This window comes from Leptodactylus fuscus, chromosome 2 (genome assembly GCF_031893055.1).
Source record: "Leptodactylus fuscus isolate aLepFus1 chromosome 2, aLepFus1.hap2, whole genome shotgun sequence".
Classification (NCBI taxonomy): domain Eukaryota; kingdom Metazoa; phylum Chordata; class Amphibia; order Anura; family Leptodactylidae; genus Leptodactylus; species Leptodactylus fuscus.
The window spans coordinates 122,533,786-122,605,874 of NC_134266.1; positions in this window are offsets into that span (position 1 = coordinate 122,533,786).

Sequence of the window (72,089 nt, forward strand, 5' to 3'; positions counted from 1 at the left end):
CCCTCATTTCTTGCTACTGCCATATAGTGCCATTGTCTGACTGGGAATTCAAAGAATATATTGGGGTTACAAATACCCTCATTTCTTGCTACTGCTATATAGTGCCATTTTCTGACTGGGAATTCCAATAATAGATTGGGTTTACAAATACCCTCATTTCTTGCTACTGCCATATAGTGCCATTGTCTGACTGGGAATTCAAAGAATATATTGGGGTTACAAATACCCTCATTTCTTGCTACTGCCATATAGTGCCAGTTTCTGACTGGGAATTCAAAGAATATATTGGGGTTACAAATACCCTCATTTCTTGCTACTGCTATATAGTGCCATTGTCTGACTGGGAATTCAAAGAATATATTGGGGTTACAAATACCCTCATTTCTTGCTACTGCCATATAGTGCCATTGTCTGACTGGGAATTCCAATAATAGATTGGGTTTACAAATACCCTCATTTCTTGCTACTGCCATATAGTGCCATTGTCTGACTGGGAATTCAAAGAATATATTGGGGTTACAAATACCCTCATTTCTTGCTACTGCTATATAGTGCCTTTGTCTGACTGGGAATTCCAAGAATATATTGGGTTTACAAATACCCTCATTTCTTGCTACTGCCATATAGTGCCATTGTCTGACTGGGAATTCAAAGAATATATTGGGTTTACAAATACCCTCATTTCTTGCTACTGCCATATAGTGCCATTGTCTGACTGGGAATTCAAAGAATATATTGGGGTTACAAATACCCTCATTTCTTGCTACTGCTATATAGTGCCATTGTCTGACTGGGAATTCCAATAATAGATTGGGTTTACAAATACCCTCATTTCTTGCTACTGCCATATAGTGCCATTGTCTGACTGGGAATTCAAAGAATATATTGGGGTTACAAATACCCTCATTTCTTGCTACTGCCATATAGTGCCATTGTCTGACTGGGAATTCAAAGAATATATTGGGGTTACAAATACCCTCATTTCTTGCTACTGCTATATAGTGCCTTTGTCTGACTGGGAATTCCAAGAATATATTGGGTTTACAAATACCCTCATTTCTTGCTACTGCCATATAGTGCCATTGTCTGACTGGGAATTCAAAGAATATATTGGGTTTACAAATACGCTCATTTCTTGCTACTGCCATATAGTGCCATTGTCTGACTGGGAATTCAAAGAATATATTGGGGTTACAAATACCCTCATTTCTTGCTACTGCTATATAGTGCCTTTGTCTGACTGGGAATTCAAAGAATATATTGGGGTTACAAATACCCTCATTTCTTGCTACTGCTATATAGTACCTTTGTCTGACTGGGAATTCAAAGAATATATTGGGGTTACAAATACCCTCATTTCTTGCTACTGCCATATAGTGCCATTGTCTGACTGGGAATTCAAAGAATATATTGGGGTTACAAATACCCTCATTTCTTGCTACTGCTATATAGTGCCATTTTCTGACTGGGAATTCCAATAATAGATTGGGTTTACAAATACCCTCATTTCTTGCTACTGCCATATAGTGCCATTGTCTGACTGGGAATTCAAAGAATATATTGGGGTTACAAATACCCTCATTTCTTGCTACTGCCATATAGTGCCATTGTCTGACTGGGAATTCAAAGAATATATTGGGGTTACAAATACCCTCATTTCTTGCTACTGCCATATAGTGCCATTGTCTGACTGGGAATTCAAAGAATATATTGGGGTTACAAATACCTTCATTTCTTGCTACTGCTATATAGTGCCATTGTCTGACTGGGAATTCCAATAATAGATTTGGTTTACAAATACCCTCATTTCTTGCTACTGCCATATAGTGCCATTGTCTGACTGGGAATTCAAAGAATATATTGGGGTTACAAATACCCTCATTTCTTGCTACTGCTATATAGTGCCATTGTCTGACTGGGAATTCCAATAATATATTGGGTTTACAAATACCCTCATTTCTTGCTACTGCCATATAGTGCCATTGTCTGACTGGGAATTCAAAGAATATATTGGGTTTACAAATACCCTCATTTCTTGCTACTGCCATATAGTGCCATTGTCTGACTGGGAATTCAAAGAATATATTGGGTTTACAAATACCCTCATTTCTTGCTACTGCCATATAGTGCCATTGTCTGACTGGGAATTCAAAGAATATATTGGGTTTACAAATACCCTCATTTCTTGCTACTGCCATATAGTGCCATTGTCTGACTGGGAATTCAAAGAATATATTGGGTTTACAAATACCCTCATTTCTTGCTACTGCTATATATTGCCTTTGTCTGACTGGGAATTCAAAGAATATATTGAGGTTACAAATACCCTCATTTCTTGCTACTGCTATATAGTGCCTTTGTCTGACTGGGAATTCCAATATTATATTGGGTTTACAAATACCCTCATTTCTTGCTACTGCCATATAGTGCCATTGTCTGACTGGGAATTCAAAGAATATATTGGGGTTACAAATACCCTCATTTCTTGCTACTGCTATATAGTGCCTTTGTCTGACTGGGAATTCAAAGAATATATTGGGGTTAAAATACCCTCATTTCTTGCTACTGCTATATAGTGCCATTGTCTGACTCGGAATTCCAATAATAGATTGGGTTTACAAATACCCTCATTTCTTGCTACTGCCATATAGTGCCATTGTCTGACTGGGAATTCCAATAATAGATTGGGTTTACAAATACCCTCATTTCTTGCTACTGCCATATAGTGCCATTGTCTGACTGGGAATTCAAAGAATATATTGGGGTTACAAATACCCTCATTTCTTGCTACTGCTATATAGTGCCTTTGTCTGACTGGGAATTCAAAGAATATATTGGGGTTACAAATACCCTCATTTCTTGCTACTGCTATATAGTGCCATTGTCTGACTGGGAATTCAAAGAATATATTGGGGTTACAAATACCCTCATTTCTTGCTACTGCCATATAGTGCTATTGTCTGACTGGGAATTCAAAGAATATATTGGGGTTCCAAATACCCTTATTTCTTGCTACTGCTATATAGTGCCTTTGTCTGACTGGGAATTCAAAGAATATATTGGGGTTACAAATACCCTCATTTCTTGCTACTGCCATATAGTGCCATTGTCTGACTGGGAATTCAAAGAATATATTGGGGTTACAAATACCCTCATTTCTTGCTACTGCTATATAGTGCCTTTGTCTGACTGGGAATTCCAATAATATATTGGGTTTACAAATACCCTCATTTCTTGCTACTGCCATATAGTGCCATTGTCTGACTGGGAATTCAAAGAATATATTGGGGTTACAAATACCCTCATTTCTTGCTACTGCTATATAGTGCCTTTGTCTGACTGGGAATTCAAAGAATATATTGGGGTTACAAATACCCTCATTTCTTGCTACTGCTATATAGTGCCTTTGTCTGACTGGGAATTCAAAGAATATATTGGGGTTACAAATACCCTCATTTCTTGCTACTGCTATATAGTGCCATTGTCTGACTGGGAATTCCAATAATATATTGGGTTTACAAATACCCTCATTTCTTGCTACTGCCATATAGTGCCATTGTCTGACTGGGAATTCAAAGAATATATTGGGTTTACAAATACCCTCATTTCTTGCTACTGCCATATAGTGCCAGTTTCTGACTGGGAATTCAAAATGCGCAAGGCTCCCGGAAAGGGACGTGGACGAGGCCGTGGGCGAGGTCGGGGGAATTGTTCTGGGGAGCAAGGTAGCAGTGAAGCCACAGGGCGTCCCGTGCCTACTCCTGTGGGGCAGCAAGCATTGCGCCACTCCACAGTGCCAGGGTTGCTTGCCACATTAACTAAACTGCAGGGTACAAACCTTAGTAGGCCCGAGAACCAGGAACAGGTCTTGCAATGGCTGTCGGATAACGCTTACAGCACATTGTCCAGCAGCCAGTTAGACTCTGCCTCCTCTCCTCCTATTACCCAACAGTCTTGTCCTCCTTCCTCCCAAAATTCCCAAGCTTCACAGAACAATAACCCCAACTGTCCCTGCTCCCCAGAGCTGTTCTCCGCTCCTTTCATTGTCCCTCAACCTGCCCCTCCACGTCGCGATTCCACGAACCTAACAGAGGAGCATCTGTGTCCAGATGCTCAAACACTAGAGTCTCCTCCATCTCCGTTCGATTTGGTGGTGGATGACCAGCAACCCACCCTCATCGACGATGATGTGACGCAGTTGCCGTCAGGGCATCCAGTTGACCGGCGCATTGTGCGGGAGGAGGCGATGAGACAGGAGCTGGAAGAGGAAGTGGTGGATGATGAGGACACTGACCCGACCTGGACAGGGGGGATGTCAAGCGGGGAAAGTAGTGTGGATGTTGAGGCAGGTGCAGCACCAAAAAGGGTAGCTAGAGGCAGAGGCAGAGGTCAGCAGCTTAGGCGAAGCCAGGCCACACCCGGAATCTCCCAAGATGTTCCAGATCGTACCCAGCCCCGAAAAACTCCCACCTCGAGGGCAAGTTTCTCGAAGGTGTGGAGTTTTTTCAAGGAATGCGCCGAGGACAGATATAGTGTTGTCTGCACAATTTGCCTCTCGAAATTGATTAGGGGCTCTGAGAAGAGCAACCTGTCCACCACTTCAATGCGCCGTCATTTGGAATCCAAGCACTGGAATCATTGGCAGGCAGCAACGGCAGGACAAAGGCCACCTGCCGTTCACGCCACTGCCACTGCCTCTGCCACTGCCTCTGCCTCTGCCACTGCCACTGCTGACTGTGCTGGCGATGCACTCCAGAGGACGAGCCAGGACACCACTTCATCTGCCTCCGCCACTTTGTTGACTTCTTCCTCATCCTCCCCTGTTCCTGTCTTATCTCCTTCTCCTGCACCATCAAAGGCACCATCAGGCGCTTCTTTACAACAACCCACCATCTCTCAGACATTGGAGCGGCGGCAGAAATACACCGCTAACCACCCACACGCGCAAGCCTTGAACGCCAACATCGCTAAACTGCTGGCCCAGGAGATGTTGGCGTTCCGGCTTGTTGAAACTCCCGCCTTCCTGGACCTGATGGCAACTGCGGCACCTCGCTATGCCGTCCCTAGCCGTCACTACTTCTCCCAGTGTGCCGTCCCCGCCTTGCACCAGCACGTGTTACTCAACATCAGGCGGGCCCTTAGTTCCGCGCTTTGCTCAAAGGTCCACTTGACCACCGACGCGTGGACAAGTGCATGCGGACAGGGACGCTACATTTCACTGACGGCACACTGGGTGAATGTAGTTGAGGCTGGGACTGCTTCCCAAACTGGCCCGGTGTACCTCGTCTCCCCGCCTAACATTCCTGGCAGGGACACGAGAAGAACACCCCCCTCCTCCTCCTCCTCCACCGCCTCCTCCTCCGTCACCGCCTCCTCCTCCGCCTCCTCCTCCGCTGTTAGATTGACCCCAGCTACGAGTTGGAAACGTTGCAGCACTGGCGTTGGTAGAGGTCAGCAGGCCGTGCTGAAGCTGATCAGCTTGGGGGACAGACAGCACACTGCCTCCGAGGTGAGGGATGCCCTCCTCGATGAGACGGCAATATGGTTTGAGCCGCTGCACCTGGGCCCAGGCATGGTCATTTGTGATAACGGCCGGAACCTGGTAGCAGCTCTGGAGCTTGCCGGAGTCCAACATGTTCCATGCCTGGCCCACGTCTTCAACCTAGTGGTGCAACGTTTCCTAAAGAGCTACCCCAATGTTCCAGAGCTACTGGTGAAAGTGCGGCGCATGTGCGCCCACTTTCGCAAGTCGACAGTAGCCGCTGCTAGCTTAAAATCTCTCCAGCAACGCCTGCATGTGCCACAACACTGGCTTTTGTGCGACGTCCCAACACGCTGGAACTCAACGTTTCAGATGTTGAATAGAGTGGTTGAGCAGCAGAGACCTTTGATGGAATACCAGCTACAAAACCCTAGGGTGCCACAAAGTCAGCTGCCTCAGTTTCTCATCCATGAGTGGCCATGGATGAGAGACCTTTGTGACATCCTACGGGTGTTTGAGGAGTCCACAAGGAGGGTGAGCTCTGAGGATGCGATGGTGAGCCTTACAATGCCGCTCTTGTGTGTTCTGAGAGAATCCCTGATTGACATCAGGGATAACTCAGATCACACAGAGGAGTCAGGGATAGCATCCGATCCGTCACAGCTGGAGAGTAGGTCCACACATCTGTCCGCTTCATCGCATTTAATGGAGGAGGAGGAGGAGGAGGAGGAAGAAGAGTTGTCTGATGATGTGATGGTGATACAGGAGGCTTCCGGGCAACTTCGAATCGTCCCATTGTTGCAGTGCGGATGGGTAGACATGGACGATGAGGAGGAAATGGAGATTGAACTTTCCGGTGGGGCCAGAGGAGTCATGCCAACTAACACTGTGGCAGACATGGCTGAGTTCATGTTGGGGTGCTTTACAACCGACAAGCGTATTGTCAAAATCATGGAGGACAACCAGTACTGGATCTTTGCTATCCTTGACCCCCGGTATAAAAACAACATCTCCTCTTTTATTCCGGTAGAGGGGAGGGCCAATCGCATCAATGCTTGCCAAAAACAATTGGTGCAGAATATGATGGAGATGTTTCCAGCATGTGACGTTGGCGGCAGGGAGGGCAGTTCCTCCAGTAGGCGACCAAGTTCTCACCGGTCCACACAAACGAGGGGCACACTGTCTAAGGTCTGGGACACCTTGATGGCACCCCCTCGCCAAAGTGCCGCCACGGAGGGTCCTAGTGTCACCAGGCGTGAGAAGTATAGGCGCATGTTGCGGGAATACCTTTCCGACCACAGCCCTGTCCTCTCCGACCCCCCTGCGCTCTACACGTATTGGGTGTCGAAGTTGGACCTGTGGCTTGAACTTGCCCTATATGCCTTGGAGGTGCTGTCCTGTCCTGCCGCCAGCGTCCTATCTGAGAGGGTGTTCAGTGCAGCCGGTGGCATCATCACTGACAAGCGCACCCGTCTGTCAGCTGAGAGTGCCGACCGGCTCACTTTGATAAAAATGAACCACCACTGGATAGAGCCTTCATTTTTGTGCCCACCTGTGTAAAGCACCCCAACATGAAACTTCATGTCTGTGCTCAACCTCTCCAATTCCTCCGCATCCTCATATTCATCCACCATAAGCGTTGCACAATTCTGCTAATACTAGGCTCCCTCCACCCTGATTTCCCACAACTCTGCTGGTTAGAGGCTCCCTCCACCCTGATTTCCCACAACTCTGCTGGTTAGAGGCTCCCTCCACCCTGATTTCCCCCAACTCTGCTGGTTAGAGGCTCCCTCCACCCTGATTTCCCACAACTCTGCTGGTTAGAGGCTCCCTCCACCCTGATTTCCCACAACTCTGCTGGTTAGAGGATCCCTCCACCCTGATTTCCCACAACTCTGCTGGTTAGAGGCTCCCTCCACCCTGATTTCCCACAACTCTGCTGTTTAGAGGCTCCCTCCACCATGAATTGGTCCAAACTGGGATTTTTAGAGGCTCCCTCCACCATGAATTTGCCCAAACTGGGCTGTTTAGAGGCTCCCTCCACCATGAATTGGTCCAAACTGGGCTGTTTAGAGGCTCCCTCCACCATGAATTGGTCCAAACTGGGGTTTTTAGAGGCTCCCTCCACCATGAATTTGCCCAAACTGGGCTGTTTAGAGGCTCCCTCCACCATGAATTTGCCCAAACTGGGCTGGTTAGAGGCTCCCTCCACCATGAATTTGCCCAAACTGGGATGTTTAGAGGCTCCCTCCACCATGAATTGGTCCAAACTGGGGTTTTTAGAGGCTCCCTCCACCATGAATTTGCCCAAACTGGGCTGGTTAGAGGCTCCCTCCACCATGAATTTGCCCAAACTGGGCTGTTTAGAGGCTCCCTCCACCATGAATTTGGCCAAACTGGGGTTTTTAGAGGCTCCCTCCACCCTGATTTCCCACAACTCTGCTGTTTAGAGGCTCCCTCCACCATGAATTGGTCCAAACTGGTGTTTTTAGAGGCTCCCTCCACCATGAATTGGTCCAAACTGGGCTGTTTAGAGGCTCCCTCCACCATGAATTTGGCCTAACTGGGGTTTTTAGATGCTCCCTCCACCATGAATTTGCCCAAACTGGGCTGTTTAGAGGCTCCCTCCACCATGAATTGGTCCAAACTGGGGTTTTTAGAGGCTCCCTCCACCATGAATTTGCCCAAACTGGGCTGTTTAGAGGCTTCCTCCACCATGAATTTGGCCTAACTGGGGTTTTTAGAGGCTCCCTCCACCATGAATTGGTCCAAACTGGGGTTTTTAGAGGCTCCCTCCACCATGAATTGGTCCAAACTGGGGTTTTTAGAGGCTCCCTCCACCATGAATTTGGCCTAACTGGGGTTTTTAGAGGCTCCCTCTACCATGAATTGGTCCAAACTGGGCTGTTTAGAGGCTCCCTCCACCATGAATTTGGCCTAACTGGGGTTTTTAGAGGCTCCCTCCACCATGAATTGGTCCAAACTGGGGTTTTTAGAGGCTCCCTCCACCATGAATTTGCCCAAACTGGGCTGTTTAGAGGCTCCCTCCACCATGAATTTGGCCTAACTGGGGTTTTTAGAGGCTCCCTCCACCATGAATTGGTCCAAACTGGGCTGTTTAGAGACTCCCTCCACCATGAATTTGGCCAAACTGGGGTTTTTAGAGGCTCCCTCCACCCTGATTTCCCACAACTCTGCTGTTTAGAGGCTCCCTCCACCATGAATTGGTCCAAACTGGTGTTTTTAGAGGCTCTCTCCACCATGAATTGGTCCAAACTGGGCAGTTTAGGGGCTCCCTCCACCATGAATTTGGCCTAACTGGGGTTTTTAGATGCTCCCTCCACCATGAATTTGGCCTAACTGGGCTGTTTAGAGGCTCCCTCCACCATGAATTGGTCCAAAGTGGGGTTTTTAGAGGCTCCCTCCACTATGAATTTGCCCAAACTGGGCTGTTTAGAGGCTTCCTCCACCATGAATTTGGCCTAACTGGGGTTTTTAGAGGCTCCCTCCACCATGAATTGGTCCAAACTGGGGTTTTTAGAGGCTCCCTCCACCATGAATTTGGCCTAACTGGGGTTTTTAGAGGCTCCCTCCACCATGGATTGGTCCAAACTGGGCTGTTTAGAGGCTCCCTCCACCATGAATTGGTCCAAACTGGGGTTTTTAGAGGCTCCCTCCACCATGAATTTGGCCTAACTGGGGTTTTTAGAGGCTCCCTCTACCATGAATTGGTCCAAACTGGGCTGTTTAGAGGCTCCCTCCACCATGAATTTGGCCTAACTGGGGTTTTTAGAGGCTCCCTCCACCATGAATTTGCCCAAACTGGGCTGTTTAGAGGCTCCCTCCACCATGAATTGGTCCAAACTGGGGTTTTTAGAGGCTCCCTCCACCATGAATTGGTCCAAACTGGGGTTTATAGAGACTCCCTCCACCATGAATTGGTCCAAACTGGGGTTTTTAGAGGCTCCCTCCACCATGAATTGGTCCAAACTGGGCTGTTTAGAGGCTCCCTCCACCATGAATTGGTCCAAACTGGGGTTTTTAGAGGCTCCCTCCACCATGAATTGGTCCAAACTGGGGTTTTTAGAGGCTCCCTCCACCATAAATTTGCCCAAACTGGGCTGGTTAGAGGCTCCCTCCACCATGAATTTGCCCAAACTGGGCTGTTTAGAGGCTCCCTCCACCATGAATTGGTCCAAAGTGGGGTTTTTAGAGGCTCCCTCCACCATGAATTTGCCCAAACTGGGCTGTTTAGAGGCTTCCTCCACCATGAATTTGGCCTAACTGGGGTTTTTAGAGGCTCCCTCCACCATGAATTGGTCCAAACTGGGGTTTTTAGAGGCTCCCTCCACCATGAATTTGCCCAAACTGGGCTGTTTAGAGGCTTCCTCCACCATGAATTTGGCCTAACTGGGGTTTTTAGAGGCTCCCTCCACCATGAATTGGTCCAAACTGGGGTTTTTAGAGGCTCCCTCCACCATGAATTTGCCCAAACTGGGCTGTTTAGAGGCTCCCTCCACCATGAATTGGTCCAAAGTGGGGTTTTTAGAGGCTCCCTCCACCATGAATTTGCCCAAACTGGGCTGTTTAGAGGCTTCCTCCACCATGAATTTGGCCTAACTGGGGTTTTTAGAGGCTCCCTCCACCATGAATTGGTCCAAACTGGGGTTTTTAGAGGCTCCCTCCACCATGAATTTGGCCTAACTGGGGTTTTTAGAGGCTCCCTCCACCATGGATTGGTCCAAACTGGGCTGTTTAGAGGCTCCCTCCACCATGAATTGGTCCAAACTGGGGTTTTTAGAGGCTCCCTCCACCATGAATTTGGCCTAACTGGGGTTTTTAGAGGCTCCCTCTACCATGAATTTGTTATGTCAGTCCAAGTAGCTGCAACGGGGCTAAGGGATTGCAGTAGGGAATCTCGCCCTGCACTACTCCCACTAGCTAACCCGGTCCCTGCCTCACGGGTGTAGGTCGGCTGTTCTCAGGCTAAACCTGACCCCGACAGCTCCTCTCTCACTGACACCGTAGGCCTAGAGGGAAGTGGGAGAAGGAATGCCCTATTAGATCTCTAGGGACTGGAGACTAAAGGGGGTCACCCCTAACGAACAAGTGAAGCTGCTACTGACAGGGACTGACAAGGGTGTGCGCTGACTAACAACACAAGCAGCACACAGGAAAAATGTGGGAAAGGATTCCCCCAAACCAATATGGGAAGGAACCATACACTAGGAAACAAACACAGGGAAACTGAGTAGAAATCAAAGGATAAGGCAATTCACTCACACAGTCAATTATACACGGAGGGAGGATTGGTGAACACAGAAGGGAAAACACACAAACCAACTTGTTCACCCAAAACCTCCCAAAAACCAACCACGGAACTTCCTCTATCCAAGATAACCACCTACTCCTCCTGCTAAGGCCTAGCTCTGTAAAAGCGACACTCAGCACAGAACCATGGGAGGCATGGGTTTAAATACAGAGTAGAGACCACTCCTCCCAGGTGCAAATGGGAGGACAGACTAATGAACCAGGAAATCAAGCTGCCTACCAACAGTGCGTGCGAGCAAGTCAGAAGGTGTGCACCAATACCCACGACACAAAATACTCCTAACAGGATCCTCCCCTCAAGGAGAAGACTCCGGATTCTCTAGGAGCATCCTTCTTCGGGAACTCCTTGTGGAATTTCTCCACGAGTCTGGGGGCTGACATATCCGACTCCAGAACCCAAGAATTATCTTCAGGACCGTATCCCTTCCATGCCACCAGATACCGTAGCTTCCCCCGAACATATTTGCTATCCAGAACTCGGGATATCTCATACTCCCCGGACTCAGAAACTGGTGGAACTTTAACTGGAGACGTTCCCTTCTTGGCCTTCTTTAACAAGGAGACATGAAACACCCGGTTTATCTTCCACCTTTTAGGTAGTTGCAGCTGCGCCGCCACTTCATTTACCATCTTGATGATCTTAAAAGGACCCACAAACCTGGGACTCAGCTTCTTGCTAGGAACCTTCAACCTGATATTCTTGGTGGACAACCAAACCATCTCACCAGGGAAGAACTGCAACTCCCCTCTCTTCCTATCCGCCTGGACCTTAGCCTGGTGCGACACCCGCACCAGATTCTCTCGGATACGGGACCATACCCCTTGCAGCTTTTTAGAAAATAGCTCCTCCTCCGGAACTGGGGACGAAATGGAAGAAAATACTCCGAAAACAGGATGTCTACCACCGGAGCAAAAAAAAGGTGTGGTACCTGTGGCGTTGGAATCATGGTTGTTTAAGGAAAATTCTGCCAGGGGAAGAAAGTCAGCCCAATTATTCTGATTCTCTCGAACAAAACACCTCAAAAACTGTTCCACATCCTGATTCTTCCTCTCTGTTTGCCCGTTAGACTCCGGGTGAAACCCGGAGGAAAACGACAGTGTAACTCCCAACCTGCTGCAAAAAGCCCGCCAGAATTTAGCCACAAATTGCGGACCCCTGTCCGAAACGATCTCCTCAGGAAGACCATGCAACCTTACAATTTCTTTAATAAATGACCCTGATAGTGTCTTGGCACATGGCAGCCTGGAAAACGGGATCAAATGGCACATTTTCGTGAAGCGGTCAACGACTACCCAAATGACCGTGAAACCCTTAGACACTGGAAGGCCCGTGATGAAATCCATAGACAGATGAGTCCAAGGTGCCTTAGGAGGTTCTAACGGATGTAGAAGACCGTGGGGACGGGTATGCGACGCCTTGGCTCTTGCACAGACCGAACAATTTTGAACAAACTGCAAGACATCCTTACTCCACCCTGGCCACCAAAAATTCCTAGACACCAATCTCATGGTCTCTGAAACCCCCGGGTGACCAGCAAGAACCGACTCGTGACACTCCCTCAGTAGACTTTGTCGGAGAGTAGTTGGGACAAACAGCTTGTTTCTAGGTATCTTGGAAGGTGCAGCGTGTTGCGCTTCGATCAAGGCTTTCTCCAATTTCGTGCCCAATACTGCTACCACCACTCCATCCCCAAGAATAGTGGCCGGCGCCTCTCGTTCCTCCTCAGTCGACATATACCGGGATAAAGCATCAGCCTTAACATTCTTTGAACCCGGCACATAAGTCACGGTAAAATGGAACCGCGCAAAAAATAGAGCCCATCTGGCCTGCCGTGCATTTAATCTCTTCGCCGACCCAAGATAAACCAAATTCTTGTGATCGGTAAATACCTGGACTGGCCTTCTGGCCCCCTCCAGGAAATGACGCCAATGTTCGAACGCTAGTTTTATTGCCAGTAGTTCTCTATCTCCGATGTCATAATTCCGTTCAGAGGCAGAGAATTTCTTAGAAAAGAAGGCACAGGGATGCGTACCCTCCTCGAACTCCTGAGAAAGTACTGCACCCACCCCCACCGAGGAGGCATCCACCTCCACTCGGAAGGCCAACCTCTCATCCGGCTGTCTCAAAATGGGAGCGGAGGAGAATCGCTTCTTCAATTCTTCAAACGCGGCTAGCGCCTCTGGCGACCACTTAGCACAGTCAGCCCCCTTCTTAGTCAAGTCCGAGATGGGTTTCACAACCTCAGAAAATCCCTTAATAAACTGGCGATAATAGTTGGAGAATCCCAAGAACCGTTGGACCGCCTTTAGGTTCTCAGGTCGCGGCCACTCCAAGACTGCCCTGACCTTCTCAGGATCCATCTCGAACCCCTTGTCCGATAGGATATAGCCAAGGAAACATAATTTATTGACCGCGAACACACATTTCTCCAGCTTAGCACTTAATTGGTTAACCCTCAGGAGATCTAAAACCTCTCTCACTCTCTCCCAATGAGTCTCCAAATCTGGGGTGTAAATGAGTATATCGTCCAGATAGACCACAACCCCCCTCCCTATGACGGCACTTAGTACATCATTAATAAAATTCTGAAAAAACGCGGGCGCATTGGTTAGACCGAAAGGCATCACCAGATTCTCAAAGTGTCCTAGGGGTGTGTTAAACGCTGTTTTCCACTCATCCCCCTTCTTGATTCTCAGCAAGTTATACGCCCCACGTAAATCTATTTTACTAAACCAGCGAGCTCCCGTAATCTGGCTGAAAAGATCCGAGATCAACGGGATGGGATAGGGATTCCGCACCGTGATTTTATTAATCTCCCTAAAATCCAAACAAGGGCGCAACCCTCCATCTTTCTTCTTTACAAAGAAAAACCCCACTGCTACTGGGGACTTAGATGGGCGAATATGCCCCACCTCTAGACTCCCCTCAATATACTCTTTGAGCGCCTCCCTCTCCGGAATAGTGAGATTGTACAACCTTGTCTTGGGTAACACTGCATTAGGTATAAATTTAATCGAGCAATCATAGGTGCGATGTGGTGGTAATGTCTTGGCTGCCCTTTCCTCAAAGACCTCCCTGAACTCACATATTTCTTGAGGCAAATTGTCTATAGACAAAGACATCACGGATATGGGCAGACATCGACCATTACACCCATGCCCCCAAGAAACTACTGTCTCGGTCTCCCAGTTGATAATAGGGTTATGCTGCTTCAGCCAGGGCCACCCCAACACTACTTGTGCTGGTAATTTAGACAACAAGAACAAGTCAATCTCTTCCCTGTGGCCACCCACAATAAACTCCAGACCCTCCACCTGTTTGGAGATGACAGATTGCTGTAGAGGGGTCTTATCAATAGCCCACACCGGTATCTGAGACTTCAAGACCAAAGGACTCACCCTTAGTTGCTCGCAAAACTCTGAGTCAATAAGGTTGACTGCCGAACCACAATCAACCAAAATCCGGCACTTCTGCCCATTTACCCATCCATCAAGGGTCAACCCGGCAGTCTGAGTACAGGAAATATGCACACCTCCCTCCTTAGTAGGTTTTCTCCCCTTACTCTCAATAGACCTGGGGTTATTACCCTCCTTGGCGAACCATTCTCTGGAGGGGCACACCCTTGCTAAATGTCCCATTCCTCCACACACAAAACAGCGTACTGTGCGGGACCCTTCACTCTTGGGTCTAGCACTTCGCACAGTGGCCCCAATCTGCATGGGTTGGTCCCCCGGGTCCTCTCCAAAAACAGAGAATTGAGGAGGGCTAACCCCCCCAGGACTCTTGTCTCCACGCTCCCGGAGGCGCCGTCCAACTCTAATTGCCAGCTGCATGGCCTCATCTAGATCTCCCGGAACAGGGTGAGAAACTAGATGGTCTTTAACCTGGTCCGAGAGCCCTGTCTCAAACTGACTAAGTAGAGCGGGGTCATTCCAGTGTACTTCTGCTGCCCACCTACGAAACTCTGTGCAATATTTCTCTATAGCGTGATCCCCTTGCACCACACGTCGTAGGTTATACTCAGCCGTGCGTACCCTGTCTGGGTCGTCATACAGTAACCCCATTGTGGAGAAAAACGCCTCTACAGTTAGTAAGCAAGCTGAGTCGGCTGGTAACGAATGTGCCCAGATGAGGGGATCATCTCTCAATAAAGTAATAATAATCCCAACTCTCTGTACCTCAGAACCGGAGGAAAACGGCCGTAGCCGGAAATACAAAAGACAGTCCTTTTGAAATCGGAAAAAATCTGACCTCTTACCTCGGAAGGATTCAGGTAAGCTGACTTTTGGCTCCAGAGGCCGACCCACAGGGGCGCTACTCACCTGCCTCTGTATGCCCTCCACCTGAGAGGCTGTGTGTTGAGCCAACTGCTGTACTTGAGATACGCCAGAAGCTTGGATGGCATCCATTCGTAGCTTGATCCCCTCCATCTCAGTGGAGATCTGCTGCACCGCCTGGTACAACTGTTTCAGGTCCGTCATAATGCAAACGAACCTTTCCTTTTTTTTTTTTTTTTTTTTTTACCGGCTGAGTGTACTGTTATGTCAGTCCAAGTAGCTGCAACGGGGCTAAGGGATTGCAGTAGGGAATCTCGCCCTGCACTACTCCCACTAACTAACCCGGTCCCTGCCTCACGGGTGTAGGTCGGCTGTTCTCAGGCTAAACCTGACCCCGACAGCTCCTCTCTCACTGACACCGTAGGCCTAGAGGGAAGTGGGAGAAGGAATGCCCTATTAGATCTCTAGGGACTGGAGACTAAAGGGGGTCACCCCTAACGAACAAGTGAAGCTGCTACTGACAGGGACTGACAAGGGTGTGCGCTGACTAACAACACAAGCAGCACACAGGATAAATGTGGGAAAGGATTCCCCCAAACCAATATGGGAAGGAACCTTACACTAGGAAACAAACACAGGGAAACTGAGTAGAAATCAAAGGATAAGGCAATTCACTCACACAGTCAATTATACACTGAGGGAGGATTGGTGAACACAGAAGGGAAAACACACAAACCAACTTGTTCACCCAAAACCTCCCAAAAACCAACCACGGAACTTCCTCTATCCAAGATAACCACCTACTCCTCCTGCTAAGGCCTAGCTCTGTAAAAGCGACACTCAGCACAGAACCATGGGAGGCATGGGTTTAAATACAGAGTAGAGACCACTCCTCCCAGGTGCAAATGGGAGGACAGACTAATGAACCAGGAAATCAAGCTGCCTACCAACAGTGCGTGCGAGCAAGTCAGAAGGTGTGCACCAATACCCACGACACAAAATACTCCTAACAGAATTGGTCCAAACTGGGCTGTTTAGAGGCTCCCTCCACCATGAATTTGGCCTAACTGGGGTTTTTAGAGGCTCCCTCCACCATGAATTGGTCCAAACTGGGCTGTTTAGAGGCTCCCTCCACCATGAATTGGTCCAAACTGGGGTTTTTAGAGGCTCCCTCCACCATGAATTGGTCCAAACTGGGGTTTTTAGAGGCTCCCTCCACCATAAATTTGCCCAAACTGGGCTGGTTAGAGGCTCCCTCCACCATGAATTTGCCCAAACTGGGATGTTTAGAGGCTCCCTCCACCATGAATTGGTCCAAACTGGGGTTTTTAGAGGCTCCCTCCACCATGAATTGGTCCAAACTGGGCTGTTTAGAGGCTCCCTCCACCATTAATTTGGCCTAACTGGGGTTTTTAGATGCTCCCTCCACCATGAATTTGCCCAAACTGGGCTGTTTAGAGGCTCCCTCCACCATGAATTGGTCCAAACTGGGGTTTTTAGAGGCTCCCTCCACCATGAATTGGTCCAAACTGGGGTTTTTAGAGGCTCCCTCCACCATGAATTTGCCCAAACTGGGCTGTTTAGAGGCTTCCTCCACCATGAATTTGGCCTAACTGGGGTTTTTAGAGGCTCCCTCCACCATGAATTGGTCCAAACTGGGGTTTTTAGAGGCTCCCTCCACCATGAATTTGCCCAAACTGGGCTGTTTAGAGGCTTCCTCCACCATGAATTTGGCCTAACTGGGGTTTTTAGAGGCTCCCTCCACCATGAATTGGTCCAAACTGGGGTTTTTAGAGGCTCCCTCCACCATGAATTTGCCCAAACTGGGCTGTTTAGAGGCTTCCTCCACCATGAATTTGGCCTAACTGGGGTTTTTAGAGGCTCCCTCCACCATGAATTTGCCCAAACCGGGCTGTTTAGAGGCTCCCTCCACCATGAATTTGGCCTAACTGGGGTTTTTAGAGGCTCCCTCCACCATGAATTGGTCCAAACTGGGGTTTTTAGAGGCTCCCTCCACCATGAATTTGCCCAAACTGGGCTGTTTAGAGGCTCCCTCCACCATGAATTTGGCCTAACTGGGGTTTTTAGAGGCTCCCTCCACCATGAATTGGTCCAAACTGGGCTGTTTAGAGACTCCCTCCACCATGAATTTGGCCTAACTGGGGTTTTTAGAGGCTCCCTCCACCATGAATTGGTCCAAACTGGGGTTTTTAGAGGCTCCCTCCACCATGAATTGGTCCAAACTGGGGTTTTTAGAGGCTCCCTCCACCATGAATTTGCCCAAACTGGGCTGTTTAGAGGCTCCCTCCACCATGAATTGGTCCAAACTGGGCTGTTTAGAGGCTCCCTCCACCATGAATTGGTCCAAACTGGGGTTTTTAGAGGCTCCCTCCACCATGAATTTGCCCAAACTGGGCTGGTTAGAGGCTCCCTCCACCATGAATTTGCCCAAACTGGGATGTTTAGAGGCTCCCTCCACCATGAATTGGTCCAAACTGGGGTTTTTAGAGGCTCCCTCCACCATGAATTTGCCCAAACTGGGCTGGTTAGAGGCTCCCTCCACCATGAATTTGCCCAAACTGGGCTGTTTAGAGGCTCCCTCCACCATGAATTTGCCCAAACTCTGCTGTTTAGAGGCTCCCTCCACCATGTATTGGTCCAAACTGGGGTTTTTAGAGGCTCCCTCCACCATGAATTTGCCCAAACTGGGCTGGTTAGAGGCTCCCTCCACCATGAATTTGCCCAAACTGAGATGTTTAGAGGCTCCCTCCACCATGAATTGGTCCAAACTGGGGTTTTTAGAGGCTCCCTCCACCATGAATTTGCCCAAACTGGGCTGGTTAGAGGCTCCCTCCACCATGAATTTGCCCAAACTGGCCTGTTTAGAGGCTCCCTCCACCATGAATTTGGCCAAACTGGGGTTTTTAGAGGCTCCCTCCACCATGAATTGGTCCAAACTGGGCTGTTTAGAGGCTCCCTCCACCATGAATTTGGCCTAACTGGGGTTTTTAGATGCTCCCTCCACCATGAATTTGCCCAAACTGGGCTGTTTAGAGGCTCCCTCCACCATGAATTGGTCCAAACTGGGGTTTTTAGAGGCTCCCTCCACCATGAATTGGTCCAAACTGGGGTTTTTAGAGGCTCCCTCCACCATGAATTTGCCCAAACTGGGCTGTTTAGAGGCTTCCTCCACCATGAATTTGGCCTAACTGGGGTTTTTAGAGGCTCCCTCCACCATGAATTTGCCCAAACCGGGCTGTTTAGAGGCTCCCTCCACCATGAATTTGGCCTAACTGGGGTTTTTAGAGGCTCCCTCCACCATGAATTGGTCCAAACTGGGGTTTTTAGAGGCTCCCTCCACCATGAATTGGTCCAAACTGGGGTTTTTAGAGGCTCCCTCCACCATGAATTTGCCCAAACTGGGCTGTTTAGAGGCTCCCTCCACCATGAATTTGGCCTAACTGGGGTTTTTAGAGGCTCCCTCCACCATGAATTGGTCCAAACTGGGCTGTTTAGAGACTCCCTCCACCATGAATTTGGCCTAACTGGGGTTTTTAGAGGCTCCCTCCACCATGAATTGGTCCAAACTGGGGTTTTTAGAGGCTCCCTCCACCATGAATTGGTCCAAACTGGGGTTTTTAGAGGCTCCCTCCACCATGAATTTGCCCAAACTGGGCTGTTTAGAGGCTCCCTCCACCATGAATTGGTCCAAACTGGGGTTTTTAGAGGCTCCCTCCACCATGAATTTGCCCAAACTGGGCTGGTTAGAGGCTCCCTCCACCATGAATTTGCCCAAACTGGGATGTTTAGAGGCTCCCTCCACCATGAATTGGTCCAAACTGGGGTTTTTAGAGGCTCCCTCCACCATGAATTTGCCCAAACTGGGCTGGTTAGAGGCTCCCTCCACCATGAATTTGGCCAAACTGGGGTTTTTAGAGGCTCCATCCACCCTGATTTCCCACAACTCTGCTGTTTAGAGGCTCCCTCCACCATGAATTGGTCCAATCTGGTGTTTTTAGAGGCTCCCTCCACCATGAATTGGTCCAAACTGGGCTGTTTAGAGGCTCCCTCCACCATGAATTTGGCCTAACTGGGGTTTTTAGATGCTCCCTCCACCATGAATTTGCCCAAACTGGGCTGTTTAGAGGCTCCCTCCACCATGAATTGGTCCAAACTGGGGTTTTTAGAGGCTCCCTCCACCATGAATTGGTCCAAACTGGGGTTTTTAGAGGCTCCCTCCACCATAAATTTGCCCAAACTGGGCTGTTTAGAGGCTTCCTCCACCATGAATTTGGCCTAACTGGGGTTTTTAGAGGCTCCCTCCACCATGAATTGGTCCAAACTGGGGTTTTTAGAGGCTCCCTCCACCATGAATTTGCCCAAACTGGGCTGTTTAGAGGCTTCCTCCACCATGAATTTGGCCTAACTGGGGTTTTTAGAGGCTCCCTCCACTATGAATTTGCCCAAACTGGGCTGTTTAGAGGCTCCCTCCACCATGAATTTGGCCTAACTGGGGTTTTTAGAGGCTCCCTCCACCATGAATTGGTCCAAACTGGGGTTTTTAGAGGCTCCCTCCACCATGAATTGGTCCAAACTGGGGTTTTTAGAGGCTCCCTCCACCATGAATTTGCCCAAACTGGGCTGTTTAGAGGCTCCCTCCACCATGAATTTGGCCTAACTGGGGTTTTTAGAGGCTCCCTCCACCATGAATTGGTCCAAACTGGGCTGTTTAGAGACTCCCTCCACCATGAATTTGGCCTAACTGGGGTTTTTAGAGGCTCCCTCCACCATGAATTGGTCCAAACTGGGGTTTTTAGAGGCTCCCTCCACCATGAATTGGTCCAAACTGGGGTTTTTAGAGGCTCCCTCCACCATGAATTTGCCCAAACTCTGCTGGTTAGAGGCTCAATCCACCCTGATTTTCAAAACAAATGTTGGTGCCAACCTCAACTTACTACAAGGGCCAAATTCACTGCTGGTGACAAGCTCTCCTCACTGCAAGTGCCAAATACACATGTTTCAAGGTGTTTTCCTACTGTCAGAGAGGTGGTATTGAGTGTGTAAAGTGTGTAGTTGTTAGGCTGTGATGTTGGGGTAATAGAGGGTCTTTGGTGTGTTAGATGCCCCCAGACATGCTTCCCCTGCTGTCCCAGTGTCATTCCAGAGGTGTTGACATCATTTCCTGTGGTGTCATAGTGGACTTGGTGACCCTCCAGACACGGATTTGGGTTTCCCCCCTAACGAGTATATGTTCCCCATAGACTATAATGTGGTTCGAAACCCTTTCGAACACACGAACATTGAGCGGCTGTTCGATTCGAATTTCGAACCTCGAACATTTTAGTGTTCGCTCATCTCTAGAGAGTATAGGAATGGCCAAAAGTAGGGGTGGGGGGCAACATGGTGGCTCAGTGGTTATCACTTCAGCCTTGCAGCGCTGGAGTCCTGGATTTGAATCCTGCCAGGAACAACACCTGCAAGGAGTTTGTATGTTCTCCCCGTGTTTGCATGGATTTCCTCCCATTCTACAAAGACATACTGATAGGGGGAAAAAATGTACATTGTGATCGCTATATGGGGCTCACAATCTACATTTAAAAAAAAAAAAAAAAAAAGGAATAGCCAAAAGTAAATAAACCAGTTTGCTGCATAGTTTGTGTCCCTGTCTTAACTGTTTGGGTCTGCACCACTGATGCTACCGAGCTAACTTCCCCATAATATGTACATTGAATTGATATTTTTTTATGTGTTCTTTTGTATAAAGTGGTGCAGATTATGTTGTCTCTACATACATAAAAAATATTGTTTTTATTATATTCTTAGGTGGAGTTCATACTACTGTTACAAAAGTCTGTTGCTGTCTTCTGTCAGGATGACAAAAACGGACTAAAGCTGTCACACTGAACGGTCACAGACTGATTTTGTGTCTGTTCACATTGACACTAATGTAAATAACATGCTGGCTTAGCTTCTGTCGTGTTTGCTTAGAAGACAGTCCTGCATGTTCGACTTTGGCCGGGTTCACACAGAGTATTCTGGCTCGTCATTTGGTAGGTAGGTAGACTGTGATTTTGCGGCGGCCGCAAAATAGTGCCGCGTGTACGGTACCGGCTCCCATTGAAAACAATGGGAGCGTATATGGCCCGCAAATCCTCCCACGGTGTCTACGTACCAAATGACGAGCCAGAATACTTTGTGTGAACCCGGCCTTTATCTACCATTACAAAAGAAAACAAACATGATGGGATCTAGTTGTTTATATTAGTGTCAATGGGAACAGACACAGAATCAGTCTGTGACCATTCTCTGTGGCAGTTAAAGTCCGTTGCTGTCATTCTATGGTGGAAGACAGCAACGGACTTTAGTAACGGTAGTGTGAACTCCCCCTTAATATATTGTGCAAATGGGATAAGGCCAGAGATTCATCTTGTACTGTTTATATCTTCAACCTATTATTATTAGAGATGAGCGAGTACTATTTGAAACTCCCGTTTCGAATAGCATGGACCCATAGGAATGAATGGACGCAGCCAGCATGCAGGGAGTTAAGCAGCCGGCCGCTGGTCGCTTCCATTCATTCCTATGGGTGTGTCCTATTCGAAATAGCTGTTTCGAATAGTACTCGCTCATCTCTAATTATTATTAATTTATTAGGCTTTTGTCTAAACAGAAAATGTCCATATCCTTTCATGTAAGCAAAATAAAACCGATTTTATTTTTTTGGTATATAGTTTCAAAAAATCTGATTCATTCCTATAAAAATGTAGAATCCATTAAGTTTCACAAAGTGCTATTACCAATACTCAAAGGGGATTTTTTTTCACATTAGATCGGTCAGGTATGCAAGAAATATTTTGGCCGATGCTTCGACTTACCAAGGCCAATAGACAATGACTACATAAACAATGACCTTATATTTACAGGCTTCTTTTTTTGATCAGAATGTGTTGGTGTTATTTTTTCGAGTATAGTTTTTCGAGTATAGTTATTGAAATGATGTGTGATGTATCCTGCTTTAGAATTAGATCAGTGCTCGCTTTAGGACTGGACAAGAAATCTAATCCTGATGTGTTGTTTTCTAGTGTGCAATGAAATGATTCTATCCCATTAACTTTCATTGTGCTGAACTGGTAAAACAGGCAGATCAAATTTATTATTGAGAATGGAATGAAATCCATTAATCAGCTTGGAGTGCCCATTAAGACAAGAGAACCTGCGGAGAGAAGGTAGGGTGTCTTCTAATCATTTAATGTTTTCTCTTGCTGTTACAAAATATGCCTTCATCGCATGTCCTTAAGAGATAACTGGAGAATCTTTCTGACCTCATGAAAATGTTTGTATGAACACATTGCATATTGCAGTATGGAAAATAAAGCTATTCAATTACTGTTATACGTTTGCCACCTGCTGTTAACAGAACAGGAGATGGAATTTGATCATAAAAATCAGTTGTGATTAATGCTGCAGGTTTTGAAAAACATTGTTCTTTGTTTTACGCTAACAGTTTTGAAAGCAACTCTTATATCTTATGTGCAGACTGTGGATATCTGGTTATTAATTGGTTTTGCTCATTTTTGTATCACCAACAAATTTAGCAGCACTATAATAAGATAGTCATCACTTGCAATTGTCTCTGTCCCTACTGGAGCTCACAATCTAAATTCCAAAGGAACTTAGAACTATACATATGGAGTGTAGGAGGAGTCCAACACAAGCTGTTGAAGAACATACAAACTGCCCTTGGTCAGACTTAAAGCCAGGACTTCAGCACTACAAGGCAATAGTGCTAACTAGAGATGAGCGAGTACTGTTCGGATCAGCCGATCCGAACAGCACGCTCGCATAGAAATGAATGGACGTAGCCGGCATGCGGGGGGGTTAAGCGGCCAGCCGCTGTCAAAGCGGAAGTACCAGGTGCATCCATTCATTTCTATGGAGTGTGCTGTTCGGATCGGCTGATCCGAACAGTACTCGCTCATCTCTAGTGCCAACCACTAAACCCCACTAAGTCTATGTTATTTTATGACATATAAAAATTCTAACAAAGGTTTTTTATCTGTTTCCATTTAGCAAACTGGACCGCTAAAAACAAATTATTCATCCGTCCCATAGACAGTGATTGGAGTGGTAGTGTGCATGCTAGACCACCATTCCATTCAAGTGGGGATTCATGACTCCCTTTTTTTGTCATTCGATGAGTCTCAGCAGTCAGACTCCACTAATCTAGAAGTTATCCTCTATCCAGCGGTTAGGGGACAACTTCTTACTGGAATAGACCTTTAGACAAGGACCAAGGCAATTTGTCAATATCATCAAATAGGAACTACAGATTTGCAAACCTCTCCAGATTAGTTTTGTTTTGGATGAGGGCGTCTTGGGCCCAAGATTTGTTTTGGGTCAAACAAGTTTGATAAAAACCATAACTTAAAATAGCTTATTGACTTTCAGGGCTCCTAAGAACCTATATATCAAATTTCTAGTTCTCTAAGGCAAATGCAGCCAAAGTTATTTTAAAGTGAAAGGGACAGGTATGTCTATGGAATTAAAGATGGTAAGCAGAGGATACAAACTCTTTTTAGCCATAAACTGTTCTGCCACTCGGTTTTACACATTTTAACATATAGAACACTCCAAAAATTACCCCAAAATGGCCGCCGGCTCCTGTATTGAACTGCAAGAGCGGCCATTTTTGGGTAGCCACTCTTGCAGTTCAATACAGCAGCCAGCCAGTGGTCATTTTGGGGTAGCCGCTCTTGCAGTTCAATACAGGAGCTGGCCGGTGGCCATTTTGGGGTGGCCTCTCTATGCTCTTGTATAGAACTACAAGAGCAAGAGAAGCCAGAAGAGACGGAGTTGCTGCAGAAGAAGGAGGCGGCGCAGGAAAGAGCTCTGGGCAGCAATGGGGACGCGCTCATCGGTGTTTCAGCGCTGGGGCCCACCCTCATTACTGCGGAGAGCTCATTTGCATACCGGTTAAAACCGGTATTTCTACAGAACGGTGCGGCGGAGACCATGTCTAAAGGTAGGAGACGAATAGACTTTCTTAAGGCTACTCCAACGTGGTAATTAGAAAAAAAAGTAGTTTAATGGTAGAATCCCTTTAAACTTTGTAAAGTTTGTAAAGGTGACCACCTACACCCTGTCTGCGGGGAGACCATTTTTTTTTTTAGCTGGACTCAAAGTCGGATATGTAGGACTTTGAGTCCGCAAAAAAAAAAAAAAAAAAACAGTTTCCCCACAGACAGGACACAGGCGAACACCGGTGGTCACCTTTACAAACCCATTCAAATGAATGGGTTTTAAAGATAACCGTTGGGTTTCCTTCCCCTATGAAGTTTTGCCGGGGCTGAGAACGGAAACCTGGGGGAATGCACACACCAGACATGGGGCGCAAGTGTGAACGCCTCCTTACATAGGGACAGACAATTCTTCCCTCTAAGCACAGAAGACATTGTAAATGCTACTTGAATACGTTAATATAATGTTAACAAAGTCTAGTAATTTGGCAAGGCTTCGCTACTGAATACTTCAACTGTATGAATAACTAAGTGCTACTTAAATAAGTTGTCTCTCAATATAAGATAAAGTGTGTGAAGTGTCTACTGGAGCTCTAGAACACCTAACATAATTGTATGGAACATTAAACATTGAATCGTGTCTGAATAGACTGATTTTATCTGTAGGTATAAAGCTAAGCTACCCATGTATATTCATTTTACAGTTATAAAATATTCTGTCACAGTATAACGTGCAAAATAGGGAAGTGGGAATTAATTGTAAAAGCAATGTCTGCAGCAAGTCAGACTTCGGTCTCATCTTTATAATAGAAAATGATAAGTTGATTGAGATTTTAGTCCGTGCCTTATTTTATTCCTTGAACAACAATCCAGTCACCAGACTCCCATAAACTCAAAACAATTACAGTTGTCAAGTGCCAATGGTGAAAGGGTTCTCAAACATATATCTGTGTCACTCCTGGCAAAGGTGTGTCACTGTCAGGATACGGAGTCGCCGCGGTCTCCTTGCTGCGTGGCGTCTCCCTGGGAGACGTGTTAGGAGTTCTATTGGGTGTGCTTAGGTCATTAAGGGTTAATCTTTTCCTTGCCTTCAGTCTCCATGTCATTAGCCATCAGGTGTGTTCTCTGCTGCTATTTAAACCCCACCCAGGCATGGATCCTTGCCAGCCATTCACTTTGTGTTTCCTGGTCCCCCTGCTCAGTCTGGTTCCCTGTCTGTTTGTATTCCATATGTTTCTTGGTTTTTTGACCCAGCTTGTATTTTTGACTATCCCTTGTCTTTTGATTTGGTACCTTTTAGTATATCTCCTGGCTTGACCTCTTGCTCGTCTGACCTCGCCTTCTCTTCTGTGTCGTGCTGGGACTTGTGGTCCTCCCTGGTTCCATGCTGTTTAGTCTTTTGTTTTGCATTGCATTTACACTGTGCTTTCTGTTTAGGTGTGACCCCGTGACTCCAGTCCCTAGGACTTTCAGGGCCTCCTCTCCCCTTATCCTAGCCGCCGGATAGAAGGTTAGGAGCCGTGGTAGGCGCACTTCAATTAGGAAGTGCATTGGTCTGCCTCATCTCAGATATTACAGCATAGTTATAGCTGCAGGGCCTGCGACCCCTTTTGTCATTAGTTGCACAGTGTTGCTTTCCCACTGTCACTTTGTCACTTTGCACTGCCTGACTCTGACTCCAATCCTTACATAATGGCTGGCCCTTACCCTAGGCAGGCCACCCGGCGGTTTAGTGTGGATGCCGAACACTCTGTAACTGACCGCCTGGACGAACTGTCAAGGCAGGTGCAGGGCATGGCTGAGTTAATTAACCAAGTCTCGCAGCGTCTGGAGGCTTTGCCTGATCCAGCATCAGCCGCTGCAGGTTCTTCTATTCAAACACCAGTTTTTCCCATATTGAATACCCGTCAGGATCCTAAAATGCTCTTGCCTGACCGTTTTGACGGTAAACCAGACAGATTCCGAACATTTCGGGAATCTTGCCGTTTATTTTTCCGTTTTAATTTCCTTTCTTCTGAAGCAGAGCAGGTGGCGCTGGTGGTGTCCCTTCTACGAGGGTCACCACAAGACTGGGCCTTGGCTCTACCTGCTGGAGCTCCTGAATGGAAATCGTTAAATAAGTTTTTTCAAACATTAGGTCAGATTTATGATGACCCTAATAGAGTTGCCTTGGCCGAGTCCCATCTGTTGTCTATTCAGCAGGGAGTTAGAACTGCCGAGGACTATTCTACGGAGTTTCGTCAGTGGAGCTCTCAGTCAGGCTGGACAGACAGACCTTTGTTAACCCTTTTTAGACAAGGCTTATCTGATTCTGTAAAAGATGCTCTAGTAAGTCATCCAGTCCCTGAAAATCTAGGAGACTTTATGTCCTTGGCTATTTCTATTGATAGGAGGCTTAGGGAAAGGCGTAGAGAGAAATTAAGCATACCTGGGTCCTCAGCTAAATCCTGGTCTGTCCTTTCGGAACCTATACCTCCTTCTGCTGTCCCTACCTCTAGTCCTATACCTGAAGAAGAACCGATGATATTGGGGTCCACAACCGCCTCCAGGAGAAAGTATCGCCTAGAAAACACTCTGTGTCTGTATTGCGGCAAACCTGGACATATCCTGAGAAACTGTCCAACCAGACCTAAACCACCGCTGGGAAAACGCCAATGCCTGAGTGATTTCCGGGAGGGTCACTCAGGCACACAGGTACCTCCTAATAATATTGAGAAATGTTTACTCCCTGCTATTCTTGTTAATGGTAATAAAACTTTTGCATATCAGGCGATGGTGGATTCAGGTGCCGCCATGAACTTCATCCATGAAGTTGTGGCACAAGCTCTAGGAATTGAATTAATTCCCTTGAAATACCCATTTCAGGTATCTGGGGCAGATCTAACCCCTTTGTCTGAAGGGAAAATCTTAGCCCGTTCTGCTGAGGTGCAGTTTTTTGTCGGCAGTTTACATGTTGAAAAAGTGTCATTTTTTGTTATGAAAAAACTTGCTGTAGACGTTATTCTTGGTTTACCGTGGTTGCGTGTACATAATCCAGTGTTTGATTGGGGAACTTCGGAGTTGGTTAGATTCCTGTACTTCTCATCTTAATGCTGTTTGTACTATCAAAAACGATATCAAAATTCCGGAATTTATTACTGAGTTCAAAGACGTCTTTGACGAGCTTAATGCGGAGGCCTTGCCTCCACATCGACCTTGTGACTGCGCAATTGATTTGGTTCCTGGAGCTAAACTACCCAAAGGTCGCATTTTTAACCTTTCAGCTCCACAGCGCGAGTCCATGCGCCAGTACATTAAAGAGAGCCTATCTAAAGGACATATCCGACCTTCAGTTTCTCCTGTGGGGGCGGGGTTTTTCTTCGTTGAAAAAAAAGATGGTGGTCTCCGACCTTATATTGACTACAGGGAATTGAATAAAATTACGGTCAAAGACCAACATCCTCTGCCACTCATCCCGGATCTTTTTAACCAGGTGGTGGGGGCTCGATGGTTTTCTAAAATTGACCTCCGCGGAGCTTACAACTTGATTCGGATAAGAGACGGGGATGAATGGAAAACTGCATTTAATACCCCTGAAGGTCATTTTGAATACCTAGTTATGCCTTTTGGTTTGAGCAATGCTCCGGCGGTATTTCAACGTTTTGTGAATGACATTTTTAGGGATCTGTTAGGTAGATATCTAGTAATTTATTTAGATGACATCCTCATATTCTCACCGGACTGGGAGTCACATCAGCAATATGTAAAAGAGGTTCTTCTTAGGCTACGTCAAAACCACCTCTGTGCTAAGTTATCCAAGTGTCAATTTGGAGTCCAGGAGATAGGTTTTTTGGTATACATCCTTACTCCTGGTACCATTGGTATGGATCCCAGAAAGGTATCTGCAGTACTTGAATGGGAGAAACCTCCTACCTTAAAAGAAGTTCAGAGGTTTCTAGGTTTCGCCAACTATTACCGAAAATGTATCCGAAATTTTTCTTCTATTGTTAAACCTCTCACCGATTTGACCAAAAAGGGGGCGGATCCGGCCTCCTGGACACCAGAGACGGAGGTAGCGTTCGCCACCTTGAAACAACTCTTTACTTCTGCCCCAGTCCTGGTCCATCCTGATCCGGAATTGCCCTTTATTGTAGAGGTTGATGCTTCAGAAGTAGGTGTAGGAACCGTCCTGTCTCAGGGCACTGAACCATTTACCAACCTCCAACCTATCGCCTACTTTTCCAGGAGGTTCTCCACTACCGAGGCCAATTATGATGTTGGCAATAGAGAGCTTCTGGTGATTAAGTGGGCCTTTGAAGAGTGGAGACACTTCCTGGAGGGGGCCAGACATAAAATTACTGTACTGACTGACCACAAAAACTTATTATATTTAGACAAGGCGAAAAGATTAAATCCCCGTCAAGCCAGGTGGGCTCTATTTTTCACTAGGTTCCACTTTGTAATTACCTACCGTCCCGGCTCAAAGAATACTAAAGCAGATGCCTTGTCCAGAAGTTTTGGTCTTAGTGGTAGTTCTGATGGGGAACCTGAAAATATACTTGCTCCTGGGGTGGTAATGGCAGTTTTGACCTCGGATCTTGAAACCCGTATTCTCAACACTCAGGATGCTGCCCCTAGTGCGCTACCACCAGATAAATTGTTTGTCCCTAGCCACCTCCGCTTGGAGCTCTTAGAGGAGATCCACTCCTCTGTTCTGGCGGGTCATCCAGGCATTACTGGTACTGGGAATCTGTTATCACGTACGTATTGGTGGCCATCTTGGCAACGAGATGTTAAAAATTTTGTTCATTCTTGCGAGACTTGTGCCAGATCTAAGGTGCCCCATGAACTTCCAGTGGGTCTTTTACATCCACTCCCGCTACCCAATCGACCCTGGTCACACATCTCCATGGATTTTATTACTGATCTCCCATCCTCTAAAGGGAAATCGGTAATTTGGGTTGTAGTAGATCGTTTTTCTAAGATGTCCCACTTTGTTGCCTTGAAAAAATTGCCTTCAGCTAAATTGTTGGCCTGGTTGTTTATCCGCCACATTTTACGTCTGCATGGTATTCCTTCAAATGTGGTGTCGGACAGGGGCGTACAGTTTGTTTCCAGGTTTTGGAAAGCCTTTTGTAACAGATTGGGAGTCTCTCTTTCTTTCTCCTCAGCCTTCCACCCAGAGACTAACGGTCAAACAGAGAGATTGAATCAATCTTTGGAACAGTATTTGAGGTGCTTTGTGTCTGATTGCCAAGATAAATGGAGTGAATATTTGCCCATGGCTGAGTTTGCACTAAATAATCATGTCAACTCCTCGACTCAGTCGTCTCCTTTCCACATTAACTATGGTTTTCACCCCAGTTTATGCAGTATGTAGATATTTTATACCTTGCTAGATGATGGTTCTAAGGCCTTAAGAAATAAGTTGTTGGTTTAAGATTGTATTTCACATGAGCCTTTACTTAGAGGACGAATTTCTGGTTGGGCATATTCTATTCTTTATATTTTATTATTTATTCAATCTTATGATGCTGTGAGCAAGCAGCCATTCTTTTTTCTTTGATGCAGTTGTTTTTACTCACTTACTTAAGGAAATAATACAGTAGATTAACAAGAGGGTCCTGCATTCCTGCATCCAGTGTTGATCCCTTTTGTTTATTACTGCAGGGTCCAAAAAGAGGAGGAAAAGTTATGTTGGCATAAAAATATGATTCAAACAATATGACATTTCCAGTTAGTTCCCTCTTGATTATTGTAATGAATTATGTATTAAATATATGTCTATTGTAAGAGACAATGGTGGATGTGAATGGGCAGCAGATAAGTGATAGATAAGCAATAAAAGTTTCATAAGATAAGATAATCCTTTAATAGTCCCACAGTGGGGAAATTTCAGTATGTTACAGCAGCATAGTAATACAGATACAGGATAATACACAGTAATATATTACGGAAGCAGACGCACATAAGTTGAGAAGACAAGATATACTAGGAGTCCATAGCAGCTAAGGAACAAAAGAAGAAAGAAGGAAGACATCATAGTCATAATCATTAGTTTTCTGTGCGCAGTGATCTTCGCTTGGTCTGATGTAGATCATACAGCCTGGTCACGGTTGGAAGGAAGGACTTGCGATAGTGCTCCTTCTCACTCTTGGGGTGAAGCAGACGGTCAGTTACAGTGCTGCAAAGTGCCATCAAGGTCTCATACATGGGGTGGGATTTATTCTCCCGCATGGAGCTCACCACGGACAGTATCCTTCTGTCACCCACCACCTGTACTGGGTCCAAGGGGCTCCCCAGGACAGAACTGGCCCTACTGATCAGCCTGTCAAGTCTATTCTGTCCCTGGTTGATATACTGCTCCCCCAGCAGGCCACACCGAAAAAGATGGCTGAAGCAACCACAGAGTTGAAAAAGGCCCTAAGAAGTGGCCCCTGGACTCCTAAGCAGGTAGAGTCTGCTATGGCCCTTTCTGTGCAGCGCCTCCAGGTGATCAGCCCAGTCTAATTTATTATTGAGGAGCACACCCAGATACTTATAGGTCCTGAATATCTCAATGCATGTTCCTTGAATCTCCACCGGGGTTGGAGCACTTCTCCGTTTACTAAAGTCCACCACCATCTCCTTGGTCTTCCTAGCATTAATCCTGAGGTGGTTCAGCTTGCATCATTCAACAAAATCCCGGTTCAAGTCTCTGTATTCCCTATCGTCACCATCAGAGATAACTACTATAGCAGAGTCATCGGAGTACTTCTGTAAGTAACAGCTGGATGAGTTGTGCCTAAAGTCAGCAGTGTACAGTGTGAAGAGAAATTAGGCAAGAACTGTACCTTGTGGTGCCCCCGTACTACAGATCAAAGTGTCAGACACACAGCCCCGGGCTCTCACTAGGGCAGCTTGTGAGGTAGTCTAGTATCCAGTTGGACAGGTGATGGTCCACACCACCAAGGTTCAGCTTCTCCCTCAATAGCCCTGGCTGAATGGTGTTGAACGCACTGGAGAAATCAAAGAACATTAACCTCACAGTGTTCCCAGGTTTCTCCAGGTGAGAGAGAGCTCTGTGAAGAAGGTGCATGATGGCGTCATCTACCCCAATGCCTGGCCGATAAGCAAACTGGAGGGGGTCCAGAGCGGAGCTCACTAGGGGGAGTAGTTGTGTCAGGACCAGTCTCTCTAGGACCTTCATCAGGTGGGATGTCAGTGCTACAGGTCGGTAGTCATTGTAGCCCATCGGGTTGGGTTTCTTTGGGACTGGTACCACACAAGATGTTTTCCACAGTTGAGGTACCAATCCCAGCTTTAGACTCATATTGTACATGTGTGTAATAACGCCAAACAGCTGGTCACTGCACATTTTAAGAACCCTTGTGCTTAAACCGTCGGGTCTTCAGGCCTTGTCTGCTTTAATCCTCTTGATTCCCCTACACACTTGAGACTCCTTGAGGATCAAATAGTCAGATTGCAGTTGCAGATTAAGTTTGTTAAGCCACTTGTTATAGATTAAGCTTGTTAAGCCATTTCCTGTCACCTTCTATCTGAGGACCAGCCTTTTGTTTATGACCAGATATAGCCTTCAGACAGTCCCACACTTTTGAGATTCTACCTTCCCCATCTGTAGTTCCATCTTCCGCCTGTAGTTGGCTTTCCCTTCTCTGATCAGTTGTCTCAGCTGTTTTTGCACCTAAAGATTCTTTTTTTCTCCTTGAGAAGGGCTTTAATCTCAGAGTTGATCCATGGTTTTGTTATTGGAGAAACACCTCACCTTTCTTGTAGGTACCTTGCTGTCCACACAGAAATTAATGTAGTCTGTTATGCAGTGTGTGAGTCCCTCAATATCACCTGGGAATGAATCATGAAACACTTCCCATAATGTTATATTAAAACAGTCCCTTGCCAGTCTTGACACTTTCCTCTGACCAAATTTTGACTGTACGGGTAACCGCTGGTTCTCTGCGCACCAGTGGAGTGTAAGTGGGTCGCAGATGTACCAGGTTGTGATCCGATCTGCCTAGGGGTGGTAGGGCAGATGAGTTATGTTGTATTTGCTAAAGTTATAATTCAGTCCACGGTGCTCTGGGACTTGTCTCATGTTAGTGAATGTGAATATCCGTAGTTGTAATGAGGAATCATCAGAACAAAATGTTCAGCGTGAAAGCATAAAGTGATTAAACTAAACATACCTTAAAGGAAATCAGTAGGATTTTTAGGATATAGATGCCATGAAACAAAACCAGCATTATGTCATATTTATAGCAGAAGGCATGATGCAAATGTGAACCAGACTTTAAAATAAAGTGTTCTGTGATTACAATGCTTTATATGGATGATAATGGTATTAATGTATACATTCAGTGCCAGTACTGTACAAGTAAGGCTATGGGATAGGTTTACACTTCTCTGTTTGTTTATTTATTATGCTTACTTATATAGCGCCATCATATTCTGCAGCGCTTTACAGACATTGACAGTCACTGTCCCATATATAGGGCTCATAATCTAAACTCCCTATCAGTATGTCTTTGGTGTGTGGGAGGAAACCAGAGTGCCAGGAGGAAACTCACGCAAACACTGGGAGAACATACAAACTCCTTGCAGATGTTGTCCTTGGCAGGATTCAAACCCATGACTCCAGCGCTGCAATGCTAACCACTGATCCGGCGTGCTGCCCATGATAGATGCAGACAGAGCGACCTCCATGTGAAACCACCAACATTCAATGTTTAAAAGTTGTCCACAGTGTTCCTTTGTTCACTCAGAAACAGCATAGCATTGTCCTACTGACCATGACTGTCAGAAAGCCTGGAACTAGCCTTGTTTATAGTCTAGTGTGATATGTGAGCTAGACTTTGAGGTTTTATTTTAGAAGGTTCCAGATATGAAGGATGAAACATACAAGATAGGAAATGCACACAAACTAAGGTAAAGAAGTACTAAGAAACAACCATACCCACCCTCCATGTTGACACAGTAGTCGATGTTGAAGGCATTTGTTGAAGTGTGAAGGTTGACTGAGGTAAAACAGTTATGTGGACTTCAGGTATGCCTTTGCCCAAGATTATGGCCCAACCTGGAGGAATAGATATCTTGTTGAATTCACAGGGAAACCCATAAAAAATCCTGAGTGTGCGAGAGAGCTGTTTGAGGCCCTGGCACTGCCTAAACAGGTAAATATAATTAAAGCGCAGGCTCACACAAAAGAGACCAAATAAAGGTTGACTGATAAGGCAACGGAAGTTGCTGCACTTCTCCCCTTAGAGGGAGTCTATCATTGCAGAAATGGACTTTTTATTGATTTTTTTATTATTCCACAATGAAATTGGCCTTATAAAGGCTATTTTACTCCTACCCGTATTTCTCTTCTGTTCCACACCATTTTTGAATTGTGCAGTTCAAGCAAACCCAACAGCACAGCATGGGATTTCGATTCCTAAAAAAAAGAGAACGTTGGCTCCTGACAAAGCAAAGTAGACAGTAGAAGAACCGAGGCATCATTAATAGAAGAGAAAGGTGGAGTTGTGGAGATGACTAAGCTATGCTCTGAGCACAGGGGAATGCCCGGAGTGCTCTCTGGGCATCATTTGCATAAGCATATAAAACTGCACAATTCAAAAACGCCACAGAACAGAAGAGAAATAAAGGTAAGAGTAGAATATTCTTTATCAAGACTATTCCAATGTGGGGTCAGTAAAAAATCCATTTCTGCAATGATAGACTCCCTTTAAAAAGAAGGAGTACATGTAATGTATCTGGAGCCAGGCCCAGTAGACTTTGGTTTGTTTAAACAGGGAAGGATACTGTCCAAAAAGAGAAGTCTACGGAAGGAATAAATGATAGTTTTGCATACTGGATAGATCTGAATTCAGCAATCCTACTCTCAGATTTGTATAACACTGTATGATTTGTGGCTGCCATAACCCAGGAAAGACTGTGCCAATTGCTTGAAGGAACTTTGCTAAGGCTGCTTACCCATTTCAACAACTGCAGATGTATTGTATTCAGCTACCATCAGTTGGTGAGTGTGACTACATCTTGGTTTGTGTGGATTTGTTCTCAGGGTAGCCAGATGCCTGGTCAATACCAACAACAAATGCTAAACCCTTAGCAAAGAGACTGATAACCATGTACAGTGTTGGTCAAAAGTATTGGCACCCCTGCAATTCTGTCAGATAATACTCATTGTCTTCCAAAAAATGATTGCAAGCACAAACTCTTTTGTATTAATATCTTCATTTATTTTGTTTGCAATGAAAAAACACAAAAGAGAACGAAAAAAAAAAGTCAAATCATTGATCATTTTACACAAAACTCCAAAAATGGGCCGGACAAAAGTATTGGCCCCCTCAGCCTAATACTTGGTAGCACAACCTTTAGACAAAATAACTGCGAACAACCGCTTCTGGTAACCATCAATGAGTTTCTTACAATGCTCTGCTGGAATTTTAGACGATTTGAAGGGTGCCTTCTTCAAACTGCCATTTTGAGATCTCACCACAGGTTTTCTATGGGATTCAGGTCTGGACTTATTGCTGGCCACTTTAGAAGTCTCCAGTGCTTTCTCTCAAACCATTTTCTAGTGCTTTTTGAAGTGTGTTTTGGGTCATTGTCCTGCTGGAAGACCCATGACCTCTTTGGAAGACCCAGCTTTCTCACACTGGGCCCTACATTATGCTGCAAAATTTGTTGGTAGTCTTCAGACTTCATAATACTATGCACACGGTCAAGCAGTCCAGTGCCAGAGGCAGCCAAGCAACCCCAAAACACCAGGGAACTTCCACCATGTTTGACTTTAGGGACCTTGTTCTTTTCTTTGACAGCCTCTTTTTTTTCCCTGTAAACTCTATGTTGATGCCTTTTCCCAAAAAGCTCTACTTTTGTCTAATCTGACCAGAGAACATTCTTCCAAAACGTTTTTGGCTTTCTCAGGTAAGTTTTGGCAAACTACAGCCTGGCTTTTTTATGTCTCAGGGTAAGAAGTGGGGTCTTCCTGGGTATCCTACCATATAGTCCCTTTTCATTCGGGTTGACACTGTTGTACTCTCGGACTGCAGGGCAGCTTGAACTTGTTTGGATGTTAGTCGAGGTTCTTTATCCACCATCCGCACAATCTTGCGTTGAAATCTCTTGTCAATTTTTATTTTCCGTCCACATCTAGGGAGATTAGCCACAGTGCCATGGGCTTTAAACTTCTTGATGACACTGCGCACAGTAGACACAGGAACATTCAGGTCTTTGGAGATGGTCTTGTAGCCTTGAGATTGCTCATGCTTCCTCACAATTTTGCTTCTCAATTCCTCAGACAGTTCTTTGGTCTTCTTTCTTTTCTCCATGTGGTACACACAAGGACAACAGGACAGAAGGTGAGTCAACTTTAATCCATTTCAACTGGCTGCAAGTGTGATTTAGTTATGGCCACCACCTGTTAGGTGCCTCGGGTCAGTAACAGGTGCTGTTAATTGAACAAATTAGAGAGGCATCACATGATTTTTCAAACAGTGCCAATACTTTTGTCCACCCCCTTTTTATGTTTGCTGTGGAATTATATCCAATTTGGCTTTTTGACAATTCTTTTTGTGGTTTTCCATTGATGACAAATTAAATGAAGATAATAATACCAAAGAATTTGTAATTGCAATCATTTTCTGGAAGAAAATGAGTACAGTATTATCTGACAGAATTGCAGGGGTGCCAATACTTTTGGCCAACACTGTATGTGTATAATCTTAGTGTCCTAAGAAGGATAAGATAATCCTTTAATAGTCCTACCATAGGGAAATTCAGTGTGTTACAGCAGCATGGATAATACAGTAATATTACAAGAAAAATTACACATATAAGCCCAGAATAGCAGATAGGAGAGATACTAGGAATTATAGCATCTATAAAGAAAAGAAAGACTTCAGGACCATTTAGTTCTCTGTGCAGAGTGATCTTCGCTTGACCTGATGTTGATTATACAACCTGACTGTAGTTGGTTGGAAAGATCTCCGATAGTGCTCCTTCTCACACTTGGGGAAAAGCAGTCGGTCACTATCAGTACTGCCAAGTGCCGTCAAGGTTTCATACATAGGGATATGGACAGTATCCTTCTGTCACCCACCACCTGTACTGGGTCCAGGGGGCTCCCCAGGACAGAGCTTGCCCTTCTAAACAGCCTGTCAAGTCTATTTCTGTCCCTGGCTGGTATGCTACTCCCCCAGAAAGCCACTCCAAATAAGATGGCTGATGGTACTACAGAGTTGAAAAACACCCTAAGAAATACCACATGGACTCCAAAGACCCTCAGCCTCCTGATCAGGTAGAGTCTGCTGTGACACTTTCTGTCCAGTGCATCCAGTTGATCGGCCCAGTCCAGTTTATTATTGAGGAACCCAATCAGGTACTTATAGGTCTATCTCAATGCCTGTCCTAAATTCCACCACCATCTCCTTGGACAGAAGAACACATTATAGATTTGGGTACACCGCAGACTTTCTGTGGGGTAAGAGAAAGCACAGAAAAAGACAGGTCTTAGCAAAGTATTAGCTTTATAATATATGTACTCTGCAACTCTATACTCTTGTTAGAATAATCTCACAAAAAGGAAAAGGGCTTAGCCCTTTGAGATATTAGATTATACTTTCCACAGATAATGGTAAAGATGTAAATTCTGAATTGATATGGAGTACGCTGAGGAGATATCTCACAGGAGTACATAAACAGATTTAGGAAATATATCATTCTATTTCAGACCCCGGAGGAGACCTGAAGCCTGGGGAGTCCGGGAGTATGCAAAGCATCATGTTAAAAGGTCTTAGATAAAAGATCTGGAGGTCTTGATAACAAAAACTATTTCAGTTGTGCATGGAGAACTTGAGATAGAAATAGCAGAGGAATAAGTATATAGAGACAATGAAAAAAGTAAACTCCAACAGAAGCCATACTCAAAGCTGAAGAAGACCTGCTTAAACCTATAGGGACTGAGAATGGGATTGGACCTCTGAATCACATCTCCTTTCCTGCTTCTGCCTGTCACTGCCCACCTGACATTAGAGAGCCTAAGTAGCATATCAGGCACCTAAACTAACTGCACTGATTGTTCTAGAATGTTGGAGACTAGAGAAAAAAAAGTCCAACTGAGCTGGAATCAGTGGTGCAGGACCTATTAAAGGATTCTAAGAACTGCATTTGGTGGGGCTGGTAAAAGTTTCTGTTTAGCAAGGTTCTGGCAATTCAAGGTTGCCACCTTAAAGGGCATGTCCCTTATCTGTTAACAATACCTTTACTGTGCAGTACAAATTATATTTTCAAGTTGTTTTTTTTCAACTTAGAGATATCAAAATGTCTTAACTAAAGCTTCATGGGATGTATTTTCCTTTAAGAACCTTTTCTTCCCTGAAGACATGACTACACTCTAATTTCTCTACACTAACATAATTAAACATTGAATTAACAATGCATTCCCAATAGTTAAATTAAAACAAGGTGCATTATTGAGTGAATATCCTAGGGGGATTCATTATGTGATAGCTCCATCGTAGGTTATTTAACTTGGCTGTTCAGTGTTTTGTAATTTTTCTCCTATCTTAGCGCCATGCACCCTTTGGAAAATGTATTTTTAATGTTCTAAGCTGGACTAACTGGACTTTTCTTTAATGCAGACTTTGGATGTTAGACCAGTTCTAGGGTTGCTCATGCCCAGTGGGGCTGGGTTTGTGCATGGGTTTTAGTTTAAAAAATATGGTTTGTTTATCGTTCATGATTTATATTTGTGTAGTTATATTGGGGCAGTGTGACTGCTGGAGGGGTATATTTATGCCACTCGAAGTAAAAAAAAAAAAGTGTTCATTTCATCCTGGAAAAGCAGTATGGGTGAGACAAGTCTCTATAAAGTTGGGTGTTTAGTTTGATTTGCAGACAAGTGGGCTGTTAATGAGGTTAATTAGCAGCCAGGTGGAGGCTCTACAAGTAAGGTGTCAACCCTTCCCATATAACGCTCCCTGTCTGGTGGAAAATGGGCTGTGTGCCAACCATCTTTACAAAGAGATGGCAATCTCATGAAGGGACATATAGTGGAGGATGCGGGCAAGAAAGTTGTATAAGAAGTCTGCTCAAGTATTAAAAGTGCAAAAAAATATGTCACAGATTGCTATGCTGATTTTTTTTTTTATAAACTAATTTTCATTGAAAAAGTTTTTTGTAACAAAGAAATGAGAAACCCAAAAATAAACATAGCAGGGAAGTGTAAAATACAAATGCCGGAGTCACCCATTTATTATTATTTACTTACTTATATAGTGGCATCATATTCTGCAGCACTTTACAGATATTGTCAGTCACTGTCCCATATAGGGGTCACATTCTACATTCCCTATCAATATGTCTTTGGTGTGTGGGAGGAGACTGGAGTACCAGGAGGAAACCCACGCAAACACGGGGAGAACATACAAACTCCCTGCAGATGTTGCCCTTGGCAGGATTTGAACCTAGGACTCTAGTGCTGCAAGGCTGCAGTGCTAACCACTGAGCCACCGTGCTGCCCCACCCATAGTAGAAAAATGTAATAAGTAAACATAAAAAGGGGGGGGGGGACAAAGACAATGCAGAAAAATAAGAGGGGATGAAAGGAAGGGAGGGGTTAGCAGTTTATGGTCTAGAAGCCTTGCAGTACATCTTCCAGGGCAACCAGAAAGACTGGAAAGCCTACATAGTGTTATTGAGGCTAGTTGTTAAGTACTCAAGACTACAGATGTCCTTCATTCTGGAAAAAAGGTCAGGGCCAGGGGGCCACTCTCTTTCAGTTTTTAGCTATAAGGGTTTTGAAGCTGTACAGAGATAAAGTAAAAGCCTAGATGTTTTCTTCCTAAGGCGTCTAAGACGGAGGTTCAAAATATATCTGAGCTGGTCCAATGGAACCCTTTGAAGAAAGAAAACATCAGCCAAAGTCTTGATCTCCCTCCAGAAACCCAGGATCAGCGGGTATTCCAAAAATATATGGTATACATGGCCAGCATAGGGGAGGTATTGAGTGGTTAAGGGAATGGAGGAGATCAGGAGTGTGCTACCAATGCATTAGCAATTTATATTGTGTCTCCTTATGAGTCATGAGTTTAAACATGAAAAATAATTCTAAAAATAAAATTTGGCCGCATACAACACATAATACCTATCATCTGCATATAGCACAAGGTACTCACCTATCAGCAAAATACAGCACATGGCACTAACTTTTTGGGCAACATACAGCACATGACACTCACCTATTGACAACATACAGTAAATGGCACTCACCTATTGGCAACATACAGCAAATGACACTCACCTATCAGCAACGTACAGCAAATGGCACTCACCTATCAGCAACATACAGCACATGGTACTCACCTATCGGCAACATACAGCACATGGTACTCAACTATCAGCAACATACAGCACATGGCACTCACATTGCGGCTGCATACAGCACGACACTCACCTATCAGATGCATACAGCACATTTAATTCAGCTATCAGACACATATAGCCCACATCACTCACCTATCAGCTGCATACAGCCGGAAACGTCACTCATCTATGAGCTGCACATATTACTCACTCGAATCATCCTCATACAGCACCCCACCACCACCTATGATCAGCTCACAGCACACGTCACTCACCTATGATCTGAACACAGCTCACATCACTCATCTATAAACCATATACAGAACATGTCTCTCCTATATATACATGCATTTGATGCTCCTTTGTGTGCCAATATCTGCCAAATACTGCTACACCTTACATAACAGTTGAATAGTAACTAGAATAGTACATCTATCCAACTGTTGCTAAACAGGTTATAGAAACAGCTCGGGGACCTGGATGTCCTAGTTTTATGTATTATAATTAGAGATGAGCAAACACTAAAGTGTCCGAGGTTCGAAATCCGATTTGAACAGCCGCACACTGTTCGACTGTTCGAACGTTTTTCGAACCCCATTATAGTCTATGGGGGAAATGCTCGTTTCAGGGGTAGGCAACATTCGATAAAATCATACTTACCAAGTCCACGAGTGACAGGCGGACTGGATTCTGCTTGAAGTCTTCTCCGTGCTGCGTCCCTGCGTCCTCTTCCGGATGGAATTCACTCTGCCTAGGCATCCAGCCTAGGCAGAGCCGACTGCGCATGCGTGTGCGGCTCTGCCCAGGCCCGACGCCTGAGCAGAGCCGACTGCGCATGTATGCGCGTGCATGTCCGCACATACGCATTCCGCTCTACCTAGGCCGGATGCCTAGGCAGAGTGAATTCCACCCGGAAGAAGACGCGGGGATGCAGCGCGGAGAAGACTTCGGAAAGGTAAGAGAAGAACCAGCGTTGATTGGCAGAATGTATAGCATTCTGCTAATCAACGCTGGTTCTGCATCGAACATTAAACTTCGAACAGCTAGTAGTGTTCGATCGAGCACGAATATTTCGAATACCGTAGTATTCGATCGAACACCTACTCGATCGAACACTACTCGCTCATCTCTAATTATAATGTCAAGGAGAGACATCAGTAATGATCATACTTAAGTTTTTCATACTACTTATTACTCATCAGTGACCTTAGACCTAATTGTCCCTCGTGATTAACTTTCTCCTGTCATGAGGGCTGTTTCAAGGTGTTATCCTCAGGTCATGCAGTAACTGCTTTCTCCATTCTTTCCATGCAGTGACTGCCATCATGCAAACTGAACCACAAAAAGATTAGTTTCTTTCAAGCTCAATCTGGTTAATTACAAACTGGTTTACTTATCTATTAATCTACAGTGAGAAAGATTATTCACAAATAGAAAGCATTCAAGACAGTTGACAATCCTCTCAGGAGTGTATATCTAGCAAATTCAAGGTCAGATGCAATGCTCAGATATATTGCAAAAAAAACGAGAACTACATGTCTCTACAGACTTTAGAGGTTTCTGTTAGGATGGTACATGTTCAAGTTCATGACCGTGATCAACTGAGTCATGTAGTGAGACAATGCAAGCACACCAACAAATCTACATTACTGACTGAAAAGAATCAAGGGGTTGCAATTGCTTGATGTGCAGATCTCAACCCAGTTGAAATGCTGTCCATGATGAATTCCCAATCTCAATGAACTTAAGCACCACTGTGGGACAAAATTCTTCCAGAAGGACTTGAGAGACTCCTAAAATCATAAAGAAAACCACTACTTTCAGTTATTGGTGCTAAAGTTGGTTCTATTGGTTGACTACTGATTCACAGGGTATACTTATCTTTTATTTATTCCCAAAATGAGTGATTATTACATGTTTAAATCATAGATAGTTGAGGATTTGAGAGGAGGGATGATCAAATTCTGTTTAGAGCTTAGTGTAATTGGTAATGTTAGTGTTTAAGTATATTTGAGATAATAAATAGAGATGAGCGAACACTGTCCGGATCAGCCGATCCGAACAGCACGCTCCCATAGAAATGAATGGAAGCACCTGTGACGCTGACTTTGCCGGCGGCCGGCCGGCATCACAGGTGCTTCCATTCATTTCTATGGGAGCGTGCTATTCGGATCGGCTGATCCGAACAGTGTTTGCTCATCTCTAATAATAAACAAACATCTCTTCCCTCCATCTACTTTATGGAAACTTCTTCAATTTAGTATAAAGTCTTTACAGAGCTTCAAATTGCCCTTCTAGAGATGGGCAAATCTGCTCATAACAAACTACAATGACAGAATAAATGGAGGCTCCTTAAGAGTAATTTTAAAGAACAAAAAACAGTCACATTTTTAATTAAAGTGAATTACATTTTGGTCCAGAATTAAATCTCATGGAACCAGTGCACAATCATGTTAAAGGGATTCTATCATTAGAATCCCTTTTTTCAATACTACCGTGTCGGAATAGCCTTAAGAAAGGCTATTCTTCCCCTACCTTTAGATGTCTTCTCCGTGCTGTTTCGTTGATATTCCCGGTTTTCTCCATATGCAAATGCATCTCCAGACAGCACAGGGGGCGTCCCCTGTGCTGCCTGAAGACTCTCCAACAATACCCTTCTTCTTCTACAGCCACATGCATCCTCCTGCTGCTTCTTCCAGCGAGACTGCTTTGACTCATGTAGCAGCCACAGAAAAATGGCCGACAAGACAGATGGCATGCAGTCTCGCTGGAAGAAGCAGGAGGACGTGTGTGGCTGTGGAAGAAAAAGTTTGTCGCTGGAGAGTCTTCAGGCAGCCCCCTGTGCAAATGAGTCTGGAGTCTGGAGACTCATTTGTATGTGGAGAATACCAGGACTATCACTGGAATGGCGGCATGGAGAATAATTTTAAAGGTAGGGGAAGGTAGTGTTGTGTATAAAATGTCTATTTTCTATATTTACAGTTCTATTTTGTATTGACTAGTATTGTTATTAACCGAGTGTCCGTTTTCCTTGACAAGTGTTTGATATTGCAATTGTCTTGTGCCCTTTGTGACACATAACTAGTGTCAAGGTCTGGGGTTGCTAGGTGGGGTGGCATAGACACAAAAGTCCAGTTCCTTCAGTCCAAAACAAAGGTAGAGTTTATTTTCACTCAAAAAGGTAGTGCAGCAACAAAAAGGCTCTAACTAAACATAGAATAGGTTACCTCACCTAGAATAACAGAAATCCAAAAGCCAGTAGAATCATTCAGGACACAGCTCCAAAAATATGACCTCTCTGTTGGCTCTCCAGCCAAGCTCTGCCCAGAGTCTGCTGCTGGAGCTGACTTCTTAAACCTCCTTGATGAGGAGAACTCTCAGCAGCTGAGTCGCTGCTGACACATCCCCAAAGTGTGGACTGGAGGGGGTGAAATGACAGGTCCCACTACCAACCTACCTGCCATTCCTAAAAATCCAGCCCAATACTGAGCATTTACCAAAATGCTCAGCAGACAAAAGTTATCTGCTGAGAACAAACATTCCTGGAGTTTTCTCATCTCACCCACCTTAGTAGTCTGTGTGAGATGTACACCCCCTCCATCGGCTTACACTAGATATCAGCTTAGCAAGATGGCACTTACATCCTGAGCTACACCCAAAGTCATGTGCAAAAGCAAGATGAGAGAAAGAGGAACTCTTGGATGTCTTAGCCAACAGCAAATTGCCACATATATATGCCAACTCCTACATGCAGTCCTATATATAATGTTGTTTGTGTTAAATAGTGCAGAGTGCAGAGTGAGTCATTTTTTTGAATGCGCTCCTTGTCCCTGCAGAATTAGAAAACCGGCAACAAACCTGAGATACTAATTAAGTATCAATATAAAACAGTAGTACTGAAAAAAGGATTCTAATGATAGAATCCCTTTAACAATAATGCTGAAAGGCTGCAATTTATACCCCATTTCCTGGGTGGCCTCATATAGACAGAGATAGGTTAGATTTTAGCATATCACTGTAATAAATCATGAATTCATGTGAATTGTAGAAAACTGTTCAGGCTGTGATACATATATCTCGACATGTCAAACTAAGAATACAGGCAAGGAAGGACATACCTTAAAATGCCCTGTTGTGCCACCACAGGGGAAAAATGAGGATTACACAGTGCCCATTGAAATTGGTGCTGGCAGGATACGTCTTCCAGCATAGGAGATGCTCTTTGTCTCTACTCTTCACTCTGGCTAACAGCTGAGATTGCTGTGTAGAGGATCCTATACGCTGTAAAAATGTAATAGACCTTTGCTTAACCTGGTGTGAATAAACAGTTAATGGCGCATTACCCTTTTCCATCCAATTTCTTTTAGTTGGCAGTAAATATTTAGTTTTCTATGCATTGAATAGATGCCGCTGAAAGCATCAGAATACAGACAGACTGTTCTAAGTACACAGTGAGGTTTTGTCTATAATCAAACTGTTCTTTTGTAACCATCATTCCCTCCAGGGGTTCATATATCCGTGATTTAAGATATTCTGAGGCAGATGTTCCGCAATCTTTAGCTGTGACCTATTTAGATTTTGAATTCTCCCATAATTGAAGCATTTATGTCTTCGTTCCCTTACAGTTTTGTTCTCCGCCGCTTCGGTCTTGTAAGTGATGTTTATTTATGGTTATACTAATTAAGGCAACAGAGTTGATGATATTGTTCCAAGGAGCAAGTAGAAAAGAATCTGCAACTTCCTAATTTTTCATTTAATTAAAAATTGTTCAAAGACAGGACTTTATTTCAAAGAGAGTTGTAGACATGGAATAACCGTGTACTGAGATGAATATTCTTTTTCCTGCTGATTCTGAAATCATTAAACCAAATTCATTAAAGAAGAAGGAAATGTGTTTTACTGTATTGTTTGAGGACAAAGTATTTAAGGAGATATTTTAAAGTAACCATTTAGCAGGGCTTAAAGGGTGTTTTCAGGCATAAAACTAAGAGAATTCATTAACATTGTCCCTGCATAAGTCATTCTTCACCGATTCAACACCAGGTCATCACGATCAGACTCATTTTCAAGTTTTTAGGACATAAAGTTTTTAAAGTACTTTTTTCTTTCATTATCCAAATAATTGGTGTCTTTTTTTGGGCTTTCTTTTTTGTCATTTTTATTTTATTAATCTCTTAAAGGAGATAAGCGTCTCTTTATAAAAAAAAAATAGCACATGACTACAAAAGTATTTTAAGGCCAAGGCCCCACGTTGTGGAAACACAACTTTTTGTTTCAGAGTTTGCTGCGGTTTTTTTTGAGCAGAAGCAAAAAATGGCTACAAAAGGAATGGCAAATACATAGAAAGCTCTTATACTTCTGCCTTCTGCTCAATCTACTCTTGGCTTTGACTAAAAAAACTACAACAAAATCTGCAACAACAAAAAAGATGCATTTCCAAAATGTAATATTTTTTCCTCCTCTCTATTATGGTCATTTTTATAAACTGGACACCCGATTTTGTGTCACTGGAGGAGTATGGGGGTTGACAAGGTTAGAAGTTACAATATAGGGAAATGGCAGTCTTTTAAAGGTAGAGTATCAGCAGGGAAACATATTTATAAGTGTAATACCTTGTAGAGCTGCTTTACACTTTTCAAAGATTCCATTCTTATTCTGCATTTGCGACCCCATTTTCAGGAATATCAGGATTGTCTTTATATGCAAATTAATTGAAAAGGTTTTTAGTGGAGTTTCTTCTCATGCTGGGACTTCACTCTCTGTTCTAGATAATCATTCCTTACTGCCACCCAACTCCTTCTTGCCCATTGGTTTATTGACATATGCCACTTTATCACTGTTCGTCTGCAGTTAGGGACGGCTATCTAGATCTGGGAGCATAGCCCCATCAGGAGAAGATATGTCCCCAAAGCACCTTTTTAGCTAACTCACCTAAGAATAAAATAATGATTATCATGAAAATGGAGCTGCAATGCTGAATAAGATAAGATTCTTAGCGAAGTGTAGAAGCAGCTCTATGAGGTACTGTCATTAGTCTCACGCTGATTTTCTTGTAGACGGACTCTCTCTGGGAATCACGTATAATCCCCATTTACAGAACAAATAGATAAAGGTAAATGAATAGGGGGATTCAACCTACTGTGTCGAAATTTGGTCTGAAGTCCCAGGGAAATTCAGAGAGTCCAGTGCAAGGTCCATCAGCACTCGCTTATGAATTTCAAACAATGCAGCTTCTTAGTCACAGCATGACTATATAGTTAGTATAGCTCAAAATGTATAAGCTGTTATCAACAGTACTCATGGAGAGCTGTGTGTACACAAGTCAGGAAGATTATAAACTGTCTCCACCCTCCACCATGAGGAAGTTATGGGTAAGAGATAACAGGATATGTACCTTGGTTTCTGGGTGTCAGGGGTAGAAATCAATAAGTCACTCTGCCTAAACCAGAGTATCATGGTGGCAAAATAAAATGTTGCTATACTAAAAATACAGTACAACTATTGTATCTAATGTAAAGATCACATCAATCACTATGCAGTATGATGTTGTAAAGTAAATAGCTTTTATATAATTTACACAAAAATTAGTACCTGTTGTTTCAAGGCATTCTACCATTAAAACTTTTTTTTTTTTGTAGATAAGACGTCGGAATAGCCGTTAGAAAGGCTATTTGTCTCTTACCTTTAGACGTGGTCTTTGCCGCGCTGTTCCTCAGAAATACCACCTCCTTGTTCGTCCGCTGCGTCTTTTTCAATGTCTTTTTCTAGCGCAGGCTCGTAACCTAGCAGAGCAGAGCAGACTGCGCAGGCGCACAGGCCACGGGAAAATGGCCGCTAACAATACTGTGCAAGCGGCCATTTTCCCGTGACCTGTGCGCCTGCGCAGTCTGCTCTGCTAGAAGTTACGAGCCTGCGCTGAAAGACATTGAAGATGACGTGGCGGACGAAAAAGGAGGCGGCACTTGGAGACACTTCTCTGGCAGCGGTGGGGACACCCTCATCGCTGTTTGAGTGCTGGGGCCCGCCCCCATCGCTGCAGGAGAACTCATTTGCATACCGGTAAAAAACGGTATTTCTAAGTAACGGAGACACGTCTAAAGGTAAGAGATGAATAGCCTTTCTAAAGGCTATTCCGACGTCTTATCCACAAAAAAAAAAAAGTTTTAATGGTAGAATCCCTTTAAGGGTGCTATTACACCAACGTTATTTTCCAGGCTGCCCCTGGCCTTACAACTAGAAACAAATCAAGTCTACGTACAGTCCACAATAAGTAATACATAATGTGCATAAGCAGCAGCTGCTAATGCATGTAATAGCACCCTTAAAATTATATCTAGACTTATTAATGGCAACAACTTCCATTTATCTCACTTTGATTTTAGTTGCAACAATAATATAATTTTTTTCTGTACTTTTTGATGACTTTGGAATTTCTTTATTTACTGACATTCACAGTAGCCAACTTCTTCATTGTGAGTCTATTTTATACATTTGCCAATAAATCGAATTACCAGTGACACTAGGATTACATATGTTTGTGTTTTGTTTCAGTTCATAATATCCTTCTAGCCTAAGCAAAGCTTAAAAACTTCAAAGGACTGAAATGCCCTTTCAAATATTGATTCCATTGTTATGTACTGAAGAACTTTAGTGCTTTATTGGTTCATTTACTTCACAATGTTTTCAATGAATTTTATACTTATAATCTTTAAATTAGCTTTAATGTCACAATTTTTTTGTTTTAATTTTTTATTATTTATTTAACATTCTTGGTTGGCGTCACTATATAACCCATGCACACATACACACACACACACACACACACACACACACACACACGCATCTATCTATCTATCTATCTATCTATCTATCTATCTATCTATATACAAAACGTATTACACAGTTGTGGAGAGAATTTCTGAAAAGTATAAATGCTTTCAAAAAGTGAATGGAACTGGAATTTAGACTTTAGCCTAAGCATTAGACCTGGTTCACATCTGTGTTCGGTAATCCATCAGAGAGTCCGCATGGGGACCCCACAAACGGGCTACTGAACACAATGGCAAGCAGTGAGAACTGAAAGAACACGGACCTCATAGACTAGAATGGGGTCCGTGTGCTTTATGCATGGTTTCCGCACGAGTCATGCATACAGGAAAGTAGAAGATGAAGTATTTTTCTGTCCGCTCGGAAAGCATCCAGACCCCATTATAGTTTATGGGGTCCGTGTGCTTTCATAAGCTCATCGCTTGCCAATGTGTTCGGTAGTCCGTTCGGGGGTGAGTCCCCATGTGGATTCCCTGAACAGATTACCGAATGCAGATGTGAACTTAGCCTTAGCCTAAACTGATAGCACCTATTAATATGGGGTTGGTCATATGCAGCTAAAAGTTGATGTAAGTGCAGTTGATAAAGGTAATAATGGTGTCTAAGAGAAATGTGTATCCAGCTTAATGATGCAATCCAATATATGTAAAACTTAGGTTTTATTTATGAAAAAACTTTTCTAAATGGTTCATAAAAAGCATCACAAAATACAAGTGTGAAAAAATTCACTATGACTAAGGGTCAATCGCCTTGAAACACGTCAGCGGTTCATTGCACTATGTCGGTCTAACTTTGTCGTCTTGGTATGTCTTTTTGAATTTTATCTTATTTTTTCACACTTGTATTTTGTGATGCTTTTCATGAACCATTAAGAAAAGTTTTTTCATGAATAAAACCTAAGTTTTACTTATATTGGATTGCATCGTTGGGCTGGATACACATTTCTCTTGTGCATTTTGGCTTCTGTCCTCATCGGGAAGGCAGTGTCCGAGCACTGTTGGGATCCTACGTAATATTTTTGAATGCTGGCTGTGGACATATTGTAATTTTTTTCAATAATGGTGTCTTGCCAGTGCTGTGTGAAACTGAACTTGAGGCAGTGCAACACAAACTGAAAGTGGGAATTAGGACTGGTATTTCCTCCGCTAGTCTTAGATAATTCAACTACTGAATTATTAAGATACTTTGGCCTGTATTATTACATGATAACAATAATATAACATAAGATTTGTGCCTAACAAGATTTTTCAGGTGAATGAGAGGTGTGTACTGGCTTCTAAAGAAAACTCAAGGAATTGAATGTGTGTTGAGCTGTGTATCTTATCCCCTGATGTGTGAATGGTATATGCTGAGCTGTGTATTTAAACCTCTGATGTGTGCTGAGCTGTGTATCTAATTCTCTGATGTGTGATACTGTATGCTGAGCTGTGTATCTAATCCTCTGATGTGTGATAGTGTGTGCTGAGCTGTGTATCTAATCCTCTGATGCATGTATCTAAGTTTGGATATCAGTGTTTGATATCAGTGTTGGATGCACCTGGAGTTGGTGGGCAGTTGGAATATGAGTGAAAGACTTGCAAGTTTGTATTGGCTAATGCAAGTCATTATTTTCGGAATACTGTATCTCAGGAATGGTATGTCCGAGAGAGAGTTGAGACCTGGTCTAAAACCTTCCCAGACACCTGATATATCTGTGTGCCAAATTTAGTGAGGATCTATCCAGTTGTTTGGTCGCACATAGAGAACAGACAGACAGAAACTCACTTTTATATATATGAGATATAGATCAGTGCTCCTTATAAGTAACTCTAACATTTCAGATTAATTCATTCTTCTCTAATGTGTTTTTTATAATAAATAAACTTATACCACAACATTCATTCCTTGAGAAAAATACTAAACTACAATGTTATTTGTCTAAATAAAGAGTCTTGTATTCTCTTTGATACAATAGGTGCACATTCTATTTTTTATGTGTTGCTATTTATTTGTTGACGGTGCCCGCTGCTTCCTGCCAGTAGATTTCTTTGAGTACCTTGTAACCATTTTTAACTCCCTTCCCCCCCCAAAAAAACCCAAAACATACATTACACATCATTGCGATATATGTTTTTACTAGAGATGAGCAAGTAGTATTTGATTGAGAAGGTATTCGATAGAATACTACGGTATTCGAAATACTCATACTCGTTCGAATACTACTAGCTATTCACAGTAAAGATTTGCTGCTGGTTCTGCAGCAGTCTCATCCTTGCTAGTTGGGAGAGCTGGCAGCTTGCGGTTATGCGGGAGCTGACTTTTTCTCATAGGAATGCATTGACCAGCGTTGATTGGCTGAATGCTATACAGTGTACAGCATTCTGCCAATCAACGTTGGTTCTGCTGGAGGCTCGTCTGTGACAAGGCGGAGTCTAAGATTGGACCACAATGGAGACTGCTGTGGTCCGATCTTAGACTCCACCTCCTCACAGACGAGCCTCCAGCAGAACCAGACAAGCCTCCAGCATTCGGCCAATCAATGCTGGTCAATGCATTCCTATAAGAAAAGTCAGCTCCTGCATAACCGCAAGCTGCCAGCTCTCCCAACTAGCAAGGATGAAACTGCTGCAGAACCAGCATTGATTCGGCCAATCAATGCTGGTTCTGCAGGACGAGTAAGGGCCTGTTGACATTAGCGCTTGCCTCCCATCTGGAAGGAGTCTGCAGGAGGACCCCCCAAACGGAATATCAGCGCAGCTGCAAGCGCTGTGCAGTTAAAGTGCACGGACCCCATAGACTATAATGGGGTCCGTGTGCTTGCCGCGCATTGCCTGCACCCTGTTATAGTCTATGGGGTCTGTGTGCTTTAACTGCACAGCGCTCCTCCTAAACACTCTCCTCCTGCTACTCATGGACTTGGTGACTCTCCTTTAGTCGAATAGTGGTTTCCCCTGAAACGAGCATTTTTTCCCTTAGACTATAATGGGATTCAATATTCGATAGAGTAGTCAATTATTGAGGCTCTACTCGAAACGAATATCAAATCTCTAAAATTTCACTACTCGCTCATCTCTAGTTTTTACCAATGGCAGTCAAGGGAGATGTTTTGAACTATAGCATATTGAAAATCATAATGACAGAATGTGTACCTAGTCTAACATATTTTTCTGAGAGAATCCAGTTAAAAATAATATAACCAATGTAATATAATCAAATTATATTATACACAAACAGTTTTATGATGTGAAGTCAGGTACAAGATACTTTTATTTTATGTTGTACCTGCTGGTGACAAGATTGGTCTTGTGAAATTTACTGCAACATAAGGATGACATTTTACTCGCAGTCTCTGTATTTAACTTCTAAAAGCGGATATAACAAACAGACTATACTTTAAATAGTAAATTGATATAAAATATGTCCCAATTGAATAATTGTAGTTTTTTCAAGGCAATATTAAAGTGTACTGTATGTGCTTTTATGGGCTGTTACATGCTATCTTGTCTAAGTCTATTATAGTCTGATCCAATCATGTTGTTGCCATCTTGCTTTTGTTGTTATTAAATGCAACAAATCCTCTAAAGCTGATAAAAAGTCATCAGTTATTCATCCTTTTCAATAAAAAAGTTATTGATAGCAATCAAATCATAATACTGTAACTATGCTCAGGGGAAACCAGCGGGCAGAAGTTTTACAGGGCCCAGATGGCCTGTACACCTGCCAAACGTTGCCATGGAATGATGACATCTCCGAGAGGAGTATAGCAATGCGTTTATACTGATGCAAATCATAACATGCCTCGAAATTGGTTTAGCTTTTCTTTTACAAGTTTTAATAAGGTGCCCATCTGTTCCTGTGCGGGTCTCAGAAGAACCGCTAGGCTGTTTAAAGCTGGCCGTAAAGTGATTGCTGTGATTTTAATTAGCACCCCAAATGAACTCAAGCCTGCGATGGAACTCCGAAGCAAAATCTAATAAAGCCATCAAACAGGACAAAAGAGAAAAATCAACATCTGAACTTGAGAGCAGGCAAGCTAGGTAGCTACAAAATGACTTCATATTATCTCTTACCATATTATGGAACTATATTTACATAACATTTACATAACAGCTTCAAATGTTAAAGTCATATAAATTGCTAATAAAAAATTAATGTAATATAAAAATTGAAAACATGCAAATAATACGTTATTAGTTTTATATTGATGTTCATGATGCAATTCTGAATGCACTAAATAAGATAAGGGTAAGAAGTTTCCAAATAACTTACAAAAAAGCACTATGTTCATGTAAGGCCTTGTTCACATCAGCGTTTGTATTCCGTCCGAGGGAGTCCACATGAAGACCCCCCCCCCCCCAGGAATGGAATACCGAACGCAACTTGCAAGCGGTGTGCCAGTAAAAGCACAAAGACCCCATAGACTATAATGAGATCCGTGTGCTTGCCACCAGATCTCTGCAGGGATCCTGTCTGCATGATTTGTGCTGGTAGTAATGCAAAAAATGGACAGCACTCCAAAAATGTGAATAGCGTGGGTGACAGTTTATTCCATTGTAACATTATGGTCTGTTTCAGTGAAATGTTGCAATGGAACAAATCTTCACCCATTTGACATTTTTGGAGTGCTGTCCATTTTTTGCTCTCTCTCTCTCTCTCTCTCTATATATATATATATATATATATATATATATATATATATTGCACTGTATTCACTCTAATGTTACAAGAAGCACCCCACCCCGGTGGGGGGTTGTCTTTCGATCGTCCGCCTCAGGCAGCAGAGAGGCTAGGTTCACCACTGTGTGATTGGAGGCAGAATGACCAACAACTCTATTTTCAGAAATTGAAAACACTATAGCAATACACTAAAGGTGTAATCTTTAGTCAAACAAATGAAAACCTAATGGCATTTCTGTGGTTTGCTTAAGTAGGCAATATTTTACAGCATATCCAAAGGTGGCAGCTACAGTAAGCCAACAAATCTTTGGTCGTATATCCAACCTTATATGTATGCCAAGCTTACTTGCATTTTTCATAGAAATCAGGTTCTCTCAATGAACACATGACAAGCATGACTGCCAAAAAACATGCAACTTTAAATACTAGGATGCAGTAACTGTTTACAGCAACAAGTCTTTTTGTGAGACTTTTATATATAGTTTTTACTGACATTTTTCCCTTTCCCACCATTTTTTCTAATTTTTTTTTTTATTCCTGACTTCCATTAGTAAGGCCATTTTTATGGGACACATTGTACGTTGTAATAGTACCATTTAATATTCAATATGATGTTCTGAGAAGCTGGAAAAATATCGGAATGGGGTGGAATTGTAAAAAAAAAATGCTATTGTGTAATTTTCTAGGTGTATTGAAATTGTTACCATTAAATTGTATATACCATAGACTAAAATACTACTGTATTGTACTCTATGATACAATTCCTATATGACTATTGAAGCCTTCCACAGGCAGGACTAAATAGTTATATTGCTATAGCAGATCTGGCAGTTTTCAGAAGGTTCAAAACTGTATAATAATTGGATGGTTCCTTCTATCAGAGCACACAGGAAACATACCATCAGCATTGGGGGGAGGATAAGAAAGGGCAAAATAAGAGTTAATGGCCACAATCAGAGACAGCTTCTCAGCGGTCACCATGTTTAAGAACCCAACATCTGTAATACTATTGCGGTGGATGTTGGGAAGGGGTTAAACTATAGTTCATACAGAAAAGCAATCCTAATTTGTATAGCAATGATAATACTCTTAACATATAAAAGTTGAACACCATTAACATAAGTGGTGTATGTATAAATATTTCAAATGAGCTTCTCAGGGTGTCTTATCTCATCTGTAGTTGCATAATTTATTGTTTTATCAACAGTCTGTCTGTTGTATATAATACTGTACATGGGCACTGTTTTTGGGCAGTTCCACATATATATGAGCTCATAGGAGGAAAGAAAATGTATCAAGCAGGGAATTCAGTTTTCTTGGAAACTTTATTGATAATTTGTGCAACATTTATTCAAGGGGTTTTCTGGGCAAAAAAATCCTACTAATATTATAAGAAAGTTTGTGTATTTGGATGTTTGTATGTTTGTTCCTCAATCACGCTAAAACGACTGGACGGATTTCCCTAAAATTTTCCAGAAACAGTTATTCCTTGCGATTGAAACCTCGGCTACTTTTTGTGCCGCTAAACAACATGGCTCCTTAGCAGGACAGTCCCGAAAGTAGGACTCCTAGCCCCCCACACACACTTCCTTGCATTTCCTGCCCCAAAATACCTCCACACTCCATATTGCCTCTACGGTAGCCCTAACCCCACTCCATCACATTTACATGTATTTCCACACCTTACACACTCACATAACCCCAAAAAAAAAGGTCCCGCTCTGCCACCACCATCTTCTCTCATCAGCCGCGTGCCACCGCCATCTTCTCTTATCAGCCGCGCGCCACCGCTTGGCCACTCACACCAACTGCACTTCACTGATTCACTGATGACGCCACACGCACAGTTCCGGCGCAGAGCCCTCACACAGTCTGGCCCGTATGGCACACATCAGACCGCAGAGCGCACACACAGTCTGGCCCGCACCGCCACTCAGCCCCGACCCAGCAACTTTCCTTCACTGTCTGCACACTCACCGGTAAGTTCGCAGCACACACATAAGCTGCCCTGCTCTTCCTCCTCTGTCCTTCACCACAGTCGCCTGGCCATGGTCAGCTTTATGTCGCTTGCTCCCGCGTATCCAGCACTGAAAACTTACATGTCTTGGCAGAAAATAACAAATCCTTCAATGTGGTATATAGAAGTATATTAACTTGAAAATCCACGCTCACTAATACAGTATGTACATTTCAAGTTTACCATCTACCACCTGACCTAAAAAAATAAAAAATATCCAAAAATACAAAGATTTCTATAGCAAGATTTCTCAAATGCTCTGACAGTTTAACACGTCTGTCTCCACCCAATTCTCCAAACACCGCAGACGAAGTCGCGGGTAAAAGCTAGTATATATATTTTTTTTAAGTCTGTTAGTTCTGTTAATGTGTTAATAAGTGCACTCAAATACCTTTATCAGTGTTTTGAGTGTTTCTCTGGAAGCTTCTGGCATCCACTGCATCTGTTTACCTGGTTTAGCTTCCTTCTGTCTTAGCCTTCAACTACCATGATGCAATGCATGGGCTGACTCACACTACCTCTCACTCATTCCCTCCCTCTCCCTCTCCATCTCTCACTCCCTCACCCCTTCCACCTCCGACTCCCTAACTATCCCGTACACTACTAGCCCTTCCTAACTAACTAACTCCGACCCATCCCATCATACTTACCTGTCTTCTTGCCCAGACTTCCTTCTGTGGGGACAGCTCCTCCTCTTTTTTGATGTCTGCTCCTCCGAACTTCCACGCCTGTGCAATACAGATGAAGGGCTGGCTAGAGCACTATGCTGGGACTCCTCCTCTACTGCGCATGCTGGATGAAAACAAAGGAGAGGAGCCAGCACAACAGAAGGAAGTCTGGACAGGAAGACAGCTAAGTATGATGGGGTAGTGGGGTACTATTGGTGATGTTTCGTTTCTGATAACAGAAGAACGGAACATCAGATAATCAGAAAATGTTCTTGGGGAATACTGACATATTCTACACTCTATATTACAACTTTAAGTCCAATTATATAACTTTCATTTAGTGAAGGAGAACTTTTCAGTTATTGCATTGTATACCAAGTACCTCAATTTCCATTATTTTTTTTTCAATTCAGCATGCTATACAAAAAAGGTTGGCTACTCTTGGTATAAGAGTACTTTACCTGCTGTCCTGTGTCCAGGGGGGAACTTAGTGGCACTATACTGTGTGGTGGGCACTAATAGCCCTTTAGTGCCTAACACATAGTAAAATGCCCCATTTGTACCTAAAACACAAAATATTGTGCCATTAGTGCCCACAATATAATGATCCTTAGTTCCTACCACTCAATTTAATGCTTCATTAGTGTCCACATATTGTATAATGCTCCATTAATCCTTTCACTGCCAAGGGCCTCTGTAAATTCTGCACTTCTGGTAGGTGGAACAATTTTCACAGTTTTGAGATGGTCAAATCAAGCCTAAATTGCAACATTAAAAAATTATCCAACACCCCCATACCTGTATATTTTCTTAAAGTAGACACCTGTAGCATTGTCAAGCCTACGGGTCTTAATGATGAAATATCTTTTGTGCCATTTATTGAACAATAGTGTGAAAAGGAGATAGAAAATCCTTCTTCTGGTGTCAAATCTATTTATATTTGGATTTATTACCATCTCGTAGCTGTCTCTCTCCCCTTTTTTTACTTACCATTTATTGGGTTTCTCTCTATATAACTCCTTCTAGTTGAGAACTGCTATCTATGTTGTATATCAAAATGGGTAGTGTATCTTGGAGTTATGAGGTGGTAAGGTCGAGATGAGATTGTATATATTCAGCATTGGACTGTTATTATTTGCAGGACATAGTGAGGCTGTTCAAAACTCCAATAGAACCGTGTTCCACTCTGTATAGCGGAGTTTAGGATATGGATCTATATGGGGTCATGTATCTATCTATCCAGTGGCATAACTAGGAATGGCGGGGCCCCCAGGCGAACTTTTGACATGCCCCCCCCGCTACCAACACCAACGATGAAGACCTCAACCGACCCCCTCCTCTGCACTCTATTATGTCCTTCAGTTAGGCAGAGTATTACGCTTAGTGGCCCCTGCACACAGTACTATTCCCCATAGTGGCCCCTGCACACAGCACTATCCCCCATAGTGGCCCCTGCACACAGTATTATAGCCCATAGTGGTCCCTGCACACAGTATTATGTCTCTTAGTGGCCCCTGCACACAGTATTATGCCCCATTGTGGCCCCTGCACACAATATTATGTCCCTTAGTGGCCTTTTCAGACAGAGTATAATAATCGGAGACCCGGGGGAATAAAAACATAAAAAATTTACTGTTTCTTACCTGTCCCCGGCTCCTACGCTGTCTTCTCCGCTGCTGTCCTTGTTCTATGACGTCGGACGTCACATGACCCGGGAAGCAGGCCGGGTTCATGTGATGTCAGAGACGTCAGACAAGAAGGAAGGAGGCCTGGCAGGATCGTGGAGAGGTAAGTAACTGTGTTTGTTACGTTCCCTTACCTCTCCCGGTCCACCGATCATTATACTCGGGAGTCTGCAAAGACCCCCGAGTATAATGATAGCTGCGGTATCAGCTGTCACCGAGCCCCTAATGTCCCGGGCCCTGTGGCAGCTGCCTCCGCTGCTATGGCGGTAGTTACGCCCCTGTATCTATTTATTTGGCTGGATTAGGGAGTAGGGGGTTGAGAGTGGTGGAGTAGGATGTATGTTGTGGTTTTTTATTCACATCTGTTCATAAGACTGTACATTGGCATACATATGACATATGATGATGAGAGATTGACAGATGTATTATTATTATTATTATTATTTATTTATATAGCACCATTAAGTCTATGGTGCTTTACATTTGGGGGTTACATACAGTACACAGAATATACATGTAGATATAATACTAACAATGACTGACTGGCACAGTGGGGTAGAGGGCCCTGCCCGCGAGGGATTACAATCTATGAGGGAAAGGGGTAGAGACAGAAGGAGAGGGGGAGACTGTACAGATGGGGGTGCGGTGATAGTGTTATTGGAGGTTGTAGGCCTTCCTGATTAGATGAGTCTTCAGCGCCTTCCTGAATCCTGTGATTGTGGTGGTCAGTCTTATGTGTCGTGGTAAGGAGTTCCAGAGTATGGGGGATGCACGAGAGAAATCTTGGAGACGGTTGTGTGAGGAGCGGATGAGGGCAGAGCGGAGTAGGAGGTCATTGGAGGATCTGAGGTTACGTGTGGGCAGGTAGCGGGAGATGAGGTCAGAGATATATGGAGGGGACAGGGTATGGATGGCTTTGTATGTTAGCGTTAGTAGCTTGAACTCAATTCACTGGGCTATAGGTAGCCAGTGGAGGGACTGGCAGAGGGGAGCAGCTGATGAAGATCGGGAGGGTGAGGTGGATTAAGCGAGCAGAGCAGTTTAGGATGGACTGGAGGGGGGCGAGGGTGTTAGCTGGGAGTCCATGCAGAAGGGTGTTGCAGTAGTCTAGGCGGGAGATTATGAGGGCCTGGACGAGCATCTTGGTAGTTTCCTGGGTGAGGAAGGGGCGAATTTGGTGGATGTTCTTGAGTTGGAGGCGGCAGGAGGTGTTGAGGGCTTGAATATGTGACTTGAAGGATAGTTCAGCGTCCAGGGTTACCCCAAGGCATCTGGCCTGTGGGACAGGGGTAATTGTGGTTCCATTAACTTTGATAGATGGGTCAGGTGGAGGGGCCATACAGGATGGGCTGAAGATGATAAACTCTGTTTTCTCCATGTTGAGTTTGAGAAAGCGGGAGGAGAGGAAGGAGGCTACGGCTGCTAAACAATCTGGAATTCTGGCCAGCAGGGAGGTAATGTCTGGTCCAGAGATGTAGATTTGGGTGTCGTCAGCATAGCAGTGGTACTGAAAGCCGTGAGATTCTATGAGTTGGCCCAGGCCAAGGGTGTAGATGGAGAACAGGAGGGGTCCTAGGACGGAGCCCTGGGGGACACCTACAGAGAGAGGGCGAGGTGAGGAGGTGGTGTGCGAGTGGGAGACGCTGAATGTGCGGTCGGTGAGGTATGAGGAGATCCAAGAAAGGGCCAAGTCTGAGATACCAAGGGATGAGAGAATTTCTAATAGGAGGGAGTGGTCAACTGTGTCAAAGGCAGAGGAGAGGTCGAGGAGGAGGAGGACAGAGTAATGGCGCTTGGCTTTGGCAGTTAGCAGGTCATTGGTGACTTTTGTTAGGGCAGTTTCAGTGGAGTGCCGGGGTCTGAAGCCTGACTGAAGTCTGTCAAAGAGCAGGTTGGATGAGAAATAGGAGGAGAGTTCGGAGTGGACATGCTGCTCAAGAAGTTTTGAGGCGAACGGGAGCAGAGAGATGGAACGATAGTTGGCAGGAGAGGACGGGTCAAGGGACGGTTTCTTAAGTATAGGAGTGACAGTGGCGTGTTTGAAGGCTGAGGGGAAGGATCCATTGGTTAGGGATAGATTGAAGAGATGGGTTAGGGCTGGAGTAATGACTTCAGCGAGTTTGGGGATGAAATGTGACTGAATTGGGTCGAGCACGCAGGAGGTGAGGTGGGATTTAGAGATAAGGGAGGAGAGTTTTTCGTCAGTTATGGAGGAGAAGCAGGTCAGGGATGAGGAACAGTAAGTAGTTGGGTAGAGGGGTTGTTGGGGGAGTAGGGTGAGACTGTCTCTGATGGTGTCAATTTTAGTTTTAAAGTAAGAGGCAAAGTCATCAGCTGAGATAAGTGATGTCGGAGGGGGGGCAGGAGGACGGAGGAGGGAGTTGAAGGTGGAGAATAGCTGTTTGGGGTTGCGAGAGAGTGAAGATATGAGTGTGGTGAAGTAGACCTGCTTTGCGGAGGTGAGTGCATTCTTAAATGAGAGAACTGCTTCTTTGTACCTGAGGACATCCTCCTTGGAGTGGCTTTTCTTCCAGAGGCGTTCTGCAACCCGCGAGGCACGTCTCAGTTTTTTAGTCAGGTCAGTGTGCCAGGGTTGTCTATTGATCGGTCGGGCTCTGGTGTATGTGTAGGGGGCTACAGAATCAAGGGCTGAGGTAATGGTGGTATCCGGATGTATCCGGGTAGTGACAACATTACAGACTGAGATTACTATAGTTACTATCACTGATGATCATTTTACTAGATTAGTGGACATCTTTATGTGTGCAATGTTTATACTTGACATAATTAAAGGTTAAGTTTCATTTATTTGTTGAGTTTGACTATTCAAAGACTATGGAAAGAATATGCAAATCTGTTTTCCATGATGTAATTAGGAAGTCAGGTGCCTCAGTGTTGCAAACCAATAGAGGGCTCTCACTGGAATGTGCAAGCCTGTCTTCCCTGATGTAATTAGGAAGACAGAATCTCAGTGATATAGCCCAATAAAGGATGCTCGCTTTAACATCATGCTCGACCTTCCAAGAGGCCTTTGTTTTGCAATGATGCTGGGATTATTACCAGGTATAGTCTCTCAACTTAGGACGGCCGTTTCGATGTTGATGCATCTCGTCAGCTCGATGTAGAGAAGACTAACCTGATAGAGGTGAGAGGCTTAGACAGGGTAAGAGGGTATCGTCACTCCTTCGGGAGAGACCACCATATAGGTGTGTGGAGACTTATTAAGCCTTTAGCACTCCACTTTTCAAAGGACTATGGGAAGAATATGCAAATCTGTCTTCCATGATATAATTAGGAAGTCAGGTGCCTCAGTGTTGCAAACCAATAGAGGGCGCTCACTGGAATGTGGAAGCCTGTCTTCCCTGATGTAATTAGGAAGACAGAATCTCAGTGAAAATAGCCGAATAAAGGCTGCTCCCTTTAACATCATGCTCGACCTTCCAAGAGGCCTTTCTTTTGCAATGATGCTGGGATTATTACCAGGTATAGTCTCTCAACCGAGGACGGCCGTTTCAAAGACTGTGAAAGTGTTAATGCATTCAATCAATGTATTTGGCAGATTTCTAGCAGTTTTCCATCAGGTTTTAGCAGTACTGAGAAGTAGAGCAAAAATAGCTCTAGTGAGATAGACATTTTACTGTAGACTGCTCCAGGATGCTTGTTTATTTCTGCTTCTTTTAACTCTGTGTCCTCCTCCCCTCTGCACTTTCTATAGACTATGAATTGCAGCCTGTCTTCAGTGAAGACAAATTTGTCAGTTAATTGAGTAATTTAGCAGGCAGGGGGAAAGCTGATAACAAAAGATAGAAACATTTTCCTCTACTAAGGCACCTTAGAACATTTTGTATATACATCTGAACTGTTCAGTATTTGGCTCTCTTATTTTTAATATTTTTTAGTTATGACCTCTTAGAAGGTTTACAGAATAGAACCCCAATATTTGCAGATGATACTAAACTCTGTGAAGTAACCAATAAAGAGGAAGTTAGTAGAATATTACAAAGGGATGTGGGGGAACTGATTAAAATTATGTATTGATTAATAAGACATTGGGTAAAGCTGAAAAAAACTTAGATCCATAGCTGAACTAGAGCATAGTAGATTGGCCAAGGTAATAAAGGGGATAAGGAAACATCCTGTACAATTTTTTTCTCTAATGGTATAATTGGCATTTGCCTCATAGGAACAGTAGGCTTATAGACTGGACTAGATGAAGTTGTTTCTTTATCCAACCTTATCCTACATTACTATGTTACAATTTTTTTTTCAAACTATTACTTATTAAATCTAGAAAGTTATCTCTACTGGATATTGGCTTGTTTTAGGGTGATGAAAAACAATGCAGCTTTGCCTAGTCCATGTTGCGCCTGAAGCCTGCTCACAAGAGTGCAGCTTGAATGGCCACTAAATTTTCATTTAATAGAGCATGTTATTCTGAACCAAAATAGTAATGCACTTTATTTACAATTGTTGTTTTATTGCCTAGAAACCTTACTAAAGTTTCTGCCACTAGGTGTCTACCTTTTATCTAATTTGCTGTTCACTGCCTGTTGCTTTGCAAGACTTGTCCTTAGTTATCTTCCAATGCAAGACCTCTTCTCTGGAGGAAGGAGAGACTAGTTTTCTTCACACACAGTGAATGGAGAGGGACTGGTTTTCCTTTAACCTCCGTAAGTCTGCAACACTTTTTCTGCCTTTACACTGAACTGACAGCATTCTGTAATAACACAGCTTATAATTTAAGAAAACTTTATTTACTATATGTTTTATCTACTTCTAATTGCTTGTGTTATTACAGATGGGATATTAGTCACAAACAGCATGCTGTTTTCCTGATTTTGCTCATAGAGTTCTCTTTTTCTGTGTCAGCAATCTGTTTTGCTACATCATGTCCTGTATTTGGAGTCCAATGTTCCTGGATCTCCTCATCCTTCTCAGACATTTATTTATTTTATGGTCCCCCCCTCCCTGGCAGAATAACATTTGGATAAATCAATAGTAGTAGTTATGTATAGGGGAGGAGGCACACTTCGCCTTATGGCACACACCCCTGCCTCAGGGAAAAAAGTAAAATGTGTTTCAGCCATAGTGGGGCTAATAGCAGCAGAAAAAGCGATAGGACATAATGTATGAAAACTTATACAGCCAAAGAACAGATTGCAAGCAAAAGACCTGCAGATATTTAAACTTTTCATGCAAACTCAGGTCCCCCCTAAATTTCTGATTTTGTATGTGAGTACATTGGATGCTCTGATAATTAACAGACATGTTAAAGTCACTAATAACTACAGTATATCGCTTTGTCATAATTTGGGAATTAAATTAAGCAACAGGCAACCATAGTCATGAATTTGCCAAAAATTCTCATAAATTCTAATCACATTTCCTTGTTTAGTCTCAACCTGTTTGTAGGTATTTCAGAGTAGTTTTGATTTTTGGATTATTCATGACATAAATGGCTATATTCTGGAACCTGCTCTTTTGAAATTAGACTGGCTTGACTATACAGCTTGGCTATGCTGCAGGATATCCACAGCAGACATCCTCTGATGGACCTGCACATAGCACTAACACTAGTCACTAGTTCAGTCCAAGCACCATGTATGCATGAAACAACAAGCCAGCCCTTGAATGTAGTTGTGTTGCAGTTCCCTGTACAGTGGGTGGATGCAAGCACATTTATGGAAAATAAAAACAAGCATCACATATCCTATATGATTATAGACCCTTGGTCCTATTAAACCCTTCTGCCTGTATATGTACCAAAAGCATACCCAATTTAATAAGAAAAAAGTTATCAATACAATGAGTGGCTACATACATACTCACTATATTGTCCTCCAGTTCTCTTACCCCTTCAGGCGCTCCAGAGTCTCAGGTGATGCCTGCCCTGGGCCTCCCTTTATACTCTAGGGTCTGAAAAGATCCCTGAGTATAATAGTGTTTTGTGGATGATGAAACCTTTTGGAAAATTTAGATCAAATCTAAGGCTATGATATAACTGTGTGGGGGCCAAAAAAGGGACAGTTTACATTGTGGCCCAAAGAAGAATACATTATTACAAGTGAGAGGATATAAAGGGACAATATAACGTTGGGGAATAATTTACATTGTGGGGGCCCAGTAAAGGGGGTGTTATGTTATACTATGTTTGTGTCAAATAAGGGAATTTTTTGATCTGTTAATGGGGGAAAGAGGGGTATGTCTTACATTTATAATTGGGCCCAATCACAGAACCAAAGATTACTGCTGGGTTGTTGTTTTTTGGGGGGTGAGAGGGACCTCAGGCAGGCAGAGAGATTAGGTTACCCACTGAGACACTGTTAGGATTGTGCAGTAGGTGCGGCCATGATATGGAAGTTGCAGCCTGTTCCACTGCACAGTCCAGAATTGCAGGGGTTAACTTCCCTTGCAGTAGCTAGGCGTGGCCGGCTGCCTGACTGATTGGGGTGTCAGCCAATGTACGCTCGGCGTGGGCAGCTGTGCTGTTTCCTTGGACCGCCCCTTCTTTATTTAAGGCGGCTGGTCTGGACGCTTGGCACTCTAAGATCATTCCTCAAACCTAAATGGTGTGTGTGTGTGTGTGTGTGTGTGTGTGTGTGTGTGTGTGTGTGTGTGTGTGTGTGTGTGTGTGTGTGTGTGTGTGTGTGTGTGTGTGTGTGTGTGTGTGTGTGTGTGTGTGTGTGAGAGTTCCAGCCTGAACACATATTTAGTAGGCCCTAGTTAGTAATTACCCTTGAGATAGCAATGCCATTGTTAGTTGGGCAGCATGCTGTGTTGTGTGGTGAATAATCTCAGTTGGCCTTAGGTAGCTTTACCCCTAAGTCAGTATTCACACTGAAAGTTGGTTTGGCAGTAATCTGCCTTGTGGGTTGGGTGGCACACAGAGTTTAGTCAGTCTCTGTCTAGTCCAGGAGTTCTGGCTAGACTGTTTTGTTTATTGTAGCGGCTGCTCTGAAGCTGCACAGGTCTCTGTGATTTAACAGAGCACACATGGTTAGTTTAGTTAGCTGGCAGTGACACTAATTGCCAGACCGTATTCACACTAGGTTGTTCAGCAGTTCAGAGTCTAGATGGGCTCCGCAGGGTTTGTTTATTTAGTTTTATTTTAATAAACCCTGTTGACCATAACACACACTCACTGCTGACTGGAGCAGAAAGGACTTGGTGTATGGATGCTGTAGCCTCTTCGGAATGCTGGCTTGCAGCAAAACCAAAAGGAAAAGGTGGAGCTGTGTTATCCATGAACTTGGTCAAAAATTTTTGAAAACTCAGCTAGCTAATAAGTATAAGTTCTCTCTTGGCCAGTTGAAACTTGTGACCATTTTGCCCCCAGTATTGATCAACACAATAATAATAATTAACTTAAATATATGTCAGCACTGGGTTGGTACTGGGCTGTTGATACATGAAATAGGGGCTTGGATATACAGCCCACTGACTCCATAACATCTATATTGTTTTACTCCGTTGGAGCTCTGTCAATGGCATTCAGTATTACTAAACAGCAGCTGAACACATCCATAGCATGTGAAGGAATAAACACCGACATCTCCTATGTGTGGTAGACACACTCCGTAATTGTTCTGCATCTGTGCGGATGTGGACATAGCAAAATGGTACCCAATAACAAATAGACGCATAAACACCTTTTCAGTCTCATGCCACTTTATGACCAACAGCAACGTGACTCTTCACCAATCTATACATACATTGCCGGAGTAATGACAATTGTGCCATACTGACTTATGAGCCTTGCTACCAATCACTACCATCAACAGTGACACCAGTATAGCTATGCGACTGCTCCGGCCAGTGTTTTGTTGCAGCAGTCATTGGCTGGTACCGAAGGCCTTTTCTTCAAAGATCTAAACAGACCCAACAGGGAGTCACAAAGAAGTTTGCTCTGTTATTTTGTGCTAAAAACAGTTGCTATTGCATTGTTTTCTTCTAAAGAAGGAAAGTCCTTTATGTTTTATAAATAGGTTACTGATTTCTTTTCTCTTGATTAATGTAGGTTCACTAAAGGGGGCATTACAATGCTTTATGTAAAGATAAAAAAGGTAAAAAAGATATAAATAGTATAAAATCCCATTAAATACAACAAGCCATTGTAGTAATCTGGCAGTAAAAATCCCATTAAATAAGAAGCAATTAGGGCTGTTTTGTAGATTACAAATAACATATTTTTCTCTAAAATGACACATTTTTCCAGCACTTTTCTTTCCAACACAGTTGTTGACAAGGAAAGAAAATGTTGCGAGTCACAAGTACAATCTTAACGTTTATTAAATCTTATCACATTTTCCTTTCAGTGCCATTTTTAGTCATGTCCCCCACCGTGCCTTTTTGTGAATCACACAAACTAAAAAGACTGGGGAATAGAAATCCATGAAAACATTTCATCGTCTGCTGTATGGAGCAGGAAAGATGGAGATGGACAGCAGTCAGCCAGATACTGGAATGTTAATGGAGGGTTTCAGAACTCCCTTCAGTTTTATAACAAAGCCGGTTAAAGCGGTAGAGTCTTTGGAAAGTATATGTTATGAAGTGCATGTGGAGGGTTATGCTGTGCTGCTTATTAAGTTCCATGCCCCTCAGTGCACTTCAATTCACCGTTGATGGTTTTGCTGACAGGAACAAAACAGGAAACAATGCTGTTATTCGGCTATTTCTGTACTTATACTCTCCATTGCACTTTTAATGCTGGCAATTTTCTCTATTTATTCACATAGACCACTACATAATCATTTCCCGAAATATGTTGAAGATATCTATTTCATTTTGAGAACAAATGTAATGGGAACAACAATTTATACTTTGTGGTTAAATAAACAAAAAGAATCGACAGTTCAGTGCAGGCTAATGTATTTATTTTGTGTTATTTCTGAGAATTGCAGTAAACAAGGCATGTCCAAAGTCTGGTCCGTGGACCAAATGTGGCCTGTGATCAAAGTTTACCTGGCCCGCCAGCACTGTTACCTTTAGAGGGCCCTACTGGATATCCATTGCTTTATTAATAGGCAGTGCAGGTTGGGTAATGGCCTCTATTAACTTACCTATCCCTGCACCTCACTGCGGCCTCCTCTTCCCTCTTTAGCCACTGGGGCAACCCATGAGCAGCACATTGCATCATCATAACCTGATGTGCTGCAAACAGGTCCCATTGAAGGCTAAAGAGGGAAGAGAAGGTTGCAAGCATGAGCGAGGAGTGGTAAGTGAATGCAGCCCTGGTTCTCCCTAGTTCTTCCAATCCAGTTGCCACATTGAGCCTGTGGCCTACAAGCTAGGTGCCAATACTTATCTGTTTGCTCTCTTGCACCTCCCACTTCTTCCTCCTCTGGGCACACATGACGTCACAACAGTGCTTCTGAAGCAGGAAGACAGAGTGGGACCGGGGAGCAGACAGGTAAGTAACAACTACTTATTGCTATAGAGGGGGACCAGTGAAGGAGCAACAGTCTGGTCCATACTGTGGCCCCTTCACTATTCCCCCCCCCATACAGTGACCTTTAAACTTAAAGACCTGGTTTTTCCACCTGTATAAATTGATAACTAAGTGTCATCATTTGTGGATATGGCCAGCGCTAGAGTTTGTAAGAACACACCTCTTTGACAAAATGAAAAGTAACACCCAGTTGTCAACATATTTATTCATTTGTAGGAGGAATAAGAAAGGAACAGCACAATAAACAGATTAAAAACATCACCCAGAATAGTTATATTACAACTGAAAAATATATTATGAGGAATACTGTATATGAAACTACTAGAGCAGACATTTCAGGAATGCTCACCGTTTCTCTTTAAATTGCAAAATTTAGTGAACTAAAGTTTTTTTTACTGAGTCACCCCATATTTGTAATAGATTTTGCTGTTTTGAAAATGTGAAAAATGGAAGAACGAAATCCTACTGACTGACAACAAACTGATGCTCACATATACTTAAGTACCAAGCTATATTGGAGGATTGGGCTCCCGATTTACTTGAAAATCAAAGCACAAGACTGAGTTTAAAGATACTTTGCATTATGTTTAGTGTAGGCTCTGAAGAAACATCCAGTTTTAAAGCTTGGAAAAACACAACTTCTTTCAGCAAATCAGAAGCAGTCGATAAGCATTGCAGCGTAGAATTGCTTTCTTATCTTCACCTAACACTCACATAGCCCCCTCTCCAACTCTCTGACTACCACATATTCTATGCTTTTGTACTTCTTCCATTGATTTCAGTACTTTAAAAGATCTTCTGGACTTTATACTATTAATTTGCAATGTTCCTTTACAAATCTGCATATTTCTCTTTTCTTTCAATGGGTTTTTATTAAATTTTTTATAGTATAAAACATACAGAAAAGAAAGTAAATAGTACATTACATCATGAAAAAGTGGAATAGATACAGTGTTTGACTAGCAGTATCCAGAGAGAATAACAAGGAAGCGTAGGTTGCATGGTTGCTAAAGGATGAAGTCGGAGAAGACACAGTTCTCGACCAAGAAGTTGATGATAAGATAAAAAAAAAGGAGTGCAAAACAGCAACAAAATAATAGGAACAGTATATGGTAATCTAAAATGTTAGAGGTCGTATAAAAACGGGTGAACAGATTAAGTGATATGCCAAATACATTTGAAACGGTAATCAATAGAGATGAGCAGTAAAATATTCGATATTCATTTCGAATAGCCCCTCAATATTCGACTATTCGAACGAATATCGAACCCCATTATAGTCTATGGGGAAAAAATGCTCGTTTCAGGGGATCCCACTCTTCGACTCAGGAGAGTCACCAAGTCCACTATGACACCCCAGGAAATGATGCCAACACCCTGGAAAGCAACTCGGACAGCAGAGGAAGCATGTCTGGGGGCATCTAACATGCCCAAGTCAAGAGGCGGAGTCTAAGATCGGACCAGAATGAAGACTGCTGTGGACCGATCTTAGAATCTGCCTCCTCCGGCAGAACCAGCATTTATTGGCCAAATACTGTACTCTGTATCGCATTCGGCCAATCAACGCTGGTCAATGCATTTCTATGCCGAGATGTATTGGAGCTGGCTGTGCGCTCAGCTCAGCAACACTGCAGATGCAGCTGAGCTGAGTGCATGGCCAGCTCTGCTACACTGGAGATGAAGCAGAGCTGGCCGTGCATCTGAGATGCAGCAGAGCTGAGTGTTCAGCAGGGTTCAGCGCACACTCAGCTCTGCTACATCTCCGGTGTAGTAGAGCTCAGCACATGGTTAGCTGTGCTTCATCTCCGGTGTAGCAGAGCTGGTCGTGCACTCAGCTCAATCTCCAGTGTAGCCGAACTGAGTGCACGGCCAGCTCTGCTTCATCTCCGGTGTAGCAGAGCTGGTCGTGTGCTCAGCTCAGCTGCATCTCCGGAGTAGCCGAGCTGAGCACACAGCCAGCTCTGCTTCATCTCCGGTGTAGCAGAGCTGGCCTTGCGCTCAGCTCAGCTGCATCTCCGGAGTAGCCGAGCTGAGTGCACGGCCAGCTTTGCTTCATCTCCGGTGTAGCAGTGCTGGCCGTGCGCTCAGCTCGGCTGCATCTCCAGTGTAGCCGAGCTGAGCGCATGGCCAGCTCCGCTACATCTCGGCATAGGAAGGCATTGACCAGCGTTGATTAGGCAAATGCCATACAAAGTACAGCATTCGGCCAGTCAACGCTAGTTCTGCTGGATCAGGCGGAGTCTAAGATCGGTCCACAGAAGTCTCCATTCTTGTCCAATCTTAGACTCCCCCTCCTCACAGACGAGCCTCCGGCAGATCCAGCGTTGATTGGCCGAATGCTATACTCTGTATGGCATTCGGCCAATCAATGCTGGTCAATGCATTCCTATGGGAAAAAGTCAGCTCGCACATATCGCAAACTGACAGGGATCCTAACCAGATAGAGCCCCAAAGAGCTGGGTGATTAACATTCCCACCTAAATAAAGGTAATCACTAGCTAACCCTGCCAGTACATCTATCACTGTCTCTCAGTCACACAGTCTCAAATTAACTGAATGTTAAATCCACCATTCGTATAAATTGAAGGTCACCTGATTTAGCCAGCCAATTACTTTTTCATATTTTTTTTTCAATGCCTCTGTTGTCAGTTACTGTCCCTCCTCCCCTGCACAGTTATTGGTGCAAAAAACTGCCAGGGAAGGTGGGAGGGGATACAAATTTTTAGTGCGTTTGCCTCGTGATATTCGATTGGAATTGAATACCTCGAACAGCCTGATATATGATCGAATATCTATTCAATCGAACAGTGTTCGCTCATCTCTAGTAATCAACTAAACAGAGGTGAAGAGAGCACAGAGCTCAGAATCATGGTGTAGTGTCTTAGATTAGGGGGGCAGGGAGTCAGTAAGTCTGTACGAAACGCATGGCAGCCAATTTCTGTGGAAGTGGACATCTCCAAATTCTCAGTAATAAAGTGCCTTTTCGTATTTGAATGTTTAATTGACCATGTCGAACAAAATTGAGATTGTCGGAATGTGGGAGGGTTTCCATAGTCTGAGGAGTGACAGTGTGGCTGGGAGCAAAGGGTGGCCAATAAGTGTCCTAGTGGCCAATGGGTAGTCATGTAAGTTCAGAAAAAGGAGAGATCCATTGCCAGAACATACTCTCCAGCAGTTCTTTGGTGATTGAGGATATACATACTCTACATACATCTATGAAGTTGTCTGGAGTGTATTACCAATTAAGTAGAATTTTCACAGTGGTTTCATAGTGTGTTACGCACTTGAAAGTCTTTTTTGTATATTCCAGCACTTTCTTCCACAGAATAAATTTAAACTAACAAATTACTTATTTATTCCTCAAGTCTTAATCACTTAGCATGTATGAGGGAATGGGAATGGGCTTATCTTTGAAGATACACAATGGTGTACTTATTTTTCAGGCAATGCTCCATGGGTAAAGAGTATGCAAATTTGCCGATAACATCCAAATCAAAGACACCCTTCTGTAGACAGAACTGTTTTGTTGTCTCATCAATACTGGCAGGGTACTGGTTGGGTGGATAGACTGCAATAGATAGAGTTCAAGATGGGTACAGTTTTAAATAAGTTTCTATACAACATTATGCCTCTTGAGTGAGAAACAGTAGCCCATGTTAACTGCATTATGATATCTCACAAAGTCAACCAGTAACTTGATTTGTACTGCTAAAGGTGTTGAATACTTGACCAGGATTGATGGTGGTCTCAATGCTGAGATATCTGTGAGTATTCTACAAGATGAATAACTAAGTACTATGGGTATGAAAAGGATGATATAGTGTTCCAGAAGTACAACAACCCAAAGCATACATCGAGGTTAGCAAAACAGCGGTTCAATGACAATGAAGTAGAAGTGCTGGATTGGCTCCCAATGTCCCCAAACCTAAACCCAATCGAAAACTTGTGGGTAGAGTTGTAGAAAAAACTGCATTCACACCACAGAGAGTCGACGAGTATGTACCAACACTGAGAACCTGTAGAAGAGGAGTGGGATCAGATTTCAGTTGAGACATACTTGAGTCTGATTGAGAGCATGCCAAGAAGGATTCAGGCAATGATGGAAACCAAAAGTGGATTTACAAATTACTAACAAAATATAACAAATTTTAATTTAGATGTTTAAAAATGAAATGGTAATAATGCAGTTACATGCCAAGAATCTATACAATTAATTACATACCAAATAGTTGTAAGTCAAATTTATGTATGAGATAGCCAAGATGATTATCTATAACATAATTGTTGTCTCAATTTCAAAGCTATAGTGGACGGTGAGATATGGAGCCTAAAAGTCAAAAGTTCAAAACATCAATATACATCAATTTTGGCTAGCAAAAAAAGTAAAAAGGTAAATTTTTGTCATGCGTCAACATTAAATTGCTATACACAACACTCCTGTTAACTACAGTACATTTCAATTCAATAGTTACGAAAAATTCTAAAGTAAATTGGATTGTCTGTGCCAAGCCAACAGCTGTTGTTTTGGTGCATACATCAATTTGATGTAGAATTTTTTGTAGTTAGACGCTGGATTGCAAGCCAATTAATAGTGACGTCACTAAATTGTCAATTCAGTTTTGGATTTGGGTATCATGTAGATTGCGCCATTAACCTGGTTCATTATGTATTACATAAATGTAATCTTTTTGGTATTACTAACAGAGTATTTTAATTGATTTAAGATTCTTGAGCTGCCTATATACTCTTGTGAATTATCTGAAAGGAAGAAAACAGACACAAGTGCTCCCTGTGTGAAAGCTGTAACCAAATTAATAGATGACCCCCCAAAGAAGACTGTTTAGCCCTCGCAGTGAGGTGCTCACCTTTGGTGGTTGTGTATAGACAAAACTACTATATCAGCATGGATAATGAATGATAATGGTGAGATGGCTGTGATCACTTGCAAACTGCTTGTGGGGATTCTAAGCCTGTGCTTGTACAGATGTCAAAAAGAGCTCCTAAGGCTCAGAAAAACACACCTTTCCAAACAATTAGTTTACAAGTATCACAATGGATCCCAGGGTGCTAATAAAGATGGCTGGCTTATTGAATGTCATATGTTTCAAGGTGTCAAAACAAACACATTCAGATCCAATTATATATAGTAGACTAGACAGTGGTTAAAGTATCCAACCCATGAACCAAATGATTTAAAGGGTCAACAGTAGAGATGAGCGAACACTAAAATGTACGAGGTTCGAAATCCGATTCGAACAGCCGCACACTGTTCGACTGTTTGAACGGATTTCGAAACCCATTATAGTCTATGGGGGAAATGCTCGTTTCAGGGATACGCAAAATTCGATAAAATTATACTTACCAAATCCACGAGTGACGGTCGGGCTGGATTCTCCTTGAAGTCTTCTCCTGGCGCAGGCGCAGTCTTCCGGCTGGAATTCACTCTTCCTAGGCATTGGGGCCTAGGCAGAGCCGACTGCGCATGTGCGGTCGGCTCTGCCCAGCCCGACGCCTGAGCAGAGCCGACTGCGCACTTTCTTTCCTTGTATGAAGACTTGCCTCAAGAGTCCGGAGGTATTCAGGTCGTGCACCCCACAGGATTTTGGATTATATGGTGAGCTTCAGTTTAAACTTTTTTGTTACTCAGTGCTATATTTAAGAAAGGCTATTTGTCTCCGACCTTTAGATGTCTTCGTCGCCGTTCTGTAGAAATTCCGGTTTTCCCCGGTATGAAAATTCTCTCACAGCACTAGGGTAGTCCCCAGCGGTTAAACAGTACTGGGGGCGTCCCCAATGCTGCAAGAGAACTCTCCAGCGCCGCCTCCATCTTCTTCAGGAACAGGTCTTCTTTGCGTCTTCTTCCGGGAGTTGGCTTCAAACTTCTAGCCCTTGGGCGTAGGGCAAAGCCAACTGCGTATGCTCACCAGCCACAAGAAAATGACTGCTTACATAGTAAGCAAGAGTGCTTGCACTTGCATTTGGTATTCCGTTCGGGGGGGGGGGGGGGGTCCACATGCGGACTCCCCTGGATAGAATCCAAATGCTGATGTGAACGAGGGCTAACTCATAGCATAGGTCACTATAATGTAGTAAGGTTGCCTCTGATATACAGTGGGCAGACCAGGAAATGTGACCATAACAAGCCGTGTTTCCTGGTCCAAACCTGGCTTTTATGATTCTGTATATTCTATAAATACCTCCATATACTATGCTGTTTATCTCATAGGGAGGTGTACAGTGATTTTTTTTTTTTTTTTTAGATTTATATGGAAACTCTGTAGTGGGCTCCCTTGGATTTCACATTATTTAACAGTACTTCTACCACTGTAAAGAAAACC